The sequence below is a fragment of the Lentinula edodes genome, assembly GCF_021015755.1.
Source record: "Lentinula edodes strain Le(Bin) 0899 ss11 chromosome Unknown C8R40scaffold_96, whole genome shotgun sequence".
In the NCBI taxonomy this organism is placed as follows: domain Eukaryota; kingdom Fungi; phylum Basidiomycota; class Agaricomycetes; order Agaricales; family Omphalotaceae; genus Lentinula; species Lentinula edodes.
In genome coordinates, this window is record NW_025764402.1 from 1 (window position 1) to 51,528 (window position 51,528).

Consider the following 51,528-nt stretch of genomic DNA (forward strand, 5'->3'; position numbering starts at 1 on the left):
ATAGGCAAGACATGCTCTGAACACGAGCTTATATCCAGAATATTTTTATCTTCTCTAAGAAGCAGGTTTTTCCTTCTACGAAGCGGCTTTATTCTACGCGCACCTCGTTTTGAATTTTCAAACCCCATACATAGAAAATACTTGTAAAAATGGTCGCGGACTATGATTTATCTTCGCCTTGTGTTAAATTTTTCGCCCGGAAAGAAGCCTCAAATTCGATCAAACTTGACCTTGGACAAAAACACGTCCACAGCTTGACAGAAATGGATTGAAAGGGATCAAAAAGCATGTTCCTAAAACCAGTCGCTCGACCCTGGATTGATAACGCAAGTTTATCCCCTTCCCCTTCGCTTCTCTGTCGATGTATTCCTGAATCCTCTGCCTCTCCAGGCAAAATCTATTTCGACTTTGGATACGTTCGTTCAGCTAGGAGCAATTATACCCAGCGTATACTTGTCCAACCACTTAGATCTTGATCGAATAACAGCCGATCTGATCGCCAGATCTCCATTATAGACTTCGTTAGTTCCTTTTGAGGAAGTGGATGATCAGTGCCACTGAATAACACTGAATGGAAGCCATCAATAAACAGTGAAATTCGAATGCAATTGGAACCATAGATTTGCTCGAATTGAAGATATCCCTTTACAAAAATGACATTGCTGTACCATAGAGATCTGGCTCCCAAAAAACCTCTTCCATTATTATCTAGAAATTCATCTGGGTCCCCAGAGATCATGATGATACCAATTGTTAATCCAGCGTGTTCTAGGTCATGAACATTGTCATACAACCTCATGCTCAAGGTGAGGCCTGAATGAAACTTGAAACATGAAAACAGAGTCATGATTCCTCTTTGATTTCGAACTAGGTCGCAATTGATTTTCCCCATTGGTATCATGGCTGTAGCTTGTCATATTCTCCACGGTCCAACACCCGGCCAACACACAGGCTTATCGCTCCCGAGTCATCGATCAATGGAATGCTCTAACTTGCGCTGTTTAAAGACTCGGAAACTAAAATCCCCACATATTTTCTATATCTACTCCTCTCAACCTATGGTTACCCTCAACCAATACTTCACTTGCACGCGTAATTTTTCGCGAAATCATCCTTGCATTTTATATCACCGACGGTACCTCTACCGACCCACCGCTGCCTTCTCTTGAGCTTTCCAACTTCTTAGAGGATAACGCGGGGACGCTGATCATCATAATGGGACTTGTCTTTTGCTTGTTCCTCGGTTTGGTGCTAATCATCAAAACTATCATCGAGCTGGTAAGTTGAAGTTGCAGTTTTGTACACTCGATCTTTTAATCAAGTCAGTGCAGATTCGTTTAACGTATGCATACGTGGTTGGGGCTGCTCCTTGGGTTAAGGATGATGAGCTTCATAAGGAAGAGCAAGCAGTTGCATCAAATGAATCGGACACTATCCAAACAGGCAGCATCTTCGAAGATAGGGTTGATGAGCAGGAGGTAGAGATGGAACTACTTTGGGAGTGATCATGCACGAACATATGTGATGGAGGAACAGCGGGTATGATAGAGGACACTAAGTAGAATTACGGTGTATTGCCAAACAGGATACTTGCGACTATTAGCAGTGTACGAAAGCCGAATGACATGTTATTCGATCGGTCATGCTCTCATGAATGTAAGGGACGGATGATCAGGCCCCAGGGTCTGCAGACATTGACAAACATCTATTCTTGCAATTACATATACTGACTTCACTGAATTCATTGCCGTTGAACATTCATCGTGTTTGAATAACACCGTGCATCCGCGGTGGATATGCGAAGATTACAAACAACTACTCTAGAAGCAATACTATGGCCCTTGCATCATAGCTATTAAGGCCGAACTGAATCAGTTGACAGATTCCAATGATTCAACTGACGCATACCAGGATTACCTCTCCCAAATTTTCCAGTATTTCTTTGAATTTTGTCTTCTGAAGTGAGTGTCCACCGGGTAACGGGAAAGGGGAAGGAGGTACGGAAGAAGAAGATGCGTAGGAAGATGCGGAGGAAGAGGAAGGTGTGGAGGAAGGAGATCTTAGCATCTTCGAAACATCGTCCACTGACCATTGTGAGGGGAATAACAGCAATAATGCGAAGGTTATACCCATTGCTACGAGAATTATACGGGAAACGGTTACAGTTACGGCGACCTATATACTGTGTCAATAACGTAGTCATGTATACTAGGAATGCACCCTACAAGTCTCGGTAGAGCAACCCACAACTTGCTAGGAACCTTGGCGGGAGTGCCCTTGTCTTCAATCCACAGTAAGATTTGTGTATGCTGCCCACAATTACCATCTCCAGTGGCAATCATTCGACGATGACGTGGCACAGATTCGACATAAGCCTGAGGATGGATTAATGAAGGTTTAACAGAAGCAGCAGTGAACACTCACCAAGGCTGTAACCCACGACTGGTCTAAAGGCGAGGAAATTGGCAAAAAAAATCATGCATTTTTGCCAGACTCACCCGTTCCGTGCTTCAAAGTGTGGATTCTTCGCCCTTGGTTTGCGTCAAATATCACGGCGTATCCCTTTGTTGTACCCATTATCGCTGCATGTCCTTCGTTGATAAAGAGAGTGAGAAGAGGAATATTGGATTTAAGTTCTTGGACTTCTGACGAAGTACTGATTTTCTTGAAGTCTTGAGACGTGTTCCTGAACCAATCCAGACCACTGCGTATATTTGTCGCCACCAATGAAGTCGAGTCCGGTGATTTAGCTGAAGTCCCTCTATAAAAGTCCTGAGCTACTGACTGCCTTTAAGAAGGAGAGAACGTACATTTTCTCGTCTGGACCCCAAATACAAGTGGTTTCCCAAGCATTAATGTCGCATTTCCTACAATACATGATATTACTAGTAGGTCCGCATTGAGTTTAGAGTGTTCCCCTCACCAAAACCCATGGTGATAATATCCAATAAGACATTCATTATCATTTTTGAGGAAATGCACGCCTGTCGCTAGAGTCGGAGGTCGGACAAAATTCTCAGTCTCACCAAATGCAGGGCGTGGCAGGCGGTCTGTATATCGCCATGCTCCGGAACCTATGACTTTCATGAAGAAGCATACAAGCATTCAAGGTAAAAAAGCATACTGTGTTTCTTGAAAAGTAAAATGTCGGCACCCGAACAGACAAGGAGGCGATCACCACTCTCGTTGATTTCCATAACCGCGACAGGTGAAGAGGCTTCGTGTATGACCTCATTTGCTCGTCAATGTGGCCATTTCTACGGTTCACGTTCAGATATAATCAAACCACCGTAAAATGGAACTCACCAAGGTGGGATAAGAACACATAACCACCCCTCCCTCATCACCGATAAATAGGATGTTGTTTTTCCACGCGACAGCAGTGTAGGGGTAGGCGCCTTTGTGTTCCCAAACATTTGACAACCCACATTCTATATCATGAACCCGCACCGTCTTGTCGTCGCTGGCACTGGCCAAATAACGTCCATCGATCGTAAAGGATAATGCATTGACAGTATCAGTCGGCGAGTTTATTACGCCCATCTGGATATAGGAAGGGTTCATTGCTCCAGCAGTCAGTTTCCTGAGGCAAGTAATTGTTGGCTAGTGGAAATGCCTAGAATTTTTTCCTTCCAGACATCCCCGATGAGGGAACACATGTCAAAAACGAGGCGTTGCGGCATAGAAAGGGTTCAGATATCTGTAATCTGTAATTAATCGTCAAAATGAGAATGAACAGGATCCAGAAAAGAATTCTTATCTGATCTCAACATGAGGACCTCTGAGGACTCGTGCCTCGGGAGCGTCAGAGCCCGTGCGATGCTCAGATGGCGCCAGAAATGGAATTCTCTTATTAAATCATGCATGTTAATATGCATGCGCATGCTGTCAGGGTCACAAGCTCTCAAACATTCATGGTCATGTTGAAAATAACTTGAAATAATAAAGCTGGATAAATCAGGTTCTGATCATGATAGATATGGTATACATGCGCCGATGGCGAAAAGTTTTTGGATACAAACATGCAGCAATTATGAGAAATGTATCTGGCGACGCATACTCTCGTACGTCAGGGACAGGGATACCGTGCGCTCCTGATTCACCAGTCTAAGAAGATGAAGACAGACTGAGGACCGCGATGAAGCGGAGGAGTTTCGACAACGTACTAATCACTTCCTAGTTTCTCGCAAACGCAGAAGTTCCGTTTGCAGCAGCCTATTATCCGCCATGGTTTCCTTCAGAGTAACGACCGTTTGCACGTACAGAGCTTTCTGTTTGGCAAGACGCAAACGAAGCTCTGTCTAACAAAAACTTAGAGATATACGCAATAGATCGGTAACAGGATATCTACCTCATCGCGTAGTTTGAGGCGCTTTGCTAAAGCATCAAGCTCGATTCGAAGATTGTCAGCCTCGTCTAAAGCAGCTGCCATTCGCCACTGCAATTGATTTATCTCGGCGTCTTCGCAAGATACACAGCGTACGAGTGAGAAAGACATTATGGGGGAAAAGAGATGGGAGCGTCAGTTCTTATGAGGTCTCTTTGAGCTGGGGACTATGAAACTGTGTGGCACCTTGAGCATATTCGGAAGCGGGCCCATTGAGGTGAAAATGCTTGAAGGAAAGAAGAAGGGAAGAAGAGGATACTGATCCCATTGGACAGATTGAGACAAACGCGCTTGAAGGGGTGAAAGGGATACGCAGTCCCATCGAGGTGAAGATTGACCAACCACGGAGTTTGACTCGGTGGTGGTGACTGGTGAAAGTTGTCGAGGTAAAAAAAATAGATCGGCCCGTATATGATGACGATACTGATAAGCACCGGTCGGCTTTCGACTTGAATACTTACTTTCTTCCCTTTGATCAACCAGTTTAGCCACCTCGTCCTGGTTTCAAACCGGACACAGGTAATGGCGATATTGAATAACCCTTTGAGCTCCTCAAAGCCTCCATTCATGATGCGAGAATGACTCAATTCTGCTCTACAGTCCGGTCCCTTTGAATCTGATGTTGTACCGTACGTCTTTTCTCGCTATAAAAGCTGACTCTTGTTTTTTAGAGCTTGAACTACTCTACCGATTCTTGACATGGAGCCAATCGATGATCTGTCGAGCACAATTACAGCGACCCTACACATATTCGACCAGAAGTACCAAACTCTCTTTGTCAAGCTGAATTCTGCAATCGAAGACCAGGAACGTGTATATATGAACCTTGTGCGCACAGGAAGCCTCGAGCACACTGTATGTCCTCGAATTCAATGCTGCTCCTCTCATTCTAACTGTCTCTCTTGCACAAAAGGCGCAATCATTCTCACTCCAACCCGAAATTCGCGTTCTTCAATTAGTGCTACTAAAGCTCAGGGGACAGGTAGTTCGCAACATCAACGGATTGTTTGTTCACTCAACTCTACCTAGATCATCATTGGCAAGCACTCAGAACCTTTGAGCAATCTTACATTGGTGCTTCCAGATGCGGATGCAACCTGCCGCCTGCTTCACGATGCCCTGGAGGATCTTGCCACTCATATTTTGCAAGCTCGTTACCAGACGAAACCCAAGTTATTCAAGGCGTTAGTATATTGTCAGCGTACACCCTCTCGAGAAACGCAGGTGTGTATCGCTTCAATCTGAATCATGTTTAGCCACTAATATTGTTGTCGTATTCAGGAATATGCCCTTGCGTTTGCACCTCTTCTGGCCCAGACCGCAAAAATTTCAGAGAGACTACAAAAGTTCGAGAAAGAGGTATGTAAACTCCTCCTTCATTAAGCACCATGTTTACTCATTCATGCTTAGGTTTCATTCATGGCAACTATTGCGCGCATTGGAAGTTGTAGGAATAGATAGTATACTATCCCAGCCATGTAAAATCTGATTTTTGCTCACCACTCTTGTAACTGGAAGCTGTCTGTGTAGAATTAAGTGTAAAATACTTTACGATACTCAGAATCAAAGCCCCGTTTCCTTTTTCGGTAACTTTGAATAATCGGCCCGAACGGCGAAAAGATGGCGTAATCTGTCTCGTTTAACTCGAACTCTCTTCCTATCTACCTCTCTAGCTTGTCCTGGTTCTAAACTGGATATAAGCGGTTACAGACCTTCACGAGCCAAATAGGGACTAGTACGACAGACGACAACCCCCCGGATCTTTGCACACACCATCCAGCACCCTAAAACCAAGTTGATTTTTCCGATAATCGTTAAGCGATGTCCAGCAATTTTCGCGCATATCGCGCCTCACGACATGTACATACGTTCAACTTATGCTTCATGAATGAATGATTGATCGATAGCTTGATTCTCCGACAGGAATCTCAGAAAATATCCATTTAACTGCAAGCTCTGCTCAATCATCAAACGAAGACGATGGGGGAACTGTATCATCATTTGCAAAATTCAACCGCAGAGATACTTCGGAAACAAGACCAGGTATTGCAGAAACAAGATCACAAGATAGACAAGGTAGTATCCCACCTTGCGCAGAACACAGAGATACTCGGCCGAATTGGGGAGACGTTGGATATGTTATCCGCAAAGAGCAAACACAAAGGGTCACCGGGTCATCAGGACGAGGGAGATAGTCAGAGACATGGATCCGGAAATAATCAAGGACCCCAGCCCTCAAACGACCGTGACTCTGCGGCAAAACCTAGTGACGGTGGAGCTGCGGGAAGCGCCACGAATCGCAACAACGGCAATGGCAATGGCGAGGATGGGGACGACGAAGGAGATTCAAATGACAATCCCTTCTTCCGTTATGCTAGGAAAAAGCAGCCTGCTCGCTCAGGAGGGGTCAAGCATCGACCTGCTGAAGAACTGAAAATCAAGGTATGTACTTACTTGCATTATGTGTTTCAGCTTATCCAAAGGTCCTCGTTATAGGAAACGATGTGGAAATGGTTGAATGAAATAATGGAAGGCCAGGATCAGCTCAAGGAGACAGTCTCCCAGGACGAGGCTGATGACTTTACACTGCTGTTCAAAACAAATCCTCTTGCACGCCCTTGCTCAGTCGACGATTTTTGATACTGGATCGCGGGTGGTCCCAAATCGGCATGGAACAAGGGTGCTTCATATGTCTTTGTAGAAATTCTTGAGAAGAGGAAGCTGATTACCACACCCAATGTTCAGACTCGTGATGCTATCCGCGAAGCTTTCCTTTTACGACTCAAAACACTTCATGCATCTTGGATGGAAAGACAGAAAATGCTGGAGGACAACAAAAATCCTCGCTCTCTATTTTCCAAAAGGTGGCAGCGGAAAAATACCGTGAGTCACTTTCTATTGCCTAAACACACAAACTCACACCCCAAAAGCTGTTCCATCGTCGAAGGGAGGTCATCATCACCTTCCACTCGCTTGAGTCCTTCCTCTCGTTCTTCGATGAGCTAGGCGTCGCAGGAATGTCCTCTGACGATGAGGATCCTGGCATGAAGAAACCGCAAGTGCAATACATTATCAAGGCGCCGAAATGGCGAAGCGTCGAACTTCTGAATTTACTCAGGTTGTTGGACTACTGCCATCTGGAAGGTCGATGTACCACTGAAGCAACTAGATTCGGTTATACGCGAGGGGCTCCTCCTCGAATTCGCATCCATAAAAACGATCGAAGTTCGAAGACAAAATACGTCTCTGGCCTACCTGCAAACTTTTACGATGCTCAGTGGCTTGAGGAACAGGAACCTGGATGGGCTAAAGGTGGAAGTGGATTTGTTAACGAGTTTGTTTGTCCGCGAAAGCCCATCAAACTCATTTTTCCTGCAGACCTTTTGAAGTGCGTATCATCATTCAGGAAATTAGATCGTATCTCATTTTTGTTTAGGACATTGAAGGACCGAGGATACCCCAGGGCGCAAGGTCCAGAGTGATGCAGGTCTATTGTACAAGTAGATATATTTTTTGTATCAAATGTCAGCGCGTTCGCAGGATTGTCTTTTGCAGGTCTTTTGCTAGAGTATGTGAATATTGACATTTATTCAAAACGAATTCAATTTATTTGCTCTAAACCTTAGACTGACAAGGACTGACAATCGTATGATTATTGATAGTACATAACAGATACATTTCATTATGAATATTTTCTGTGAGTCACCCGGTCCAGTTTGTCGAGGATCTGAATAATCTGAGGGCTACGCCACGAGAGTCTATTGTACACATAAGGGTCCATTTGACATTCTTCATCGCTAGCTTCAAATCCCATAGCCAATAGCAGAAAGATCTGAAGTATAAACCCAACGTAAGACATCACGACAAGGATGTCATGGAATAAGTTAGAACGCACCTTATCGATGTGCACAGTCTTCAAAATATTCCGAAGCCAAAAACAATGAGATGCTTGAATTGTGTTTTGAAATCAGAAAGTCATACCGTGGTGCCTCGATGTCCAACTGTCTCGTCTTCCTTATGAGAACTTCCGTGAATTATATGGGCAGTGTTGGTCGCTTTCTGATGAGGCTCATGAGAGTGCAGCTCAACCAACGGAACACTGATCATACCTCATCCGTAAGTGCTTTGTGTTTGCTTGGATCCATTGCGAGTTGTTTATGATTAGTTTCGCCCTGAGCGAACACGAGTGAGCAAGGTCAAACAGTCTTCTGTGAGCAAATCGTCGTATCGTGGTTGTAGAGAGTTAGGTTCTGGGGATGCGAAGCATGAGCGATTCTCGATATACTTATATTTATTTAGGAATCACAGGAGCGCGATGTGTATCAGTTCCAATCGATGGAACAAAATGAAAAGAAACGATTGAATTGGTTCAGACTCGATATAGTTAGAGGGTCTCGAGTGCTGTGAAGGAAAGCTCAACCTCGCGGCAGCGAGACATCTTCCAGGTCTTGATTCCATAGTTCATAGAATCAGGCAAAACGTTGCGTTGATATCTAAACCAAATGATACAATTCCATTGATCCAGCGGTAAGTGTGAGGGTGTCCAGAGTTTGACATGAGGAGTTGGAGGTCGTAGAGCTTCAGAGAGTCGCGTCTAAGCCCGAGTTGTACTCAAACATGACATGAGGATGTTGATAAATATTTAGGTGCGTCCAGAGTTTGATATGAGGAGTTAGAAGCCGTAGAGCTTCGTAGAGTCGTGTCTATGCTCGAGTTGTACTCGAACATGACATGGTCATGATGGTAATCATCATGATCATAATTATAGGAATGCCACTTATCAGTCATGTGACATTGGCTCCGTCTTAAACATTACTTATTTATCACCGTCAAAAACTTGGTACATAACACTTAGGCCTACAGAGTCAAACTCAGTAGCGACTAAGATCTTAGCTCTATAACGACACCGGAACTTCAGAGGTCCTCGAGAACAATTTCCGCCTGAAGAAAGTTGGAGACATCGAACCAATCAACATGCAGCTTTCAAATTTTCAACTGTGTTGTCGAACGCTAGGAAGGTTTAAGAAGGAGGGCGATATCTGGTAGCGGCGTATTGTCTTGCGAGGTCTAAATCAGAAACTTGCCTCTAAACTTCAGCTCAGGACTAAATCGTCTCATCGCTGATCCCCTCCGAATGTCATGTAGCCTCTTTCCTTGTCCCTGTGAATTGAGTGCGAGAACTGGACCCCTTGATCGATGCCTGCTTGGGGCATACAGCTTTCATTCTGTCCTTTGGCGGAAGATTTGTCAGGCTCTCTTTCCCGTCACAGAGTAATTTTCTGAATTCACAGTCGGCCCTAGGTCTGCAAGCCCGAGTCGTCCAACAAGAGTGATACGAGAACGAGGGACAGCAACATCGTCAGCGACGGTGAGGCAACGAACCGAGTTGGTTGACATAGATCGGATATGAGTATGACGCTTCTTTGGCCTGTCCAAAGTTCAACGTATCCTGCCAGTTCTCGATAATGATCAACGTTCCCGCTCCTTCTTCAGTGCTGCCCGAGCTCGAAGTTTGCGGATGAACCAATCCAACCGCTCGCCTGACCTGTTTTCCACTAGGACTAGCGAAGACACTTACGGATACAGCAGCAGTGAGAAGTCCTTTCCCGACGAAAGCTGCGTGAGCAGGCTCGTGGCCCTGAGCCACCACCGCAGATGAAGCTTACCTTGGGGGTGACTGATGCTGAGAGCGCGTCATCAGTATCCGCTCTTTCAGCGCCTCTGTCTCTGTCCATCGCTCCCGCGCCCTTTTCCCTTCCCCTGTCTTCCCGTCACGCTTCTTTCTCTCCAGCCTCTTGTTGGATCCTCCGTCGCTCTTCAGATCCTACATCTGGCCTCCAAATTAGCTGCCTCATTTCCCAACACTGCCACTAGCGTTGCTCGGCTTTTCTGTTCAACGCTCCTCAAAATACATGACCAGCCAACGATCGCGATCCGCTACACAACTGCGTGCCCTGTACGCTTCACGAAGATCACGCAGCGTATCGTTAGCAGATGGGCCAGGATTTCTTTACGCCTTCGTTGAATACGGTCATCGTTGGAAAATCGGGATGACCAACAGCTACAATCGGCGGAAAGCCGAATGGGATCGTCAGTGCCCATGCCCTGACAGAGTTTGGCTGCCGCCTTTGCGCGTTCCGAGAAGGAGGAGATCCGGTAATCTTTTGAGCACTCTCATCTGAACATGCTCATCCTCTCTTAAGAATCTCTAGCTCACATTCTACTGGAGTTGAAGTGCTTCAAAAGACCTCGCATCCAGTGCACACAATGTATGTATTTCTTCCTTACTTTAACATTATCTCAGAGTTTCTACGATAAGGTGGTAGGCGTCACATCGAGAAATTCATCTTCCTTGGAAAACGGAGACGCATTTGGCGAAGGAAGATTCGGCCAGTGCTTGTGCGTGCTGGATCTTCGTAAAGGTACGTTCATTTTGAATGCTCTCGGATTCGTTAACTTACGACTCTTTGCAGACTTCGATAGTTATAAATATTCACTATGTACACTCATATATACTCTACACGGCATAGCCAGCAGACGTGTCTTCCAAATTTGAGCAAAAGTCATTGATTTGTGGTTCACGAGATATGTCTTTCTTATATATACAATTGTCATCTCACTGACAGTGATTATGCGTAAAGCTCTCGAATTGCCCGCAAACAATCAAGAACTACTGGAGATCTCAAGGCCCATTGAAGATTGTTGATTCAAGCCCTCAAATCATCAACTTCCTTGCTGCTACTGTAGATATAGTAGTTGTGCAAATAAAATCCCGAAGTAATCATTGTTGAAGTCACGTATCCCGACATCATCTACGTCACCCGTCCCGACATCCCGACGCCAACGACATCCGGACGTCCTGATATATCGATGTCGGCGACGTCCCGACATCGGGTCACCATAAGCTGGGCGAGCTTATTTTGAAAAAGCGCATGCTTTGCGCGAGGCTGTTTATATGTGAAAATTCTGAATTATTCCTGGTAGAATATTGGGCCACTATCTATACTAAGCTCTCAATTTTCTTTGTATTTCCTTCAACAGCTTTCAATGGAATAATTTTGGATAAACGGCCCCCGAAAAGATTGAAAAATCGGCTTGCATTTTGTAAAAATAAGATTATGGATATTAATGGTAGGTTTTGCATATAAACTGCACTATATCGGGCCCATAACATGCACTGGCTTTAGGAAAGAATATTCAGAATTTTCGGCGCTCGGTAAGCCGAATAATTTTGTACCAAACCTCACTATAAAATCAACCTTTCGGTCGCGAGAAAATCGGCTCATCCCCGCAGTGTGTCCTGCAACCTCTCTAACAACGAGTTAAGCCTACCGAAGACGACGGAAAATGATCAATGGCGGGAAGGAGAACAATAAACGAATAATTTAGCGCTCAAAGTCGACGTTCCGACTGTCATCCACAGTCAGTTCCTCATAATGTCACTAATTACCACTGTATAATCCACGCTTACCTTCCAGTGATATAGACTCAAGAATAAACACATTCAGTCGGTTTTAGTGGAATTTTTACAGTTTAGTGATATGACCAACTGTCGTTCATTTCTTCGAGACAATCATGCTGATGCTTATATGACAAAAGGGTAAACATGCTATGATGTTCGCATCATGAAAAGCTGGCACATATGAAGGAACCACCGTTTCGAGGCCGTAGTTGACTTGTTACATTCTCCCCCCCACCTTATCCTCAGCCCATCAACGCCTCCATTATCATGTCCGAAATACAAGACTTCCCTACACCGAGTGTAAGTCCAATGACGATCCCTGGATGACTTCACTTGATAATCCCTTGCCCAAATCAGCCCCAACTCGAGTTGGATGAACCTCCACCTCTGCCGCATCCTTCAAATCAAAGGAACAACAAAAGCTTCAGATTCCCCTCCCAATATTTTTGGGATTCCTCATTATCAGTCTTCATATTCTAGTAAGAAATTCATGTGATCATCATGTCGCTGATAATTCACGTTCCGTATATAATAACAGGTGGTCGATCATACAACTATGAGGAGACTAGTGAAACTGCCCGGGTCTGGAAAGTATACCTGGATGAAGCGGAGAATTATGATGATGAGATGTTGCGAGGATTCAAGGACACGATTGACTCGCTTTTGGTTTTTGTGAGTTATAATTTGAGTTTAGCTGTGTGGGGAGCAAAGGCTCCGAATAATTTGACTAACATGTAATATCATGTTTGTGATATAGGCTGCATTATTCTCTGGTGTGGTTACGTCCTTTATCATCGCCACTATTGACTCTCTCCAGCCTGATTATCCTGCAATCACTGCCCTCTTGTTGGTGGAACAGGTTCAGCTCCTTCGAGCCGCTGGTAATCTCACCACAATCAACGCTATCCCCAAATCCAATGTGGATCTTCAAAATGCTTCGCCTAGTTCCAGAGATCTTTGGGTGAATGGTCTATTCTTGGCAAGCTTATCTTTCGCCCTCGCCACTGGACTCTGATCTGTCCTTGTCAAACAATGGCTCCATACAGTGAAATGTCATTCGGAAATGCTCAAGAAAACACATTAATCTGTCAATTCAGATTTCTACTAGCTGAGGGAATACCATGCATAACTATGTAGTTGCATGCAGTTGTATGTTATGCTTGAGATTGTTTGTTCTGGAATGGTCAGTCTCTTCAACTCAAGTTTGACCCTTTTTGTTTTATAATTTGGAGTATACCGCAGTTGATTTCATTACACTCTCATTCAGGGTCTACCTGGGAGAGAGAGAGCTGTGAATGATTTGATGTGAGGTTATAGAATGTGAAATAAAGGTATCTAGGAAGGATATGATGTTGGCAAACAACAACAGCATGACATAGTGGAGTGATACCCTTCTATCTCTTAGATACAGGTTTCTTGTAATGTTGAGTCATATATAATGCTGAAAAGGTGAGCAAACAAAAGCCCCATTACAAGTGCAGAGGCACTCACAGGTTGTGATAGTTTTCTTGTCTTGCCACCATTGAACATTACAACTATGTGGATCATCAAACTCTGACTGAGAGCACCCCAACTGGAATGTTTGCAGCTCGTGCATAGCACATGGAAACTTTCGACTCCAATCAATGCCACTTGTATAATTTACTCTCAAATCAACAAGTTTTGGTCCCAAGGAGGGTCGATTGCTGAATGAAAGTTTCTTTGAATCTAGATGTATGGTAGTGTCAAGACAATGTATAGTTAGCACAGGGTATATTGGTGATGGGGCCATGACCAAAGTTGAAGATGTTGGATTTATTCGAAGATGCAATTCACATATCTCCATAGCATAATCAATTGCTAAAAATTGCACTACTGTTGAGACCTGGATGTAGATTAGCAATACACACGAGTTCATTGAAGAAGTAAGTTCATACATGCTCTGTCATTCGCACTTGCTTATCATCTGGGCTGATTGTTCCAATACCACTTGTGTAACGGCGACTGTCATCTGGATAAACCTTATAAGGCTCCAGGTGATCAATTTGAGCTACAAGAATTGGAAAATTGAGAAATGACGTTTGATTTGGAGGAGAAAAATGTTGCAATAGATCAAATCCAATGAACTGTGATGGTCGGTGAAGAGTATACATTTTCTGGCGAGGGAAAGATGACAAGTGACTGGAGATGGCTGGATTATACCCCAAAAATACACAAAACACTCCGATGCTGGTACAAGTGCAGACAATAGAGACAAAAGCGACTAGCCAGACCACTAGAGACTTGTGATGTTTTGTGGAAGGACCACTACAGTGACCACCTTCCACGCCATTGTGCAATTGGGAGTATTGCCAGTTTAGTGACCCAGGCATTGATTGACTAGAGAGGAGGTGCATTTGGAAAAAGAGATCATTATATATCAGTTGGTTCACCATCAGGGAAGCACATCATTTTTACTTCACTCATTAGCATTCCATCCTTCTAATAATTGTACAGCAATCTACCCTCTTAAGAGAAGATTTGAGAAGATTGAGACGGCAGGTCTGCCATGTCGTGTTCAGACACATGTGCAGAAAAGACCGATCATTCTGTCATTTCCATCATGATGTTGATATAAAGGGCGCCGCTGTTCCTTTAGCCAAAGATATCAGAATTAAATGCTGTTAGTGGAGGATAGCCTCATTTCTTCCTCAAAGCCTCGATGTATTCAGCTGTGTACACCAATCAAGAATCCTTGGACCAGTGTGGAGTAAGAATTACTATAATTATGAAAGGACAATTGCCTACAACTCTCAGATGCTGAATACATCATCAATCAAAGCTCCGGAATATTGCTGTCATACCTATTGTGTCGTTGGTATTTCTGATAGTGATATCTATCGGATTCTAAACCGAAATGCCTGTAAATGTGTTTGATCCCATCTGTCAAATTGCATAGTCCATATGTAGATATAGGGATTATCATCAACTGTGTGTATGGTTCTACTGTCAGTGGATGCGACATATACTGCGGAAATACATACTGAGGATGATGCTCCTTCGCAATATTCCTTGTATGTGACATTTATGTGATATGTCAATCCATAAAGATGTCCACATTGTATCTCCTGATGTGTTTAATCAAACCTTGTTCTGAAGTCAGCTTTATCCCGAATTCATGTATCAACTTGCTGTGTGTATACTTAATTGAACCTACCCACATAGCGTTAAGAGGCTTATATTGGAGTCTCATGGTTGCCAAAATGCCACCATGTTCCATGTGGAACAGGCAGGTCAATCAATCAAAATCCAGAAAACTTTGGGCTAAATCTGAAGTTTGGGTTGAGTTCAGGGTTCAGTAAGCATGTTTGCAGACCACACAGAACTGAGACAATACTGTATCCCTGTACATGACAGTCTATTGACTAAATGCTGGAATGCAATCTATATCTATGTTTCCAGGAACGATAATTCTCGGTAGCTGCTCCAAATATTGAACTCCAATCCCGGCACACTACTGTCTCTCCAATCCGATCTGCCGTAAAATTTTGCTCATGAAAATTACCCCTTTCCAATGAGTCAGCAGCTTCACACATGAATGTCTGGCGAAGATAATTGAAACAATGCTCAAGATGTTCGTGGTCATGCCCACTACTGTCAAAGCTGCTAGGGGCAGTGAAAGCCTCATGAATGCTCTGCAGACAGTGAAGCTGATGGTAATAGGTGAGGACAAAGGTACGCCATTCTGGTCCCAATCGGACCCGTCCAAATCCTTCAGGTAAGTTGACAACAGTATCCCACTCTGCAATATCCTGCGGTTGAGTCCCATTGAAAGCATAGTGTACCGACTCATAGTATGCCATTTGAACTTCCTGAAATTTCGGCAGAGGCATTTTCAAAGGAAAATCATTCCCTATATAGGTAAAGGATTGATTAACACCTGCTTGGGTTGTAGGAAATAATGAGAATGAGCACAAGTGGTTATGTGAATGAGATGTATATTTATGCTAACCTGTTGCTTTCCATACAATAGTAACTGTGCACACAAGATTAATAGCCACAGCACAGACGCAGCACTGTAAAATGAAGCGAAAATGTCGGGATGTCATGTTGAGCGGGAATTTCAGACACAAGTCAGCTCCAGCTTTTATGTCAAACAGCAGGCAATGATTACATCATCACTAATCACATTTCATAACAATTAAGACCCCATCTATCATCCCAATTTTGGAAATCAGCAAATTTTCCTATGCTGAATCTTCTTCTTTATTAATGTTGCAGAAAAATATGATCGCGAATATTTTCGTTATGAAATTTCTGAATGATGATTCATTGATACTGTGATGAAGGTCTCTAAGAATCTGGTGTTTTCCAAGCATGGTAGGGGTCTAGTGCAGACCATTGTGCTACGGGTTTAGGTGGCCAGTTACACCTGCCTGAAATGAGCTTTTATGGCTTCTATGACTCTACTGGGTCTTGAACCAATGAATGCATAATTTCCTTGACATTGTTCGAATGCTGAAATTCTCAATTCATTTACCTGAGAATGACAGCCGATTATCCAAGATGAGGGCATGAATATTGATAAAATGAGTCATGAATTCAGCATGACTCAGGATAGAGCAAAAGCATATGTATGAAGTCATAGATTCCCCAGCATATATTTTTCACAATCTTGTGAATCTAGCCAATGTGCATAGCAAATCAGCTATCATAAATGGTATCAAACTGCAAATAGCTCACCGCTGCTGCTTCATTCGAATCAAGTAGCCGGACATATCACTTAGATTCCGGGTGTGCCTTTGACCAAAACAATGTCAGACAGGATAGGATATGTATGTAAAACATAACATACAGCCCGAACGTTTGCTCTAGTCGAAAGTTGAGTCACTAAGATACATAAAGTTTTGCCAACTGCCTACTTACCTTGGCTTGATGTTCGTCCTCTAAGTCATTCAAAACTGCAGGGCAATCAGGTATGGGTGCTCCTACAATGCTCCGAATTTGAAACATTAAGAAAATGCAGACCAAGGAAAGAGGGAAGATAGATTGAACAAACATATGTCTGTAGGGTTTCTGCTGTGAGTCCATATTGCTGTATATAAATACCTTTTTCAAGAATGTCAACTGTCAACTAATAAGCGCCACTTGTGACTGGCTGCATCAGATCGTTATCTCAGCACCTTTCCATGCTTCTCCCGCAAGCAACAGATAATTCGAAATCTTGAGTTACACATTACTAAAATATGTCCGACTCAGACTGAGCTATCTATTTGGTCCACATAGAACATAATTGGAATCAAATCCACATACGGGCTTAGTTGACAGATTCCACATACAGGGAAGTTGACAGATAGAACCAAAGCCCAATACATATGTGAACAATGCATGCAATTGGTTCAATGACTTGATGTGATGTGAAGTCCACCTTCTGAGTCAACAAGTTCCACTTCTCCATCAGAAGATGTACCATACGACATGTCTCACAACGTCAACAAATCTTACTACACTGTTGATATTGATTGAGAAATCCAGGGTATAATAAGCCCACATCTTCATCAATTGCATGTATACACCGTGAATGGCTCTGCTATCGACCTACACAAAGTCAGGCTTCAGACTGACATCTTTTATTGCACTCGTATTATTTGCTTTTGCAACTGGAATGATAATAACATGGAAGAAACATAATTTTACTCATCCATACAGTAAGTAAACATTGAAGTCTGTGACAAATACTCAATCATGATTTACAGCCAAAAAACTCACATTTTCAGTATCCTTTGGCAATCCTGTGGTTCATTGGATCGGTGAAACTGTTCATTATCGATTAGATCATACAGAAGAAAGTGACGTGCAATGGAGAAAGCTTCTTCCAAATGGTGGCCATTTGATTCACATCCAAGAAAGCAAAGATGCGGAGCTTCAGACATTTACAGTTACACTCTTCCATCAGCTTGATTGCCTTGATATTCTCCGTAGAGAGTATCTACAGTTGTATCAGGGAGCCTATACTGGAAATTCTGAACAAAGGTTCACTGATGACTACCTGGCAAGAAAAGATACCGGAGGACTGGTACAGCACTGTTTTCATTATTTGAGGCAGTCTATCCTATGCAATATAGACTCTGGCTTAGAGTCAACAGAAGATGCAGATGGGCTTGTGACTAGGGGATATGATACTATTTGCAGGGATTGGACAAAGTTATATGAGGAGGCAGAGAGAAATTTCGAGGATTACCGTGATTCCATGCCTGAACCACATACTGTGTAATGAGATCTTGTATCATTTCAATCTATTAAGTCATTGGTGACCACTGGCAGAGAACCAGATTGCATGATATGTCACCGAGGGAGGGTCACAGATGTGCAAAGGCTCTCACAAAATTCTTGGTAATAATTCCACACTGTAAATGACCCTCCTTTGTCATGTACTCAGGCTGCAAATTTTTTGATGCTAGCGCTGTGGTCCCAACCTGGATCAGGTATCATTGAGGGCCCTCTCACTATAGAGTCGGAAGCCACCGGATGGGCAAAAATGGAGGTGTCCGTATAGTTGGTGAGTCTTTGATTGAAATTTTCTTGGATATTTCATAGGAGTGAGAAAAAAAAAAGACCGACATTCCAAATGCATGTCTGTGTTTGTGTTCCATTAGCTTCGAGTATCTACATTGATGATATACATGAAGATGATCTGTTTGGATTTAGTCTGATTTTTTTCTCACAGTTCTCACAGGGCAGATGTCATTAACAAATTTCAGAACTGCAAATTGGTTGTTGCAAGACAAGTGGGGCAATACTGACTAGAGAGAGAGAAATCCCATCATTTCTATATTTGCAGAGCCCACAATGTCACAACCACCTCCTCATTTATTATTTCAGCAAGTTTGGGTGGCCTACAATCTCTGCAAGAGACTCAGACTACAAGTGAAATATAAATGGTACCAATTAATGCCGGACCTCCTATTACACAATTTCAGTGGTAAGAGTTGTGTCCGAATTTGGAACACTGGGGTGATGGCTGATTGCATTCGGCATGCTAGTATCATCTCTAGATGCACATGCAAACTGTATTTGTGCCATTGGGACCTTATCTTTCAATGTACCCAAACCTTCACTGGCTGATGTGATCTCCAGAGCTGTTGAGGTTGACCATGCCTTGCCTTGGGAGACACGGACTATGATCAAAAATGGAGCTATAACCTTGAAGCAGATAGTTAGGTGTGATATTAGTGATAGGCAACTTGACATCACCTGAACTTGGCTCAATGCCTGAAAGGCTATATTTTCCACAGAGCTTCCCAATGCAAAAGGTACAATGAAGAACAGACTGAATGCTGCATAGAGTCCCGCAGATTCCACCAGCATGGCCATGACACTTGTATAGTCACGCTGCGATACAGAGAGTCCAAAGTTTGTTTTGAGACGATATCTGTATACAACCAGACGGCCAACAATCATGATAGTTAACATTAAATTGAGGGCTAAGGAAATGCTACTGTCGATGATGGTGAAATTGGCTGAAGAGGGTAGGAAGGGTGAGGTTGTTGACACCTGAAGAAGATACATAATTCCACTTCCTAAGTATATGCAATTGAAGGATGTAAGCAATTAGCAGAATTAACAGAAAAAGAGATAAAACATACCAACAGATCCCATCATCACCACAGCTGGAAATCCCATAATCACCCACAATGGGAACCTGCAGGTGCTGTATATAACTGCACATCTCCACAACTGACTCGATATCAGGTGATGAAAATAATGAAAATCACAAAGTACCTCACCAGAAGTGCATCAGAGAACCAATTAGACAGTACATAAACTATATTTCCAAGCATATCCACTGGAATATAGAAGAAGGCAAGCTCATAAGCACCTGGACCACCTGGATAGTCTCGATTGTTGATGAAAGCTAGCTGAGTAAAGCGGGCAGAGGAAGCTTGGAAGAGGGTTGCAAAAATGAATTGAACTGTGATGTAAACTAGGAAGATAGCATGAGCTTGACGGTTCCACCTATCCAGTCGGGATAAGAGAAGGTAAAATGCCAGAACATATAGAGTGAGAACTGCTCCATAGCCCACAGCAGTGATGAGAGCACCTTGAAGCCACATCTTTTCAGCAAAAAGCTGGCTTCCAGTCCCATTTGGGGTATAGTCAGCCATAACTCGAGATGGGCTGATAACGAGAACCAGAGTATATAAATCATAATTGTCTTGGCAATGGCGTAAATGAGATATTAGGGAAAATGTAGGGACATGTGAGAATTTGACAGGTACTTCCCGCTCACATTGTTCGGACTTGTGACATCGACCAATTCAATTGTTTCTATGATTTTGGGATGGGGCGAGATATGTATCTTGCAGATAAGACTAATCATTCTTCTAGTCCTGATCTGTACAGGGCTTCTGACTGATTCCATGTGGCTCTATTCAGACACTGCCCAATTATTTATCAGAGAATATCAAAGATCCGGGCTTCAAGGACAATGATTTGTACCCAGCGCATCCGCTTATAATTGCTCATGACAACTGAATAAGCTCAAAAGTAGTTACAAACACAACAACATGCCATGTCAAACCTGACATTGTCACCATGTGGGCAGTTAGATGAGTATGGAAACAATTATCAGAAGGGGCGGGAGGTATTACCGAGAAGTCAGAAGTACCGGTATCACCGGTCAATAGCGGTGCTCAATCAACATCATGATCTGAAATATTGGTTACTTAAGTGCAACCGCTGCTACCTGATCCCAACCCCCAAAAGCATAGCAGCATGTCATTCATCACAGGCACCACAGATTTTCATTATGCGGGCGAGATATTCAAGACTTGGTACAAGGTTGTAGGAAGCTTGGATAGTACTCAGCGCCCGCTGATTGTGAGCACTGATTCAAAATCTGTATTGATATGTAAACCTGATTTTTCACCATAGGCCTTACATGGAGGGCCTGGAATGTCACATGACTACATTCTACCTCATTCAAGATTGCATGAGCTCTATGGGATTCCAGTGATCTTCTATGATCAAATTGGAATAGGGAAATCAACACACCTTCCAAATAAGCCCAAGGAGTTCTGGACTTCCGAGCTTTTTATGGATGAGCTAGAGAATCTGCTCCAATCACTTGGTGTCTCAAGTGATTTTGACCTTTTGGGGTGTTCTTGGGGTGGAATGCTTGGAGTTGAGTGGGCAGCTAAACGTCATCCTAAAGGACTGAAACGACTTCTCCTGATTGGAACACCAGCCTCAATGGAGTTATGGGTAGAGTCTCAGAACAAGTTGTTGCAGGGTCTGGACAAGGATGTCCATGAGGCACTTACAAAGCATGAGCAAGCTGGGACTACCCATGATCCAGAATATGAGGCTGGTATGGGATTGTTCTACAAGAAACATGCCAATCGTCTGGAAACCTGGCCTGAAGAACTTCTAAAATCTGTTGCAAGTACAGCGGAGGACCCCACAGTGTATCATACAATGTTTGTTTCAATTTCTTTAATACTTCAAGAAGCTCATTGATCATCATTTCATTGGTGTAGGAATGGCCCCTCTGAATTTTGTATCACCGGTTCTATCAAAACCTGGTCGGTTATTGACTTGCTGGAGAGCGTTGACTATACAACCCTTATTACAAACTCGGAGTATGATATGGCACAGGACATCACCATCCTGCCATTCTTTAAGCGCCTTGCAAAGGTTAAATGGGTCAAATTCCATAATGCAAGCCACCACCCATTTTGGGAAATTCCCGAAGAGTATTTGAAAGTTGTAGGGGAATTTTTAACTATGTAAACAGAAAAACACAGCTATATTCAAGTAGAGATTATTTACAATGTTCTTAAGACTTTCTGAATGAACAAACTAGTGTGAAAATTGAGTGGGAAATGCTTTTGGACTAAAATTGCGAAGTTGAATGGATACAGATGATCATGGGTGTGGTAAGATCTATGTACCTTGGGATATCCAACCAAATTAAGACAGTGCAAGTTCTATAGATTCCGTGTTGAACCACTCAGAGAAGGTGAATATTTAGAACTGAGGCTCCGAAAATAATATCAGACTCAATAAGGAACACCTAATGTTGGTATATGTGAATTATTAACACCTCCAAGGTAATTGAGCACCACCCTGTGACCCTACCCCTCCCTATCCCCGGGACCCCAGCAACCTCTTGCTATCCTGCTGACCTTACCATATGAGCTAGCCAGGAGAATCATATTGATCCTATATACCTAGAGATTTTTGTATACTACATCCTGATTTATTACTGATTTATTATTCATCTCCATCATGGAATTAATTATTCACACTCATTCTTATCACCCCTCATACTCATCACGCATCATTCCTCATTCATCCCCACATCCTCCCCATATCCTCCGCACCTTGCACCCATGGATCAGGTAGCACAAGACCAGTACTCAGAGTAATCCCTATTCCCATCCGCGCTCCCGAAGGAAAGCCCCATCATCGTCGTCAAGCCACCGAAGCCAGGAAAATACCGAGGAGGGAGGGGTTTATGTTGTTGTTATTATTAACAATGTCGTCGTTGTACCTCCACCAGACTCAGACTCATCTTGACCATGATGATTGTCACGACGAAACGAGAAATATCCCACGTCGGGTGATTGAGATTCGGAGGGTGGTGTGGGTGGTAGAGGTAGAGACACTGACAATGGTGATAGTGATGATGAGGGTCTGTGTTCTATTTGTTCTGCGTTATCCACCTGGTACCCCACCATTACTCTGGGTGCTTCAACAACGGGGACGAGCACCACTGTACTTAGTGGACCCATGGTACCCACCGTACTCACACCACCCACTGTTGTTGACATCGGACTTGGCATCTGCATCATCGCAGTCGTCGTCCTAAATTTCCAAACCTCGCTCTCCAACACCCCTCCAACACCCCTCCAACGCAGCTTTGATACAAGCGAAGGGCAGATGTGCTGTGCTGTGATCTGAGCTTAAAGGAGGGAGAATTTTGCGCAGAGCTTGAGCAGTGACATCTGTGTTTTTTAGTAGTCGTGGAATATGATGTTTGTTAGTGTCCCAGTTGCTGCATTGAGACCAACCAATCCGACTCTCCATTGTATTTGTGTCGAGTTTGATTGACCACTGTACTAGTCTCTTTTGTAGTACTAAGTAGGGTGAGGAGAGATACTAGAGAAATTAAATTAGAGAGTGAATAGTGAAATAGGCTCAACTTAGCTGGAGAATCTAGGGATTAGGAAATTGGAGGGACTCATTGAGATCAGGCTCAGTTGGGTCGAAGGTAGTGCGGGTACATACCAATCCGGGTCCTATGGATGCGGCTGCTTCAACGGACTGACCCACCTTGAATTACAACCTCTCGGGCTTCACGACTTTTTCGGTCTAGACTCGGACCGGGCACAGAAATTTTGCCGTAACCCGTGCGGCACCAGTCCCACGCAGTTCCGCGCAGTTCCATGCAACTTCATGCAGTTCCGTGCAATCTGTAAATATACAACATTGTGTACAAAATCCTGCTACATAGTCATATTCCTTCTCAATTGGTTCCAGACAATGATATTGTACAATGGAGCTCTACAGGTCCAATTTAATTTTCCTATCCTGAAATTTTATCTAATACTTGAGTTTGTTCAGTACCACTGGATTACTAACTAAACTATTTATTCTGGTGTCTTACTAACAACGATTCAACAATTGAGAGCAAAGATATGATTGAGCTGATATTCTGAAGCTTATCTGCTTCATAATCTTCAGATGTGAGTGATTGGTATTTGTGAGATATTCTATGTACCTGAATAACAATCACATTATAGTTTGAGTGAGATTGTCTGTTTAATGAGACTCTTATTTCTCTGATTGTTAGTAAAAGCTGGGTGCAGAAGTTACATGTAGGATCTGCACAAGTTATATGCAGATCCGCACAAGTTACATGCAGGATACATGCAAGTCATATGCAAGTCCGTGCAAGTTAAGTGCAGATCCGCACAAGTTAGGTGCAGATCCGCCCAAGTTACATGCAAATCCATGCAGATTGAAGCACAGAACCTTCGCAGTAACAGTTTCTACAAAGTAACTGCCACTCTTCACTGCAGTTCTGTCTTGTCTGACTGTTCTAAGCTTAATTCTTGCTCAATTGTTTTATGCTCTCTTCCTGCGTGTCAAGTCCAGATATTAGTCCTTAGTTATGTACACAAGTAAGAAACCAAGTCCCCTGATCAATATACATGTAATACCCACCATGGAATGAATTTCATGTCTATAACACCTGCATGAAAATGACATACTATACACTGAATGTACTTGATGATATTCTTAGAGGCTCATCCATTCACCATTGCTCAGCACATTTTTGCATGTATACATTGTAGCTGCATGCTTCTGCATTGTAAATGTATACATATAGTGCAACTGCATGTGTTGTTATCCTTACTCAAATTGTTCCTGTATTGCTACTACACTTATCTCTATACTTGCCAGAGATGTTAATTTAATCTGCAAAGTTGATCATGAGACCATTAAGAAGCCATTGAACTAGTGATCTAGTTCAATACAATTGCAAGGAACTACAAGCTTACTTCTCAACAGTGTTGTAAAGCCCTTTTGAGTAGAGAAATCAAGAGGTGCTCCCACCAGACTAAAAGGCTGGTATAATCTTCATCATATGAGCCAATCAATGTCATGCTACCCTCAGATACCATTGAAATTTCCAACAAGAGATTGAATAACAGTAATGTAATGCCATTGCAGGTAAAGTAAAATTTGCCAGTCTATTGTTTGACCCAACAGTCTCAATGAAGGGACCTCTTTCACCTCCCAATATCACACAGTGTTGTCAAGGCCTGTAGTCATTGCCCATTATGTCTAATAACTGAGGATCAAGCATTTGTTGTCATTTATAGATAATTGAAAGGCTGGAAGAATTCATTCAACATACCTAAACAATCACTGTGCTCCCATTGCTGAGACTAGGTAAAATGGCCTGCTCATCAAAAGTATAAGATGGTAAGAGTAAAGTAAATAAAAGTGCAATGCTTCTAGAGTTGGTTTTGCATACAATTTATGATATTGACTAGGACTCAATGATTTGTTCAAATGGAATCAGTATCAGTAAACTCGTCAAAAAGTATTTATTGAAGTTGTACTTTGCTGGGTAAGTGATCCGTGCAAGTTCCGCGCAAGTTACACACATGTTCCGCACGAAGGTCCGTGCATAGTTACGGCAAATGCTAATGGCCCCTCAATGGGCTGAGTCAGCATTGGTGTTGTCGAAAAGGTATTGTTCTTCAGAGGTGAGGACGACACGGTCGCCATCGAAGTCTGGTTCCTGAGGTTGGAGAGAGAAGTGGAAGAGGTGAGGTGATGAACATTGAGGAGGAAACAATGTAAGAGAAAAAAGCACGGGGAACAGCAGTAGAGGGAAGAAGAGAGTGGAGAGAGAGAGTGGGATAGTAATAAAGGGGTGAGGAAGCGCGTCGGCAATAGTTGATGGATGATAGGAAGTGAACGAAATGGAATGAAGGAGGACGACAGTCAATCCGAATAAACAAACCTACTCACCTCAACCTCATCGAACCACGTAACATACAGTGTCAGTATCTCATAACACAATATCCCGAGAACTGGTCTGTGTTGGAGACTGCAGAGAACATTTGATTATGGTGGTTCCAGATCTAGACTCCAGTGTCAGTAGGAGTCGGACCTCGGTGGTGAGGGTAATAATGAGCATTGTTGAAATATCAAATAAAGATTCAGAAGGTGACCGAGTGACACGGTCGACGGAGCATCTATTAAGGACTCTGAAGTTGCACAATGAGTGGTGGATACAAGGGTACTAGATTGAGCAAAAGTTCAGATATTACTGTGGCTTTCACTTTCCGCCTCGTGAACCAGGAGAGATACGCTGAGTTAGCGTGGTCGTGATTGAGGGTGAACGTGAGTTGTTCTTCAAGGGTGAGGACAACGCGGTCGCCTTCGAACTCTGGCTCATGTGTGTTGGAGAGGAAGGGAGGGAAGAGCAGTGAACGAACAGCAGGAACAGAAAGAATCTCAAGAAAAGATGAAGAAATAATGCCCATTAGTCATAACCCCACATCCCAGGAGAGATACACTGAGTCAGTGGTGGTCATAGTTGAAGTCGGGATCCGGGTTGGGGTTGGGGGAAAGGGAGGGGAAGAGGGAGGGGTTGGTGGTCATGGCTGAGGGCGAGTCGCGCTTCAGAGGAGAGGACGATGCGGTCCCCTTCGAACTCTGGTTCCTGTGGGTTGGAGAGGGAAGTGGAAGGAGAAGTAGAAGGGGAGACGAGACGAGACAAAAGAGGAGAAGAAAAAAAGTGAGAGAAGAACAGTCAATCCAAATGCACAAAACCTACTACTCACTTCGACCTTATCGAACCTCTTTGTTGACTTCGGACCCATTGAGTACTTTGGAGCCCAAGTTCTTCAAGTAAATATAACTAGCATGTATATTCAATTACCTTAGAACCTCAGTAACCTGCACTCTCCAAAAACCCTAAATCGAAAATTATCCAAAAAAAACCCGCAAATCGAATCGAAAGGCACATGAGGGTGTGTGTACTAGTGAGTATTCCGGGTTCCGGATAGAAGAAATTATGAGTATCCCTTCCGGATTAAAGGAGTTATCAGTATCCCTATCAAAGGAGTTAAGAAGTTATGAGTACTCTGGATTGAAGAACTTATGAGTATCCCGAATCAAAGAACATATGAGTGCAAACGACTCAGTGGATGAGGAGGGATTGAGATTGATAAAAAGTTGGAGTTTGATGGTGGAGGGAGGAACGAGGGTGAGTCGTTTCTTCAGGGTGAGGATGGCCTTCGGGGTAAGTTTGATGGTGGAGGAAGGAGGGAAGGGGGGTAGGAGCGATCCAACTCCCTATTCAGGACTCAGTAGCATACGGGTGAGACAAGCGATTCAGGGAATGAACATAGAACACAGAACACGAAGGTAGAAGGAAAGGGGATTAGTAAAGTGAGTGGGTGAGTGAGACGAAACGAGACGGGACGAGACGAGACGGAACTCGGAGTGTGTGGATGCAGCACTATGCAGCGTCAGTATCCTGGTCCCGAAAACTGATCTGCATTGGGGACTGCAGAGAATGATTGATTATAGTGGTTCCAGTTCTAGACTCCAGTGTCGGGCCTCACGCTTCAGGCCTCGGTGGTGAGTGTAATAATAAGCATTGTTGAAAATAAAGATTCAGAAGACCGAGTTGACGGTGCGTCTACTAAGGACTCTGAAGTTGCGCGATGAGTGGTGGATGGTACAAGGGCACTAGATTGAGCAATTGAGCGAAAACAGAGAGTAGGGAGTAGGGGGGAAAGGAGGGAACGCATCGCTAGCAAGGGCATTGTTCATGTGCAGTGCACTGACAAATCCATCACGGTTTTGGTTCTAGTTCCTCCAAAATTCTCCCGGAAATGTGTCAATCTCTTAACGTCTGCGATATACCCATGCACTCTACGATTGACTGGGCGAGAGGAAGTTGGGCGAGTATGTGATACTTGTTCAAGAAAGTTCGGGGGTCTCGGGGAATCCGGGACACAACAGCAAGAGCGCTTATGAAATTACGGAATTATAGAATAAGCGCTCTGTCATCGATTTTTTCTCTCCGTTCCATATCAAGGTGGAGAGTATATAAGACCGGCTTGCAGTCAAGTAACACAAGTGAAGAAATCTAGGTTCAGAAATCCAGGTTCTGGAATGTCAAATAATCACCGTGTTTCTCCCACTCCCCACTCACATTTCTTCTTCCTCGAGTCCGATTGACAAATTCCCTCCCTCGTCTTGGGATACGTGGGACTCGGAAGACAACGACAATGACAGCGATGGCTGGCAGGATATGCCGATTGTGCATACGGACCAGCTGAGAGGAGGGTTGGACGACGAGGACCGGAGAATATATCATTATTGGGTTAATGAGGAGGCTGGGAGTAGTAAACTGGGGAGCAAAGGAGGAGTGGGAGGAGGAGGGAACGCTACAGGTACGACGACGTTGGATACAGCCGAATCCAGGTATCGATGGAAGGTATAACTCCATGCAATCCAAGACCCCCTCATCGACGCAACATTCGTTCACCACTGAATACACCCGTCTACAGCACGTCGAGGACTACTGGGAAGAATTCCCTCAACACTTCGCGGGATCTCTTCCAATACCACTATGCTTTAGAAGAAAGTTATGGTGCTGATGCGTTGGACGATCCGTCCTCCTTCTCCTCCTTTAACTTCGGACCTCACAGTTCTCCAAAAACATCACCCTCAGCAGCTTGACATGCAATACACCCAACCCTCCTCACCAATCTCTTCCTCATCTCATCCCCGGTTCTGTCTGTGGTTCCTGTTCCCACTCTCTCTTATTCCGTGTAAGCGCAGTACTGAGGATGAGTACCTGATATCTGCAGACCAAGTCCGACGACTTTGAAATTGGCGTATCGCGCTCCTCGGACTCGCTACCCTTGGGAGGAGGGCTCGTCATCAGTACAAGCACCGGGTTGCTGGTGCCCGTCATTGGTGTAAGTCTGGGAACGGTGTTTAGCACTATCGGACTCACCCTATCGACGTTCCTTGCTGGGTCGGCTGGGAGTGTGTTGACTGGTGCTGGAATCGTGGGTAAAGCAACCTTCTCACTAACTCACTTCCCCTTCCCTTTCTCTACCTCAACCACACCCGGAGCCTTCCAGTAACGTTCCTTTAATGTCCCTCCTTATCCTTCTTCCGAACAGTGAAACACACAATACCCATAAAGCCTCGGATATCGTGGATCATGAGAACGCAAAACCCGCGCGTAGGCAAGGAAGGAAATGACGAAGGTGGTGTAGATGTAGAGAGTGGTGAGGAGGGTGTTAAGTGGATTATCGGGAATCTGATAATGACAATATAACAAGTAGGCAACTGAGTAATCACAGAAAAACAAATTCGTTCGAACCACCTTTCTGTGACTTTGAACCCGAGCTATTTGAGGATGACGGGCATGTAGATGCAGTATGACATGTTGCCTGCGATCTGCGTGGAAGGGAGGGGAATGGGAAGCATGAGGGAGTGGATGAATGAGTGAATGAGTGAGAGTGGATCTAACGGAGGAGGGAGGAATAGGGAGAAAGAGGGAGGAGGAGGAGGAGGAGAAAGAGTAACACGTCAGTTAGCAATCCCGTTATCAGTGATTTCAGAAAAAACAAACTCTGGATACATGGATACATAAGGTGTAGAATGAGTCGGAAGGAAAGGAAAGGAGTTGGAGGAAGACAAGTCGGGGGTGTTACGAGGGAGGGAACGAGTCAAAAGAGAACAAGAATCAAGTGAAACGAAGTTAGGAAATTGGAAGGAAACGAGTCGGAGGTGAAACAAATCGGAAGGAAGCGAGTCGGAAGCGAGTCGGGGGTGAACGAGTTGGGGGGTGAAAGGTAAAGGAAGGAAACAAGTCGTTGGTGAAACGTAGAGGCAACCAACAAGGAAGGAAGGAAAAAAGTGAAAAAGAAAGGAAGGGAACGAGCCACCTTCAAAGAAAGGGAATAAGGTAAATGTAGAGAGAATCAACGAATAACGGAATAATGGAATCAGCAAAACAAAAGCTAGTTAGGCAAAATGAATGTAAAGTCGGAAACGAAACGGGAATTAGCGAAACGAATTTGTAGTAGCAAACAAACTCGGAAACGAACTTGAGAAACGAAACTTGGAAACGGATTTAGGAAACGAAATGAATGATACGAAAGAATGATGATACAACCCCCAGTAGCAAATAACATAACATAACATAATAATAGAGGAGGAAACGAACGAACAAAGAAGGAACCCAGGAAACGAACTCGGAAACGAACGAAATCCACGAACAACTCGGGGGTGTTACGAGTGAGAGAAGGAAATGAGTCGAATTAAACAAGTCGAAATCCACCCAAACCACCCCAACCCAAACCAACCACTCAAACCCCACAAACTCAAACCACAAACACAAACACAAAGAAAACCACATCACCTTATCAATAACATCGACATTCTCCAGCCCCTGCATGCCCTCGATGGGGCGGAGACTTGCGACGGTGTTTACGTTGCCTGATGATCGAGGGATCAGAACAAGGACAGGAATGAAGGAGGAATCAGAAGGAGAATTAGAACAAAAACGAGGATGAACGAAGAGAACGAATCAGAGCGAATCAGAACGAATTGGAACGAGAATTAGAATGAATCAGAACGAGAAGGAGAGGAAGGATAAGAAAAGCGAGGCGGGAAGGGACGATGAGAAGGGGAGGGGAATGAGGAATGAATTCAATGAATAAACGCAATCATCACTCACCAGTAGCAGCCCTACTCGCCCTAAGCAAATAATTCAACACCCAATCATTGCGTGCATACGCATTCACATATCTCCCCCCCCACGACTGAGCATGTCTGTTCCCAGAGGGAGGTGCTGACGCTGAGGGTGGCGCCGAGGAGGAAGATGTCTTGAACTATGCCTGGAGGGGAGGAGAGGGATCGTTAGCCGAAGAAGGGGACTGACAAAGAGGAAGACGAAGAGTAGGATGAAGAAGAAGAAGGAGACGAAGGAACAACGCACCATACCCCCCACTCTTCGCCAACTCCACCAAGGCATAAAAGATAACTCTTGCTCCGAGGCTGGACCCGATGAGGGTGATTGGTCGGACACCGGGTTGTCTTGAGCGCAGAACGGAGGCGAGGACGAGACCTGCTGCACGGGCACACGGTCGAGGGCGTTGGACCAGGGATTGTCGATTACAAGTTTCGTTAGAACCAAGGAGATGAGCTAGAGACTCGTGATGGAGAATGAATGGGGAGTCTCGACTGGTGATGCTGGGTGGAAATGAAAGGAAACGATAACAATTGCAATCATGCAATTAGCGCTCAGTCATCGATTTTCTCTTCCTTACATCCATCATGTTCTATGTAATTTTACCTGTGCATACACCGCTACCTGCCCATTACATGGGCACACAACGTTACTTGGGCTCACGCAAAACCGGCTGGAGCAATACCAACATCAACATCAACGACGACACCGCAGTCAAACGAACAACGGTCTGGGGCATTTGAGGTGTTAACGTTGTTAACACTGTTGCTAATAGTTTTGGGGTGTTGAACGTACAATGTACGTAGGACGACGTTACAACGAACGTAGAAGGAAACCACGAATATAACAGAAATAAGGCAATCTTCCGAAGGATTCCGGTTATTTGGGATGTCGAATACTCAAAGTTTCTCTACCACCTCCAAATCATACACCACCACTCTCCCCTCCTTCTCTTCCTCCTCCACCGCCTCCACACACTCCTCGTCCTCGACGCTCATCCAGCGCCTCCCCCTCCTCCCTAAACGACAAATTCCCTCCTTCCTCCTCCGACATCTGGGATTCCGACGACGACAATGGATGGCAGGTTGGAAACAGATGAATACGGGTATCGTAATCCGATGCAGTCTACGACGAAGAACCTGTGGATGACGCAACATTCGTTCACCACGGACCTGTCTCCGCCACTACTGGGAAGAGTTCCCTCAATACTTCCCATACGCTTCAGAGGAAAGCTACGGCGCTGATGCATTGGACGATTGGACCCCCTCTAATCCAAGGGAACGTCGCGGTATTTGTTCCATGATCATAACAGAGAATGATTGAGCCGTTGTGGATGCATGGAGTGCGTCCGAGGGATTCGGTACCCCCGTTGGTGGAGATGAAAGAGGTCGTGAACCCAGAATGGAGTAGTATGCACACTGGGGATTCTTCGATACGTGAGGATCTGGCTATCCCTAAATGTATCACGTTGGATATGCAATACACCCTCCTTACCGTCCTCTTCCTCGTCCTCATTGCCGACTCCGTGTATGACTCCCATTCGCGATCTCTCCTCTTCCGCCTCGGGTCCCACCTCTCCCTCTCCTGGTGGGCATTGTCGTTTTCGAAGGCTGTATCGTTGAAGCCATTGGCGCAGGTGAAGGCATTGGTGGAACCGGGGGTGATACAGAGGGCGGACTCCAGAAAAACGAAAGTGCCGTAGAGAACCAAGTTGATCGTCTCTGTAATCGACGTATCGAACTCCTTGGACTCGCTACCCTTGGAGGAGGACTATTCATTGGTCTCAGCGCGGGGTTGTTGGCTCCAGTCATCAATGTAGGGCTGAGGACTGCGTTTAGCACTGTCGGACTCATCGGGATATCAAGGTTTCTTGCTGGGTCGGCTGGAGCAGCAGTGATCGCCGCTAGGATCACAGGTAAAGCGACCTCCTCCTCACGTCTCTTCCTCTACCTCAACTGCACCCGGAGCCTCTCCTGTAACATTCCTCCGATGCCCCTCTTCATCCTTCTTCTGAACCGTGGAACTCGCAATTCCCATAAAGCTCATGATTTCGTTGATTACGAGAACGCAAAATTCGCGCCTAGGCGATGAAGGATATTAGGAAGGTGTAGACGTAGTGAGTGGTAAGGAGGAGCGATGATTGGCTTATCAGGGATCTAATAACGACAAGATAATGAGTAAGTAGCTAAGTAATTGCAGAAAAAGAACTTCGAAACTCACGATCCAGCAATCCTAGGCAAAAAATTCACATCTACAGCTCTAACGAAACTCGGGACCTATAACCAGTCCCATACAGGGAACGACCCTTTCGTGAGATGGGCTAATATTCATTCTCCCGACTTGATGTGCGAATTGGAGTCCCCATGCGCAGAGGAACGGGATGAACAGTGCGGAATTGCAGATGGTGGATAGTTCTGGTGATGGAGTAGGGAATTGGAAGGAAGTAACGAGGGTGAGTGTATTTTAAATACACCACTGGGTCCACCGCCATTGATAATCATAGTTGTCGAAGAGGAGCTGAGCTCAGGATAACTGAGCCACGCCACTTGTATTGTTAACATGGCTGCTGGGGATATTGAATGCCAATCCGGATGCAAGCAAGCAAATGGAAACCAATGTCCGCCACTCTAAAGAATGGAGACGGGAGAGAAACACAAAACATTGCGATGATTGAGCACTAGGCCAATAATATAACATGCATTCGCATGTGAGCCTCCTTCGTCCGGCTCGGAGGGGGCCTTCGGCCCCTCCGATCCAAATACGGATCACATGGGGTGCTCGCTTCGAAGTGCTAGATCCAATAGTCTTGGTCGGTGCTGGCGCACCTCCGTACTATGTTTGATCATGATTAATTAAATGATTGTTTTTGTTACGGGGCTACAGAGCACTACTACTTAAAAAGGAACAGCTCCCCGCCCCAGCATCCGCTCATCCGTACACATCCGCGGGTATTCCGACTCCGTGGGAGTTTGCGCGACAACAATTTGTATTTGTTTACTTCCCGGTTCAGCCCTCTAGCCAGTATTGCTTCGCTTCGCTCGCAATAAGCACTTCATCGGCCATATATGCCGGATTAGGGCCCGGGTACCCCCGTTGTTACCCGTTTTTTCACTAAGAAGCTTTACATCATCTGCAAAACCTGGATATTCGGCTAAGCACCGAGAGCAGATCCCAGCAGATCCCAGTGCTGAAAGCACTGAAAGCAGTATGCTTTGAGTGCTTTCACTGCTGGGAAGTGCTCTCAACTGTTTCGGACCCTTAGCCAAATATCCAGGTTTTGCAGATGATTGACTAGCCTGGTGGATAATCGCCCTTACTTTCAGCCAAAATAGGGGAATAATTCATTGTTGTGTCAGCTTTCCAAGGCATCAGCTCTGAACCAGACTGGCATGGGATTGGGGGGGGGGGGGGTATTATACTAGTTACAGGTGAAGAATTAATAATCAATCCTCCACGGCTACTGTGTGCTTCTAGGCATCAATCGAGACTGGTAAAAGACACATAGGAAAGCACTTCAGGGAAGTATATCCCTATATAGCTACCAGTACCCAGAATCATGGCCGGGACACGTTGCATGACCCAATGACATTTCTGCATTTTCAATGACAATCAAACTTTAATTTCAGAGATTATAAAAGATGACAGTGATTCAATGAAGCCCATCATTCCTTCTTGCTTTTCTACCACCATTGTTCATTGCAAGAGCTCACTAACAGTCAGTATGTTCAATTTGTCCAGTCTTGAATTTTTTGACCTTATGTCTTTCTTCCAGGTAATCAAAGAACTACCTAAACAATGAGTGCTGGGTATAGTTATCTCAATACACTCTTCACTTACTATAACTAACAACCCAATTCACATTCACAGCATGTTTCCCTATGCAAGTGATTTTGCCATTTATGGCGGAAATTTTACTGTCATCAGTCAGTTATAACAACTGTATACATATTGCTTGGAACTGAATACATTATATCCTTTAGCAAATGATGATAGCCATAAGATACACAAATGGCTCAATGCACCAGATTGTTCAGCCAATTTTGTGACTGCAGCAGACAACAGATGCTCAGGCACTGGCCAATGGATATTTGAACTTGATGCATACAAGGAATGGGGATCTAACCATGGCATTCTGTGGATTCAAGGACCAGGTTTGATTATTCACTTGAAGGAAGGAATGTCTTAACCTATCAGAAACTATAGTTGGGTCAGGAAAGACCTTTCTACTGTATGTGATGACAATAATCACAGCTCACTTTCATTAAATCAAGACATTCTAGCACAACAATCATTCAACACCTGGAAAAGATGAACCAAAGAAGTCCTATCTGGTATCATTATTTTGATACCCGGGATAACACAGAGTCAAAGACCACATATAAGGGGTTCTTGTTGTCTTTGGTTCAGCAAATGGGACTATCAAGTGAGAGCATCCATCCTGCTCTCAACACCCTTCACAAGTCAAAGCCATTTGGGCAACTCACAAAGCAGGAACTTGAGAACATATTGGAAACAATGATCAAAGACAGAAATGATATGACCATTGCTGTTGATGCATTGGATGAATGCCAAAAGGCAGATGCAGACAAGGTGTTAAATTGGCTGGCTGCATCCTCAAATCAGTTGCAGATTGTTGTGACAAGCAGACTGAAACCAAAATTGGTTGTACAAAATCTGCTTCAAATTCAACTTGGTAGTTCAAAGTCAAGAATTGATGAGGATATTGCAAGTTACATTGAGCTCAAGATTCGTGATCAACCACAGTTCAAAGGTGACATTATTGGAGAAATAAAGGATACATTGAACAAAGGTGCTCAAGGAATGTGAGTAGTATTTGTGGAGAATCAACTTAAGAATCAGCTGACTTGAAACAATGTTTTAGATTTCGCTGGGTTGACTGCCAAATGATGGAGTTGCAGAAATGCAGGAGGAAGAGGGATGTAAAAGAAGCTTTGAAGACATTACCTGCGACTCTTACAGAAACATATGACCAGGCTTTGGGAAGGTTGACAGAAGAAGAAAAAAAAGACGTACAACATCTACTTCTGTGGCTTCTTTATGCTTTTGAGCCATTGACCAGGAGAAAAGCCAATGAAATATGGAAAATTGACCTCTTGGAGCAGAAGTTTGATCCAGATGAAATGGACCTTCAGGTGGAGGAGGTTATTCCCTCTGCATTTGTGACTGTAGGACAGGATGATATCATTCAACTAGCCCATGCATCAGTCAAGGAATATCTCATTTCATATTGGGAATCCAAAGAGATGAGTGATTCATTGTCAATCAATGAACACTTAGCACATGATATAATGACTCAAACAACTATCATTTACCTCATGCAACATCAGAAGGCTTCATTTGATAGGGAGGGTTTGGTGGCTTATGCAGTAGAGTATTGGCTCTCACATGCATCAAAGGTGGAGGAGTTTAAAGTAGAAGGCCAAAGTCAGAATCTGATATGTGCAATTTTGGAAGACAATGTACAGTTTTCAAAATGGGAAGAAATGTACAATGAGCATATTACTTTTATGACAGATTGTACAGTAGGCCCATTATACTATGGAGCCCTCAATGGATTGTATGGGGCTGTGAGTCATCTCATACAAAGTGCTCATAACCTGAAGAAATATGTTAATGCATCAGAAATTGCTCTCCAGGCAGCCTCCTTCAAGGGGCATAAGTCCACTGTGAAGTTGTTGCTGGAAAATCATGTGGATGTGAATGCACAAAGGGGGCACTTTGGAAATGCACTCTATTTAGCTTCATATAATGGGCATGAGTTCATTGTGGAGTTGCTGCTGCAAAATAATGCTGATGCTAATGTACAAGGAGAATACTATGGGAATGCTCTCCAGGCAGCCTCATTTAATGGGGATGAGTTCATTGTGAAGTTGCTGCTGGAACATAATGCAGATGTGAATGCACAAGGGGGATACTATGAGAATGCTCTGCAGGCAGCCTCCTTAAAGGGGAATGAGTCTATTGTGAAGTTGTTACTGGAAAACAATGCTGATGTTAATGCACAAGGGGGGCTCTTTGGAAATGCTCTGCAGGCAGCCTCCTTAAAGGGGAATGAGTCTATTGTGAAGTTGCTGCTGGGAAGTAATGCTGATGTTAATGCACAAGGGGGGTCCTATGGAAATGCTCTCCAGGCAGCCTCATGTATGGACCATGAGTCCATTGTGAAGTTGCTGCTGGAAAATGATGCTGATGTTAATGCACAAGGGGGGTACTATGGGAATGCTCTCCAGGCAGCCTCATATACAGGCCACAATGTCATTGTAAAGCTGCTGATGGAAAATGATGCTGATGTTAATGCCCAAGGGGGGTCCTATGGAAATGCTCTCCAGGCAGCCTCATGTATGGACCATGTGTTCATTGTGAGATGGCTGCTGGAAAATAATGCTGATGTTAATGCACAAGGGGGGGAATATGGGACTGCTCTGTATGCAGCCTCATGTAAGGGGCATGAATCCCTTGTGCAATTGCTCCTGGAAAACAATGCTAATGTCAATGCACAAGGGGGAGGATATGGGCATGCTCTCCTGACAGCCTCCTCAAATGGGTATGAGTCCATTGTGAAGTTGCTGCTGGAAAATAATGCTGATGTTAATTCACAAGGTGGTGAATATGGGATTGCTCTCCATGCAGCCTCATATATGGGCCATGTGAACATTGTGAAGTTGCTGCTGGAACATAATGCTGATGTTAATGCCCAAGGGAATTATGGTGGAAATGCTCTCCAGGCAGCCTCATTTACTGGGGATGAGTTCATTGTGAAGTTGCTGCTGGAACATAATGCAGATGTGAATGCACAAGGGGGATACTATGGGAATGCGCTTCAAGCAGCCTCTGTAAAGGGGTATGAGTTGATTGTGAAGTTGTTGTTGGAAAATAATGCTGCTGTCAATGCACAAGGGGGGGAATATGGGAATGCACTCCAGGCAGCCTCATTGAATGGGCATGAGTCCATTGTGAAGTTGCTGCTGGAACATGATGCGGATGTGAATGCACAAGGGGGATACTATGGGAATGCTCTGCAGGCAGCCTCATATAATGGCAATGAGTCCATTGTAAAGTTGCTGCTGGAAAATGATGCTGACATCAATATGCAAGGGGGATACTTGGGGAATGCTCTCCAAGCAGCCTCATTGAATGGGAATGAGTCCATTGTAAAGTTGCTGCTGGAAAATAGTGCTGATGTCGATACACAAGGCAGAGAATATGGGAATGCTCTCCAGGCAGCCTCAATCCAGGGCGATGAGAACATTGTGCAATTACTGCTGCAAAATGGTGCACTCCATTGACTAACCAAGAAACCTCCTCATATTTTGAATTGTCCAACATCTTTGTAATTGATATTTTCACTACTTATAAATAAATCCTCTTCTTCTTATGTCCCTTTTTCAATTTTTGTTTTACTTTGTTTACATGTTTGCCATTTGTGTTACTCTTGATACTTTTGACTGTTTGTAACATTTATGTACACAATACATTGAGCTCATGATTTATTTTTCAATTCTTCTTTTTCTGAAAACTTGAACTTGCAAGGAATTCATACAAATTGAATTTTTTTCAGGTTCAAATATGAAATTGAAAATGTTAGAATATAGTCACGTTATATTCAGCAGCAATGGCAGTAAGAGATAGAGTGCACACAGCACTGTAGCTGATCACACAGATCAGACGATAAAGGAGTAGAGTTGCTACTGATAAGTATTGTAGGGTGCCAACAGCTTCTCTGTAGGGCTTGTCCCATATGTGTGTGATATCCTTGATGGTAGTTGGCATCTGGTCCTTGGTAAGATGTATGTGTGGATCGAATGGGATGGAAAGGGGTTTGACATCTTCAAATCCATATCGAGATAGGATCACATCAATATATGCCCTTTGGGATAAGTGAATGGACCGTGTATGTAGAGATCGGCAGATCTCAATCCCTAGTAACCAGTGGATTTCTCCAGAATCGATGACTTCGATCTGGTCCCTGATCTTCTTCTTTAGAGTGTCCATTACAGCCATGGTCCTGGTAAGCATAGTCATATCATCGACATGGATGAATATGATACAAAAAGGGTCAGTTCAATAGAATACGGCATGATCAAAATCTGACCTGGTGAGACCGACTGTTAAGATCATGTACACTGTGTAACCGTGCCAGAGGGCGGAAGGTCGAATGGGACAGTGGTGAAGTTATTAACAACACCGCCGTTACGCCGCTAGTCCCCGGAGATTGAGAGTATAGGAGAGAGGAGCCAGTAGCAGCCAAGTCAGAGCGGCGGTATCACCGGTGACAAGAAGTGAACCAAAGAACTTAAAAGTCCTAAGGTTAGAGTAGAGAGTATTTCGAGGTGATGAGCCTGAAGACTTAGAGGAGAACTAAGTTGGAAAGGGAATCTAAGTTGATAATTAAACTGAGGAACTACAGTAGGGTACAGGCAGTATTTATATCTACAGATCGGTGCATCAGTGCGAAGCACTAGGCTAACTACTAGGAGCTATACGTGTAGTACCTGCAGTGTAGAGTAAAAGACAATAAGGAGAGCCTAGAATAAAAGGGTATGTGTAACAAGAAAGAACAATAAGGAAGAGATTACAATAAAAGGTAGATCTTGGAATACCGAGTGGCGGAATGGGGCACTGAGGTATGGATTTGACACTGACTGATGTCATGATCTCCCTGAATCTCATGTACCAACAGCGACCGGCTTGTTTAAGTCCATGGAGGGTGTCATGCCCTGCCTACAACCAGTCCCAGTACCCGCCACACATTGTCACACATCCTATCCACCTCCTGCACCTCCTCTGCACCTCCCCAAGTACCACCATGCACCTCCCCAAATGTCATCTCCTGATATACCTACCCAAATGTCCTTCACCCTGTCATGCCCTGACCACCACCAGACCTGTCCCAGCATCAACCAGAAGCTCCCACACGTATTACCTAGCTCCGTAAACCCCCAAGACAGCTTCCCATTACCCGAGCGCCTGACGACTTCCCCGACACGCGTACCTCCCCCGGCACGCATGCAGGACCCCCTACAAGCAACTCCATTAAGTATCAATCTCGATTACCGCCTCATGTTCACTAGATCCCCTGATGTTCCTTTGTTCACTTCCTGTACCTATTTAAGTAGTTCCGCAACATCCCCAAGCCCCAGCTTGGTATACCCTTTTGCATAGGTCCAGTCCCTGTCCCTTTGTACCTGCTAACCATACAGATTTCTCTTTACTCTCTGTTTCTCTATATCAGTTTCTCTCTACTCTTGTCTCTTGTCTCTACGATCATCTATACAATCCAATATACACTTTTACTTCACGTCTAAGCAATCTGATTCCCCAATTGCTCCACAAGCTCTGGGACCTCGATCTAGGTAACGTCGAACTACATGCCGCTTCTCCGTTACAACCTCCAACACTCGAGGACATCCACCCCTGAGCCCCAGTTCCCAGGACCTCACTTCCTGGGCGTATATCTTCTCAGGAGCTTATACACTCAAGACCCACTTCCACTACGATCTATTTGATCCTACGTTGATGTTCTAGCAAGTACAGTTCCTACTACGCAACACTACTAGGTTCCGTACTTCCACCTCCCTTACCTATGCTTTAGGGACCTCTCTGGACCTTATAGGAACCTCCTCAAGGGTCACATCTCTCTATCCCATCCACTACTAGGTCATTCCTGTCCTTGGTCGCAGTTCCCGTAGTTCCCTTCGAGCTCCAGCCTGCTCATAGCACGCTACAACATAAACTCCATATACCAAAACCTACCCTAAGACCTATTTTGACCCAGGTCTTACAGAGGGCGAGCTTGAGTTTAAGCACTTGTCCTGCTTTAACTTCAATGTCAACACCTGGTGGTGCCTTCATGTAGATTTGTTCATTGTCGTCCAGTTTTTCATATAGATATGCCGATTTGACATCCATCTGGTGAATGAACATGTTCTGTTCAGCTCCTGTGCTGAGGATGGCTCGAGCTGCTGCTAGCTTTGTAACCAATGTGAACATTTCATCTGGGAAGAAGTCAACATCTGGTATCTGGTTAAAACCTCATACCACTAGTCTGGCTCTGTGGCCTGTGACTTTTCCTTGTTCATCTCGCTTGGTCCTGAATACCCATTTTGATGTAAGGATGTTGGCATCATCAGGTGGAATGACAATATCATATGTCCCTCACTGTTGTAATCTTCAGATTTCCTCATTCATGGCTTCCTGCCATTGAGACCAATCAGGACGTTGCATTGCTTCCGCAACTGATGTGGGGTCAGCGATGATTTCCTTTGAAGTCTGGTTCCTGGGTTCAAAGAGAAGGAAGAGAACGGGAAGAAGGCACAATATACATCAGTCACTCAGTAAATCAATCGAAGAGAACGGGGGTCAAATGCTCACCTCGACCTCGTCGAACCACCTTTCTGTGACTTTGAACCCTAGCTCTTCAAGGATGACAGGCATGTAGACGTGGTACAACATGTGGCCTGCGATCTGGGGATATTGGGGAAAGCCTGGAAATGAAAGCATGAGGTTAGTTAGTGATTCCATTAACAATAATTCCAGGAAAAACAAAAAACTCCAGATACACAGATATGAGGAGGTGGGGAACAAGTGAAACATATCAAAATATAATAAGTTCGAACCTCAGCGTGATAAGGGAAGCTCGTGTATTGTCTACCTATCAAAATATAATAAGTTCAAACTGAAGTTATAATGAGTAACAATAAGTATCGAACGAAACAAAATATAGTAACTCACCCTCAGCGTGATAAGGAAAGCTGAGGGTGTTCATTGACAATCTCTGTATATAAATAAATATCCAGCAAGATCTACTTGCTGTTTCGTCAAGGGATAAAACAGTCATCGGAAACGCAAAGATAATGAATTTGAAACAAGATATGTATTCGAGATTTGTACCCATCCGGGACTCGTAAGAGATGCCTTGGCCGACAGTGTACTCGTCCAATAAAACAATGTTACAGAAATTGGAAGGAAATGAGCCAGAGTGTCACGAAGCGGCAGAGGCGGAGTGACTAGCGGAGCAGGGAAGCGGAGTGACTAAGCAAGGCGATGAGGCGGAGCGACTTAAGCGGAGCGGAGGCAAACTGGTCCCAGATAATGACAGAGATATATTGAGTATCGTAGTCATAGGTAACAATAAGTAAGCACATACCTGGTCCCAGATAATGACAGAGAGGTCAAGATAAGGGACCAGGCTGTGAGGGATTGGCTTTATATACATAATCCGATCTGCAAGAAATGACGATGTAATACTGTACAGTTTAGGAACAAGGAAGTTGGTGGAAGCCAGTAGAAGGAGAAGGGTAACAGGTGGATCAGTAATCAATGGGATTTGACAGTGATGTAATCGTACAAGTAAGGGCGTCGAGACGGTGAGAAAAGGAAAATGATAGGGGCTACGTACTTCATGACATTACCCCCTTCTTATGACCATTGCCCTCGATGGTCAAGCTTTTGCTGCTGTGGGGTGTTTCTGGTGGAAGGCACAAACAATTTTTGGTGCCCAGCTGAGGTTGGGCGCTGGCTCCCAGGAGTTATGCCCTGCGTCATAACCCTTCCACTTAACCAGGTATTCCAACCTCTTCCACCGGACCCGACTATCCAGGATTTCCTCTACTTCATATTCCGGTTTGTCTTCATCCTCTAGGTAGACCGGCTCTGGTGGTGGTGGTATTTCTCCATTGATAGCGTTACCTTTCCAGGGGTAGAGTTTGTCAACATGGAACACAGGATGAATGCGGTCAAGGGAGATAGGGAGGTCAAGGCGGTAGTCCAGGGGTCCAATCTTCTCCAAGATTTGGTAGGGTCCGAGCTGCCGATCTCCTAGCTTTTCACTGGACAGTTGGAGGTTGATGTCTTCCGCACTGAGCCAGACAAAATTTCCGACTTTGAACTGGTGAGCTTTCCGTTTTCCTCGTTCGTATCCCTCTTTCTGTTGCTTTTTCCCTAAGTGCAAGGCGGCCCCTGCGTCCTGTCGAGCTTCTCGAAGTATCCATATGCAGTCATCTACAGCTGGGATCCCGCTGTGTTGTCCAACTGGGATGTTGAACAAGGGGAGATATCCGTAGGTTAGCTCGAATGGGGACATGCCTAATGCAGAATGTGTTCGCGAGTTGATTACGGATTCTGTCACGAAGCGGCAGAGGCGGAGTGACTAACGGAGCGGGAAAGCGGAGCGACTAAGCAGAACGGCGAGGCGGAGCAACTGAACAAGGCAACAAGGCGGAGCGACTAAGCAGAACGGCGGCAGGCTGGTCCCAGATAATGACAGAGATATATTGAGTATTGTAGTCATAGGTAATAATAAGTAAGCACATACCTGGTCCCAGATAATGACAGAGAGGTCAAGATAAGGGACCAGGCTGTGGAGGGTTGGCTATATATACATAATCTAGTCTGCGAGAAACAATGATGTAATACTGTACAGTTCAGGGGCAAGGAAGGAGGCGGAAGCCGATAGAAAGAGAAGGTGGGTCAGGTGGATCAGTAATAGATAGATCAGTAATCAATGGAGATTGACAGCAATGGGATGATGTATTGTACAAGTAAAGGCGTCGAGATGGTGAGAAAGGGAAAATGATAGGGGCTGCGTACTTTATGACATTACCCCCCTCCTTATGACCATTGCCCTCGATGGTCAAGGTTTTGCCGCTGTCGGATGTTTTTTGTGAAAGGCCCGAACAATTTTTGGTGCCCGGCTGAGGTTGGGTGCGGGTTCCCAAGAGTTGTGTCCTGCATTGTAACCTTTCCATTTTACTAGATATTCCAACTTCTTCCATTGTACCCGACTGTCCAAGATCTCCTCCACTTCATATTCCGGTTCATCTTCATCTTCTAAGTACACCGGCTCTGGTGGTGTTGGTATTTCGCCATTGATGGGGTTAACTTTCCATGGATATAGTTTGTCGACATGGAAGACAGGATGAAGGCGGTCTAGTGACAAGGGAAGGTCAAGGTGGTAATCCAGAGGTCCGACTTTCTCCAGAATACGGTAAGGTCCTAGCTGTCGGTCTCCTAGTTTTTCACTGGATAGCTGCAGGTTAATGTCCTCCGCACTTAGCCAAACTAGGTCCCCAACTTTGAATTGATGGGCTTTTCGCTTCCCACGTTCGTATCCCTCCTTTTGTTGCTTCTTTCCTAGATGTAAGGCGGCTCCAGCATCCTGTTGTGCTTCTCGGAGAATCTGTATGCGGTCATCCACCGCTGGAATGCCGCTGCGTTGACCAACCGGGATATTGAACAGGGGAAGGTATCCGTAGGTCAACTCGAATGGGGACATGCCTAGGGCCGAGTGAGTCTGCGAGTTAATCACAAACTCCGCCATGGGGAGGTGTTCTGCCCAGTCATCTTGTCGTCGTCCCACATAGAGGCAGATGTATTTTTCCACTTCCTGATTTGCGCGTTCAGTTTGGCCATTGGACTGAGGACGATATCCGGAGGTTAGATCTGATTTAATTCCCAGTCTAGCGAGGAGGGATCGCATGAGTTTAGCTGCAAACTGAGGTCCGCGGTCGGATTTGAAGTGGAGGGGAAGACCATGGAGACGGAAGATTTCTCGGTAATAGATATCGGCAATACCTTCGGCTGTAATGGAGCTGGTGCAAGGAATAGCATGGATTTGTTTTCCATACAGGTCTGTACAGACCAAGACTGCGTCGTATCCCTGGGAGTTAGGCAATTGTGTTATCAGGTCGACCCCTACCTCTTCCCATAGGCCGGATGGTACATCCAGTGGTTGAGTCACAGCTCGTGGGTGCCGTTGTATCTTCTTGCGGGCGCAAATCTCGCATCCCTCAACGTATTTCTCCACAAAAGAACGCAGTGTCGGCCACCAGAAGTGGGTGCTGACCAGGTCAAGTGTCCCATGTAATCCGGGATGTCCAGCAGTTGGATGATCATGGCATTGACGGAGTACCTCGGTGCGTAGATTGTCGTCTGCTGGTACATATACCCGGCCCCGGTAATAGACCAACCCATTGTCCTCCTCCCATTCAGCTATCCCATTCGCCAAGCGTTGTAACCCGTGCTTCTTGACTGTTTCCAGACCTTCCAGTACTTGTGCTTCCCGTTCTGAGGCTTTCTGAATACGATCCTCTAGGGGGTTCCGTAGGATTGAAGCGGCGATTTTGGTGAAGTGGCCAGGTTTAAGGACGGTCTGTTGCTGATTGTCATCGCTATCTGATACATGATGTACTGCCATACGAGAACGAGCATCAGCTTGGGTGTTTACTCGGCCAGGACGGTGGATCATATGAAAATCAAACCATGATAGATAGAGGGCCCATCGGGCTTGTCGACGGGTAAGGTCTTGTGCTGTGCGCCAGAATTCGAGGTTGGAGTGGTCGGTGATAATGTCGAATGGTTGTGGAAGTCCTTCCAGGAAATTCCTCCAGTCCTTCAATGCTTCAATGATGGCAAGCATCTCCCGATCATATATTTCATAGTTCCGTTCTGCTGGCTGCATGGATGCCGATCTGAAGGCTACTGGGTGCCACTGACCATCGTCTTGCTTCTGCATGAGGGCGCCTCCCGTAGCAAAGCCTGATGCGTCTACCTCAATTCGAGTGGGCCGATCTGGCGCCCATAGAGCAAGGATTGGTGCAGAGATGAAGGCCTCTCGAAGGGTGTCAAATGCCTCCTGTTGCGTACCAGTCCAGTTAAAGCTGGTATCCTTCTTGGTTAGGTCGTTCAAAGGTCGAGCTATTCTTGCAAAATTTCGGATAAAGCGCCGGTAGAAGTTTGCAAACCCCAAAAATCCTCGCAGTTCCCGGAGGTTGGTAGGGACTGGCCAGTCACGAACAGCCGCTACTTTGACCGGATCCATTCTCACCTCCCCTTCTGAAATGATAAGTCCAAGGTATTCGATCTGTTGCTGTTCAAATTCACACTTCTCTGGGCGCAAATAGAGGTCGTGCTTTTCTAGCCGCGTTAATACTTCCCGTACCACTTGTCAGTGTTCCTTGAGGTCGTTACTGAATATGAGGATGTCGTCTAGGTAGACTGCCACCTTGCCAGCTGCAATGAGATCAGCAAATATCGCATTCATAAGTGCTTGGAATGTGGCAGGGGAATTCGTGAGACTGAAGAACATAACCTTAGGCTCGAACAAGCCCCGAGTTGTTGCAAATGCGCCTTTCCATTCATGCCCCTTCTTAATCCGCACATTATTGTAGCCCCAGCGGACATCAAACTTGGTGAAATATCGCGCTCCCTGAAGCCAGCTAATGATATCAGCAACTAATGGGAGAGGGTATCGGTTCTTCACAGTATACTCATTCAGTTTCCGGTAGTCCTGTACAAAACGGAGTTTCCCATCCTTCTTCTTCACGAAGAAGACTGGAGATGAGATGGGTGACTTCGAGGGAACGATGTAGCCTTTCCGTAGGTTTTCTTCTAGAAAGCGGTCGAGTTCCTCCTGCTCATTCAAGGACATTGGGTAGATCTTTGTCCGCATGGTTGCTGGTGCTCCGGGTACCAGATCGATAGCGTGATCCCAGGGCTGATGGGCAGGTAATCGCTCAGAGGCAGATTCGGAGAGAACCTTCTTGAAGTCTCGGTACTGCTCAGGGACCATCTCCTCAAAGGTTTTAATGGGTTTATCGCGGTTAGCCTCCTCTGCTAGTTGTTGAGAATAAGTGAACCCTGCTGAGCACCATACTTCCTCTGTTTGTTCTTCCAATATCCCCGCTTTCACCCATGCCCGACGCGTTTTGTGATTGGCTCGTATTCGGTGTATTGGGGATTCCTCCGTTGCTGTTATGATTTCATTCTCCGCTAGGTCTGCCTCAGTGTGATTGGGTTCACGTTGGGATCCTTCGTTCAGGAGTTCCTGGATTGGACTATCGGTAGTAGACGCCACTAGGTGAGGGTGTGAAGTCTGCCCATCTTCTACTTCCTCTATATGTACCCGGGGTGGCTTTACTGAAAGTCGTCCCTTCTCCCAGTCAATCTCTGGATTTACCTTCCGTAACCAGGGGAGTCCGAGAATAATATCCTCTCCTCCTAAGTTTGTGATCAGGAAATCCATCCATCGCTCCTGGTTATCCACTGTGAGTGCTAAGCGTGCAAAGTGGGTGATTCGCCCGGCTCGGTTAGGTGTACCATTGATATTGAATACATCGATTGGTTTATGGAGGGGTGCACAGGTTACGTGATTTCTGGTGGCAAAGTCTTGGTTTAAAAACAGGGCGGTAGCTCCACAGTCTACCATGGCTGCGGTCGTTATACTATGGTTCCTTCCTCTCAGTTTCGCATGAATTCGGAAATGTGGGGAGCTGGAATTTAATTCCCAGATAGATGATATTGTACATGATGGGAGCGAGTCATACGAAGAGGTAGCGAACATAGTAAACTGATTATGGGGTACTCTCGGTGCAGCCGAAGCGGGTACCCTCTTTAAAAACCCTGCTGAAAACCAGAGGACGGAGGAGACATGGCATTAGCACGGTCCAACAATTCCCTTATTTGTCCAATTTGGGTGGAGAAGTCCTGATTAGCGGGGCTCGGTATAGCAGGTCCAGCGACAGGTGTTGGGATTGAGGCGGCAATCTGAACTGATTTGTTTGGGAATAAGGTAAATGGTGCCGCTGACACGCCTAAATTTTGGCTAGACGTCTATGCTGTGAATTGTGACATTTTCACGTATAGATTTGTATCGAGAGGACTGTAATTGAGACCCAGATTGACAGTCAAAGTCAATACTGAATCAGTCTAATAAGTTGAAGGGACCATATACCCATACTACCACAAGTTGGTTAGTTTACCCATCCCCGATACTACCTTCGGATAGCAGTCTACCTGTTTGTCAAGCAGGATTATACCAGACTCGGACTACATCTGAAGGATGACCATTCACGTATGACATACCAAGGGTATTCTTATTGGACCTTACACTGGCAGGAGTTTGGAAGAACTTACTCAAGTGACCATGAACCGAGGATTGACTCGAAATGACTTTCTAGAACTCAGGAATTATCAAATACTCCTTCTAGAACGAGATCATGCATTAATCTAAAAGACTGCGATTTAGTCTAATAGACCAATCAAGTTGCATGGTTGAGTAAAATGACTAGAAGAACGATCGAAAGACTGCGAGGCTCCGAAGGCATATCAAATGAATGTCAAAGAGTCCTGACGTAAAAAATATTGAAGAATGCAATTAAATGAATACTATGCGTAACTCCCTTGATAGAGTATAGGCACAATGGGTGTCTATTAAAAGAGAGAAGCAATTAGTTTAATCCAGATGAATCAGATTGATAGGATTAGAATCGAGGAGAGCTGATTTGCCTCCGGACGAGGTGACAAACGATCAAAGTAAGTGTTGAACAGCAATGACAGTTGGACACCATTCGAGTCATCCTCCAAAAAACAATTAAATTAAATGAATATTGAAGTACCTACCTATGTTTGGAGGTATACTAGAATCTTGGAACCAATATGGACCAAATAAGGACATGTAGATTCAAATTAAATGGTATCTGACTGAGTGTAGAAGTTTCCTTGCGGTTCCGAACGTTTATTGTATTAAATTAATTGTACTATGCGACTCTATATTCTGTATGTATAAATAGCGATCCGATGTATCTGGAATACAAGTGATTTTGGGACAACGTTGCAGTGCTAATCCGTAAAAAGGAAAGACACACTCCCGCCAGACTGAAACCTCTTCGCTAGCAGCCATTCGGGCCCGGCACTTGTGAGTATAGGAACGTTGTGTTCTGCTCCTTGTGACTGCGAGAAGTCTATCCAGTTGTTGGGTATTCTTCGAACTTAGGATCAGTCGTTGGTCTTAAGGGCAAATCACGCTGTGTGGTTGTGCCAGCACATAGTTCTAGCCCTCTGTAGGGGTCTGTGTGTTTCGGTTTTAATTTACTTTGATTCAAACCCCCAATTCTTGATATACCTAAATCGATACAAACCAAAGCACAAATCGTGCTAAATCTACCTTGATCAAAGGAATATATCAAATCCTTAGAACGATTCAAATTGATTGATCAAAGCTTCGTACTTAGCTCTCAAAGCTTTGCGGAACCTTTGCCAACGCTACCCCTTGCTATTAAATAAATTTGATAGCAGTGAACTCGCATATTGTGTATTAGATTGGTTGGTTGGAGTGCCCATTAGATTCCTTCCTTTCTCTTTCACACAAAAACGAGGCAAGCTCGTTATCTGGAGCCCACCGCGAGGGGTGGTTTTGAAGCTACAATTAGCTTGATAAATTAAATTGAACGTTTGTTTGGATTATATTCGATTATTTGGTAGAAGTGTGTTGATCTTTGTGATACCATTTCTGTGAACTGTCAACATTAGTTCATCAGGAAAACCGCGTACTTCGAAGAATTCGGACAAAGCAGGAGTATTGACACCGGAAGAATATCGTAAAGCAGGAGTTGTATTTGGGAGATCTACGTTCGGCACATCAGCTCGAACATCCCTATTAAACCCTACGAACGAATCCAGTCGTCCATCCTCTTCTCAAATACCGACAGAAGAATCGCGTGGAAGTTCTGTTTCTAGAGGAACAGGATCATCTATATCTCGAGGAAGACTTACATCTTTGCCGAGGAATTTGAAGAAATCTAGTCTCGATCCGAAAAGGAAGAGAAAAGAAATTAATCCGATTGATATTGAAGAAGATATAATTGAATTGATTGCTCCAGAGTCAATTTCAACATCTTCTACGTCGATTGAATCAACTAGGTTGATAGATACGTTAAATCAGACTATCTCTCAAGCAAGTAATACGATTGAACCAGTCAAAATGACTACCAATAATTATGGAATGCCTGCGTTGTCAGCTGAAGCTAAGGCTGAGATTGATAAAGCCAGTGCGAAACTTCCAAGAAAGTATAAGACAGCACCATTATTCGATATAACTGATCCAAGTCAAATGCTACCATGGTTCGAAGCTACTGAAAGCATATTTGAACATGGAGGAATTACATCTGACGAGGCTAAAGTGAGATTAGCTTTAGAATGGACGTCTTATAAAACGAGACAAGCATTAAGAGTCTTTGATTCGGTGAAGAAACCGAATTGGGATCAATTTAAAAAGGATCTAAAGAATATGTTTCCGCAATCTGTAGGAGACGAAAGAGGATCTAGATTATTGCTTGAACAATTGGTCCATCAATTTAATCCAATTGATGCAGGTGAACAGGAGAAGATGAGAATCTTCAGACTACTCTTCGATGCTGAAATGAAAAAGCTGATGGACGAACCAAAAATGATCACAAATAGTGATGCAGTAAGATTGTTCTTGGCACCTATGACTCCCGAAGTAAGGAGAGGCGTGCTAGAAACAGTTGTGAAAGATGTATCAGTTACTTCTATGTCAGATAGACGAAAGGAAGACCCTTTTAAGATTGACGAAGTAATGAATGCGGCTGAAAAGTATATGATTGGGAGTTCTTTTGATAACTACTATCAAACACTTTCCATTGCTTCTTCGAGCCCACCAATTAATAACCCTAATTCATTTAGTAGGGGACACATTAATTTACCGTTTGCTGCAGATGTTCCCAAGACAGATAGGAACTATCTTCAAGCATTGAAACCCAAAGTAGAAGACGAATTTAAGGATCTTCTGGGAATTAAATTAGAAAGTTTGATTCCAAGGGAATTGACAGAGGAACAACAGCAAATGGTTGCATTGAATAAAGACCTCATGGAGGCAAACATGAAAGAAATTAGAGCTGTGAAGTCATTACAGTCGCACTTCAAAGAAGGAGCAGACATTATGACACAGTTAACAGCAGTAATGGCACAGATGGCCAAAGAAAATGCTAAAGGAATGATTAATTCGATACCACCGAGTGGTCCCTCGAATCAATCTAATAGATTTGAAAGAAATACGACACCGAGAACTTCAAATGGAACCCAGTGGGCATGTTTCTTGTGCAAGTCGACAGATCATTTTATGAATGAATGTCCACACTTGCTGGAATTTACGAAAAGAGGTTGGATGATGCCTGAAGGAGGTGACTCGAAGCGTTACAAATTAAGAGACAACGCTAGAATGCCTCGAGACGATCCAAATGTACCTCGTTACAAGAAAATTGAACAAATGGCGAAAGACTTAGGATGGGATCGTGCTGAATCCTATTTTGCAAACATGGAAGATGACGAAGATGATAAAGTCATGGATCAGCAGATGAATCCTAACATCAATCTAGCTGTTTGGATGACAAGAATAGAGGAACTATCAGATAGACTTGGGAATTTGGAAGCACACCGAGAAGATGATGTCCGTGTGTTCAACCAAGATAGTTCAAATGGAAAAAAATAAGTACTCCAATGAAGGAGCAGGATCGGTCCATGAGAACTTTAAGATCCAATGCTGTAGCTCCGGAGGAAAGTGAGAAAGCAAAACGAAATCAATTTAATGAAAATACGAAAAGATTAGTATTTGATGGGGTGCATATACCCAAGAAACCAGGTTTGATACCAGGGAAATTGGTTGAAAAGACCAATGGAAATCAGAAAACAGTGAGATTTGAGGCTCCAAAGTCCATAGATCGGTCTTTGAAGAAGCCCTCAGTCACGATTGAAGATGTTAATGAATCTGCTGACGAGGATACTATTAAATTAATTCCTTCGTCAAGACCAACGAATCAAATTAATAGCGAACATAGACCATATGATCATGTTCAACCTAGGACGTATCGTCCTATTCAAATTAATACACCTACGAAGGTACCAAGAGACCAGACGAATCAAATTGATAGTCATGGATATACTCCAGCCTATAAAATTAGGAATGAAGTCTCGAGACCAGGTGTAGAAGAAGATATAGCAAAGAAGATATTCGATGCTAAAGTGGATTTGAGTACAGAAGAACTAGCAGCTTTATCACCTGCTATCAGAAAGATTATTATGCGCAAGATACGCAATAGGAGAGTCCATCCAAGGACTAAAACGGATAACTACGTATCAACTTTATCCGAAGATGGAGAAACTGAAATTTTGGACGAGCCATCTAGGGTACAGATGATTGATACATGCATTAGAATTGAAGATCTTTGGCAGGATCAGACGGATATGTTTGAAGTCCTGACTGAGAGTCGTAATGACATTCCTGTGGGATCTATAGTGCAGAAAGACATTGTGGAAAGTTTTCTACGAGACCTTTCCATTGATGATGAACGAAGGAACATTGCCATAGTTGCTAATCAAAGCGTAGCATATGAAGACCATAGTGATCATCCAGTGGTAGTAGCGAATCAATCAAATGGATTACATGCTGTTACTCCTGAAATCAATAATAAAGATGAAGAGATTGAAAGTGTATTGGACCAAGGTTCACAAATTGTTGTGATAGATCGATTGATAGCTATAGGTCTAGGAATTACTTGGGATCCAGAATTCACGATCAGAATGCAAGATGCAAGTGGA

General features: G+C 44.3%; 16 protein-coding genes across 16 annotated transcripts; 11 read left to right on the forward strand and 5 right to left on the reverse strand.

Annotated features, from left to right (window-relative positions):
- Positions 1–1,893: 1,893 nt before the first annotated feature.
- Positions 1,894–3,087, reverse strand: C8R40DRAFT_1178745 (uncharacterized protein; the record flags this gene model as incomplete). The annotated part of the gene is made up of 6 exons (XM_046232916.1): positions 1,894–2,175; positions 2,226–2,375; positions 2,425–2,447; positions 2,499–2,761; positions 2,811–2,867; positions 2,924–3,087. 6 exons carry the CDS (start codon positions 3,085–3,087, stop codon positions 1,894–1,896), a joined length of 939 nt encoding a protein of 312 aa, XP_046078798.1.
- A 1,082-nt stretch (positions 3,088–4,169) lies between these two features.
- On the reverse strand, positions 4,170–4,498 carry C8R40DRAFT_1178746 (uncharacterized protein; the record flags this gene model as incomplete). The annotated part of the gene is made up of 2 exons (XM_046232917.1): positions 4,170–4,301; positions 4,352–4,498. The coding sequence occupies 2 exons, from the start codon at positions 4,496–4,498 to the stop codon at positions 4,170–4,172; spliced, it is 279 nt and encodes a 92-aa protein (XP_046078799.1).
- A 588-nt stretch (positions 4,499–5,086) lies between these two features.
- On the forward strand, positions 5,087–5,848 carry C8R40DRAFT_1178747 (uncharacterized protein; the record flags this gene model as incomplete). The annotated part of the gene is made up of 5 exons (XM_046232918.1): positions 5,087–5,242; positions 5,301–5,369; positions 5,417–5,611; positions 5,669–5,746; positions 5,798–5,848. The coding sequence occupies 5 exons, from the start codon at positions 5,087–5,089 to the stop codon at positions 5,846–5,848; spliced, it is 549 nt and encodes a 182-aa protein (XP_046078800.1).
- A 519-nt stretch (positions 5,849–6,367) lies between these two features.
- C8R40DRAFT_1178748 (uncharacterized protein) lies at positions 6,368–7,869 on the forward strand (the record flags this gene model as incomplete). The annotated part of the gene is made up of 5 exons (XM_046232919.1): positions 6,368–6,829; positions 6,884–7,012; positions 7,067–7,270; positions 7,318–7,775; positions 7,824–7,869. The coding sequence occupies 5 exons, from the start codon at positions 6,368–6,370 to the stop codon at positions 7,867–7,869; spliced, it is 1,299 nt and encodes a 432-aa protein (XP_046078801.1).
- A 2,430-nt stretch (positions 7,870–10,299) lies between these two features.
- On the forward strand, positions 10,300–11,093 carry C8R40DRAFT_1075394 (uncharacterized protein; the record flags this gene model as incomplete). The annotated part of the gene is made up of 4 exons (XM_046226856.1): positions 10,300–10,477; positions 10,634–10,656; positions 10,692–10,809; positions 11,014–11,093. 4 exons carry the CDS (start codon positions 10,300–10,302, stop codon positions 11,091–11,093), a joined length of 399 nt encoding a protein of 132 aa, XP_046078802.1.
- A 1,257-nt stretch (positions 11,094–12,350) lies between these two features.
- Positions 12,351–12,864, forward strand: C8R40DRAFT_1063986 (uncharacterized protein; the record flags this gene model as incomplete). The annotated part of the gene is made up of 2 exons (XM_046225551.1): positions 12,351–12,521; positions 12,607–12,864. 2 exons carry the CDS (start codon positions 12,351–12,353, stop codon positions 12,862–12,864), a joined length of 429 nt encoding a protein of 142 aa, XP_046078803.1.
- A 414-nt stretch (positions 12,865–13,278) lies between these two features.
- Positions 13,279–14,012, reverse strand: C8R40DRAFT_1261402 (uncharacterized protein; the record flags this gene model as incomplete). Its single annotated transcript, XM_046233829.1, has 2 exons — positions 13,766–14,012; positions 13,279–13,713 (listed from the first exon to the last, which is right to left on the reverse strand). Exons 1-2 carry the CDS (start codon positions 13,979–13,981, stop codon positions 13,279–13,281), a joined length of 651 nt encoding a protein of 216 aa, XP_046078804.1. The 5' UTR covers positions 13,982–14,012.
- Positions 14,013–15,213: 1,201 nt separating this feature from the next.
- C8R40DRAFT_917885 (uncharacterized protein) lies at positions 15,214–15,910 on the reverse strand (the record flags this gene model as incomplete). Its single annotated transcript, XM_046236673.1, has 2 exons — positions 15,214–15,750; positions 15,820–15,910. Coding segments are annotated over 2 exons (609 nt in total), but the record flags the coding sequence as incomplete, so codon positions are not given.
- A 1,479-nt stretch (positions 15,911–17,389) lies between these two features.
- On the forward strand, positions 17,390–18,085 carry C8R40DRAFT_1137553 (uncharacterized protein). Its single transcript, XM_046229435.1, has 2 exons — positions 17,390–17,515; positions 17,564–18,085. Exons 1-2 carry the CDS (start codon positions 17,473–17,475, stop codon positions 18,079–18,081), a joined length of 561 nt encoding a protein of 186 aa, XP_046078806.1. The 5' UTR covers positions 17,390–17,472; the 3' UTR covers positions 18,082–18,085.
- A 688-nt stretch (positions 18,086–18,773) lies between these two features.
- C8R40DRAFT_1063957 (uncharacterized protein) lies at positions 18,774–19,972 on the reverse strand (the record flags this gene model as incomplete). Its single annotated transcript, XM_046225550.1, has 4 exons — positions 18,774–19,010; positions 19,062–19,387; positions 19,454–19,544; positions 19,595–19,972. The coding sequence occupies 4 exons, from the start codon at positions 19,970–19,972 to the stop codon at positions 18,774–18,776; spliced, it is 1,032 nt and encodes a 343-aa protein (XP_046078807.1).
- Positions 19,973–20,582: 610 nt separating this feature from the next.
- C8R40DRAFT_1178751 (proline-specific peptidase) lies at positions 20,583–21,599 on the forward strand (the record flags this gene model as incomplete). The annotated part of the gene is made up of 3 exons (XM_046232920.1): positions 20,583–20,687; positions 20,742–21,286; positions 21,347–21,599. 3 exons carry the CDS (start codon positions 20,583–20,585, stop codon positions 21,597–21,599), a joined length of 903 nt encoding a protein of 300 aa, XP_046078808.1.
- A 610-nt stretch (positions 21,600–22,209) lies between these two features.
- On the forward strand, positions 22,210–23,174 carry C8R40DRAFT_1137558 (uncharacterized protein). The gene has a single exon (XM_046229436.1). It carries the CDS (start codon positions 22,327–22,329, stop codon positions 22,678–22,680), a length of 354 nt encoding a protein of 117 aa, XP_046078809.1. The 5' UTR covers positions 22,210–22,326; the 3' UTR covers positions 22,681–23,174.
- Positions 23,175–27,657: 4,483 nt separating this feature from the next.
- Positions 27,658–28,698, forward strand: C8R40DRAFT_1075398 (uncharacterized protein; the record flags this gene model as incomplete). Its single annotated transcript, XM_046226857.1, has 4 exons — positions 27,658–27,799; positions 27,821–27,843; positions 28,220–28,423; positions 28,564–28,698. The coding sequence occupies 4 exons, from the start codon at positions 27,658–27,660 to the stop codon at positions 28,696–28,698; spliced, it is 504 nt and encodes a 167-aa protein (XP_046078810.1).
- A 1,667-nt stretch (positions 28,699–30,365) lies between these two features.
- C8R40DRAFT_1242042 (uncharacterized protein) lies at positions 30,366–31,216 on the forward strand (the record flags this gene model as incomplete). Its single annotated transcript, XM_046233566.1, has 3 exons — positions 30,366–30,845; positions 30,893–30,919; positions 30,989–31,216. The coding sequence occupies exons 1-3, from the start codon at positions 30,705–30,707 to the stop codon at positions 31,214–31,216; spliced, it is 396 nt and encodes a 131-aa protein (XP_046078811.1). The 5' UTR covers positions 30,366–30,704.
- A 430-nt stretch (positions 31,217–31,646) lies between these two features.
- Positions 31,647–32,208, forward strand: C8R40DRAFT_1178753 (uncharacterized protein; the record flags this gene model as incomplete). Its single annotated transcript, XM_046232921.1, has 2 exons — positions 31,647–31,704; positions 31,754–32,208. The coding sequence occupies 2 exons, from the start codon at positions 31,647–31,649 to the stop codon at positions 32,206–32,208; spliced, it is 513 nt and encodes a 170-aa protein (XP_046078812.1).
- A 1,576-nt stretch (positions 32,209–33,784) lies between these two features.
- C8R40DRAFT_1242044 (ankyrin repeat-containing domain protein) lies at positions 33,785–37,424 on the forward strand (the record flags this gene model as incomplete). The annotated part of the gene is made up of 7 exons (XM_046233567.1): positions 33,785–33,832; positions 33,890–33,923; positions 33,985–34,040; positions 34,098–34,268; positions 34,321–34,345; positions 34,398–34,940; positions 35,000–37,424. The coding sequence occupies exons 2-7, from the start codon at positions 33,913–33,915 to the stop codon at positions 37,422–37,424; spliced, it is 3,231 nt and encodes a 1,076-aa protein (XP_046078813.1). The 5' UTR covers positions 33,785–33,832; positions 33,890–33,912.
- Between the last annotated feature and the right edge of the window lie 14,104 nt (positions 37,425–51,528).

Bases quoted from the DNA above. Each gene is read 5' to 3' on its own strand.
- C8R40DRAFT_1137553 (XM_046229435.1), top strand. From the start codon at position 17,473: ATGATAATAACATGGAAGAAACATAATTTTACTCATCCATACA. The intron at 17,516-17,563 runs GTAAGTAAACAT...CATGATTTACAG, and splicing joins TAATTTTACTCATCCATACA to CCAAAAAACTCACATTTTCA.
- C8R40DRAFT_1137558 (XM_046229436.1), top strand. From the start codon at position 22,327: ATGTTGTTGTTATTATTAACAATGTCGTCGTTGTACCTCCACCAGACT.